The sequence below is a fragment of the Cynocephalus volans genome, chromosome 3 (genome assembly GCF_027409185.1).
Source record: "Cynocephalus volans isolate mCynVol1 chromosome 3, mCynVol1.pri, whole genome shotgun sequence".
Taxonomy (NCBI): Eukaryota; Metazoa; Chordata; class Mammalia; order Dermoptera; family Cynocephalidae; genus Cynocephalus; species Cynocephalus volans.
The window spans coordinates 106,178,324-106,247,855 of NC_084462.1; the positions used below are offsets into that span (position 1 = coordinate 106,178,324).

The following is a 69,532-nucleotide window of genomic DNA, read 5'->3' on the forward strand; positions in this document are numbered from 1 at the left end:
TGAAGCCCTGTAACTTAAGTGTTTGAGATTGAAGGCTCTGGAGTTAGAATGCCTGGGTTCAAGTCCCAGCTTCTCCACTTACTGTGTCGGTTAGAGAAAGTTACACAGTAAGTATAAGCCAGAATTTCATCTGTAAATTGTAGGAGTTTAATAAGACCCAAGTACCAAGTAATCTGAAATTGGTGAAATATGCTGAGAGCTATTTATAAATGCAGGAAAGGGTTTATAAGCCTGGTCTATTCCCAGCCTCTAATTTCTCCATTATAACCTTAGCCCTTCATTTCACTCACCCAACACACACACATTAACACACACCCTATCGTGTGCACACAAACACACACGCACACACATGCATACTTTTAGGTAAGAGCCTATGGTCTGTGAAGAAAGTGGTATTTAACCAACATAAGCATATTGTCACTTATTTAAAATAAACCTTTGTGGGCCGAGCCCGTGGCGCACTTGGTAGAGTGCGGCGCTGGGAGCGCTGCGACCCTCCCGCCGCGGGTTCGGATCCTATATAGAACTGGCCGGTGCACTCACTGGCTGAGTGCCGGTCACGAAAAGGACAAGAAAAAAAAAAAAAAATAAAATAAAAAAAATAAAATAAAATAAAATAAACCTTTGTAATTTAGCACAGATTTTAAAACTCCTTAAAAAAAGAGTAACTGAATCCCAAACCCTGTATCCAAACTCCCTCACCCCACCAACTCAAAAACTTTCAGTGGCTCTTTTTTCTCACGGGGGTGAAAAATGATCCACTCCTTTATTCCAGAAGTTCATAGATCCCCCCCCCCCCACCCAGGCTGTTCAATTTATATTCTACCACCTAATTGTGGGAACTTTGTACTAATTTTCCCCAAACAATTTGCTTGAGCATAAATAAGGAATATAAGACCTGGTAAAGGAAGGTTCAGACTCAATACTGAGAATGAGTGAGCTTGGTTTGAGACAAGTGAATGAGGTTCATAATACATCGTCCGAGAAAGTTTCTTAAGTGCTGGCCCCTGTAACTGCTACTGGGCAGTATTTATGGAATGGACACCAGGGGGTAGCAAAATCTCACTCTCCTAGTTCTCGAGCAATAATTACAAGGAAGCTAGAGAGTCTCGGTGACTCGAGGGTTCTATAACCTGTTGTTGGAAAGAGCTAGAGCTCCAGGGCTCTAACTAACTGCTGGGAAGACGGTCACTGGGGTTTGCTGCCATAGATTCTTATTTTATTTATTTATTTATTTATTTATTTGGCTGCTGGCCGGCACAGAGATCCTAGATTCTTTTTTGACGATACAGAACAGAGGGCTCTTCTTGCCTACATGAAGGAAGAATATTTTCTCTCCTTTTCCAGACCCAGTGGGAGCAGAGAAAGGGTGGAATTTAGCGTCCTGAGGGGGTGAGAGAAGAACCCCGTCACTTTGGCGACGCCCCTAGCCTTCCCTCCCGCTGCTCCAACAACTGCCCAGAGGCTCAGGCCTCATAGGAACCGCATCCAAGGCGGGACGTCTCTCCCCAGCTGCAGTGGCACCTGCCTTCACTCCCCTCTTTGGGGACTATTTGCCGTTCCGAACTCCTCTCAAATGCCCACCCTTTGGAAAGGCCCACCGTGCTGCAGGCCTTCCTGGCGCCTGTTCAGAGGCAGGGCGAGTCTTCTCCTCGCTGTGCCTTTTCCTCCCCCAGCACTCCTGGGAGGCCCCCACCGTGCCTTCATATCCCATCCAGACCGGTGGAGGATGCTCGGGGGTTGGTAAGACAGAGGGGATAAGACTAGAACTTTCTTAACTAGCCAATCCGCCTTTCTCTACTCTGTCGGATACCCATCCCCACGGCCTTGAGCCCTAGCGTCCCCAGGACACTCTTTATTGCTACTCCACAAGAAGGAAGGGTCTGGCAGCCAGTACCGAATCGCGGAGTCTGAGTCGGGGTCTGGTGCCTTCTCTCCTTTAGCCGAAGAGGGAGAGATATGGGATGCGGAGGGAAAAGACCCAGCGAGGAGAAAAATCAAAAAATTCCGCCAAAGTGCACGCCCCTGAAGGAGGATCCTGATCCAAGGACCCTGCCGGCTTCAGCCACAATGTCCAGCCTCCATCCCAAGCCTTCCCCGCTCCCTAATTCTCCCCACGCCCCTGCCTTCCCCAGGCAGCACAGAGGAGCCCATTGTCGTAGCCAGGAGGCTCGAGGACCGAGGAGATGGGAGGGGAAGGAGGCGGGCGAGGAAGCCCCAGGGGGGTTAGGGGAATTCCCTTATTTCCTGGCCCTCCGCTCTACCCAAGGCAGGAGGGGGTCTGCGGGTCTCCTCTGACCTCAGGTCCTGCCAAAGTCTGGCAACCGGGTGGGAGAAGAGGGTCCCAGGTGAGTTAGAGACGGGAGGCTTCCAGCCACCGGGCGACCCCAGTCCTAGGCAGGGGACCGCAGGAATTTCACTCATGCCCCAGCCTTTGGAGTGTCCCATGTGGAGGTTAAATTGGTCCCGTGGGGAGCGAGGTGGTGGCGGGAAAAGAGGCGCATCCTCGGCGGGAGCGGGGGGGCTTCGAGGTCAGGATTGGGGCTACCCACCGGAGCGCGGGGCGGAGAAGGAAAAGTGCTGCGGGAGAACTGGACGGATTGGCTGGGGACGTCTGGGGAAGTCGCTGAGAGTCTCGGCGCGGGAGAGGGAGTCCTGGCAAGGGGTCCCGCGCGGAGGCGGGGCGGGCTCTGAAGGGCGGGGCGGGGAGGGGCGGCCGTCTCGGTCCTCCCTGGCGAGGCCCCGCGGCCTGGGAGTCGGAGCGGGCCGAGCCGCCACCGCGGCCGGAGCTGTCCCCTAATCAGACCCGGCAAGACTCGAACGGCGGGAGGGAGGTGGTGGCGCTCCCGGCCCGGCCCGCCCGACAAAGCGTCGGGACGCGGCACGGCGCTGAGCCATGGTGAGTCCAGCGTCGCAGCCCCTGTGTCCCTTCGGCCTTAGTGCAGCCTGCTCCGGGCCCCCAGTCCCCGTCCCCGGACCGTGCCTCCTGTGCCTGCCTTGGACTGTTCAGCGCTCCTGGGACTCTCCTCCTTCATATCATCCCTTCTTTTCTTTGATCTGTCTGTCTACCCGTGTGTCCCACTGCCTGGCTCTGTCCCCACCGGGTATTGCCCTCACCCTTTCTTTCTTCCTCCTCTCCTCTGCCCCTCCCCCATCCTCCCTTTGGTCTCTCCCCTAATCCACACACCTCCCCCCACTCCTCTGTCCTGACTTGTGCCTTCCTTTGCTGAATCTTCCCTCCCCCTCCTGGTCCCAGCTCCTTGCCCGCGGGAGACCCTTGTGGGTTGGATCTGCAGCGGCCCGAAGGGGCCCGGCCTCGGGTCATGAGAACTGACCTGCCTGGAACCACCATTTTCCATCCCAGTCCCCAACCCGGTGAGGCCGGCCCACCCATCCGGCCCTGGGGACCGACCACAGCTGTGGCTGGGCCCGGGCCAGGGCCATGGCCAACGAGGGAAATTCCCCGCAGAAAAAGGGGCGGCTTCAGGGTAATGGTCGTCGTTGGGGTGTTGGGGGGTGTCAATAGCAGGGGGCGTGACGCTGCCAGAGCAGACCAGAGATGGGGGGGCGGAGGGAGAGAAGTGACCCAGAGCTCGCGCTGCAGAGAACAGAAGAGCTGCTCAGAGCACTCACGCTGGAGAGAGGGAGCATGGGCGGGAGCTCCCTGACCTGGGGTAGGGGACTCTGGAGGCAGAAACTCAGGGCACAGGAAGCAGGAGGGTACTGTTAAGGAGAAGATCACACCGACAGGAGTGAACAGTATCTCGGGAACTTTCACTCCAGAAGTACTCTGAAGAACCATTACAAGAGTGGGAACTGCCAGGGAGAGCACCCACTGCAAGGGAGGGGCACAGCCAAGGGAGCCCTCACTGCAGAGATGGAGGAGGGGTACGAGCACTACCAGGGCAGCTCCTCTGCGGAGGGAAGGGCACCCCCGGCAGGGAGGCTGGAGCAAGAAGAAAGAGGAACTGAGCCAGGGAGAGCTGACTCAGTCTCTCTGGTCTTCTTTTTGGTGCCGGCCGGCAGGAGGCCCGGTCGTTGTGCTCCCGCCTGCCTCCTCTCTCCCCAGACCCCTCCTCCCCTCCTGCCACTGCCGTTTCCTGTGGCTGAGACTCTCGCTCAGCCATGAGCTCACCGCCCCTAATGGGTTGCAGCTGCCTCGCTGCTCAAGCTCTAGCTCCCCCCTTCCCGGCCTTGGAGCCGACGGCCCACTCTGTCTCATCCTCACCGATCTCCGCCTTCCCCCCACCCACGCGCACCGCGTCCTCCGGGGCCGGGAACACTGGGGGTCTGTCTGCTTGCCCACACACCTTGGGGCCGGGTCTGTGCGCTGATGTACTGAATATCCGTCTCTGAAGTGTCTGCCCTAGCTTTTCAGACGTCGGGACAAACGGGCAACTTTGGTTGGAAGGACTCCGAGAAAAATATGCAATTTGGCTGGTCATGGGGGAGCAAAAGCAGGGCGGACGCTACGAGGGTAGAGAACTATGTAAACACTGATTTGAGAATCCTCTCCCCATTTACAGAAAAGAAATCTGGTAAAGGGAATTTCAAAGGCCATCTTGAAAGAGAAATAAGTTTGCAAAGGAATAGCCCAAGGGGTGGTTGTTTAGGGTGTGGGATGGAGAAAGATGTGTCATTGATTCAGGTTGGGAGGCAGGTCTGGATGAAGCAGGGTTGAGTCTTTTGAAACAGTGGCTCTAGGTCGAGGTTGGCAGAGAGGGGTTCCACTGGAATCAGAAAAGATTTTAGCTCAAACAAATGTATACCATCAGGACCCCTCTTCCCTTCCCCACATGTTCCTTTCGTGACTTTTTCCTTTTTCAGCTGCCCTCATCCAGTTCTTTGTAACCCAATCCCATACGCTTGTTACTAGGTGATTGCTTTAGAGCCACGCTGGGAGAGGGGAGGGGATGCTGGAAAGACCCAAGACAGTCACAGTCTTTCCATCTTCCTCTTTCCCACCCAATGACCATCTCCAGGATATAATTGGGGGGGGGGAGGTGCCTCCACTTAAGAGGGATTTGCAGGATAGCTGTGTGGAAGCCCACTCTTCCCCGCCCCTCCACGTTCTCAGCCAACAGCTTAGTCCCCTGATGGCCCAGAAGCCTGTCTCTTCTCCCCTGAAGAGGGCCTAGGCAGTCACCTCCATTCAAAAGCACCAGGAACAGCCCTAATCAGAAGCTTTCACAACAAATTCTCCCTGTAACTATAAAGCCAAGATCTCAGAGCTCAAAGTTGGAATGCACTGCTAGATGTGTGTACCCTGACTGGCCCAGCCCCAGTCCCATCCTGGGATCATTTAGCCAGCATTTCCTGAGTGCCCACTTTGTGTACAAATTGTGCAATGGGGGCCCTGGGGGACACAGCTAACCAGACCAGTGCAGCCCAAGGAGCCACTCTTGGATGATTTCCAGGGGCGTGTAACCTGGTTCTGTCTCTCCCAGGAGCCTGAGCCAGTGGAGGACTGTGTGCAGAGCACCCTCGCCGCCCTGTACCCACCCTTTGAGGCGACCGCCCCCACCCTGTTGGGCCAGGTGTTCCAGGTGGTGGAGAGGACTTATCGAGAGGATGCGCTGAGATACACGCTGGACTTCCTGGTACCAGCCAAGCACCTACTTGCCAAGGTCCAGCAGGAAGCCTGTGTGAGTGGTGCATCACTGTTCTACCTTCCCTAAGATCCACTACCTCACTCTGGAGACTAGCCAGGCTGGTTAATTTCCCCTTGCCCAGACTTGTAGCCTCCCCTAAAACTGATCCCGGGCCGGCCCGTGGCTCACTCGGGAGAGTGCGGTGCTGATAACACCAAGGCCCCAGGTTCGGATCCCATATATGGATAGCCGGTTCGCTCACTGGCTGTGCGTGCTGCTGACAACACCAAGTCAAGGTTTAAGATCCCCTTACCGGTCATCTTTTAAAAAAAATAAAAATAAAAATAAAATAAAATAAAATAAAACTGATCCCCCCAGAGGAACTTAAGATTCATTCGCTGATCTCCCACAAACTTTGACCCTCAGAGACATTGACCACTCAGATACTAATGCATATACACATACACACTCATCTTCCCCAAATATTGACCCCTAAGAAACACTGACTCCTAAATAAAGACCCTGACCCTCCAGATATTTCTCCCCTTCTATAAATTTCTCAAGTTACTAACTCCCCCAGACATGACTTAACAGAGGTCCTTCACTTCTACAGATATAATGACCTCCTAAGAGTCTTTGATTCCTCCAAGACAATGGCATTTGCTGACCATGTCTTTGTAATGATTCAGTTCTTACCCTCCCACACATGGAACTAGCTTCCTAGAGAAGTTTCCTACCATCAGAAGACTGATCAGCCCCAATCCCTTCCTCTCTGCCACATGAATACCCCAATCTCCCCTCCAGCTTCCCTGGAATTATAACCCACCAGGCATAAGGCCAGTCCTGTCTAGGGTGATCCATTCTACCTACCGCTCCTGCTGGTTTCCTCAGCAGAGGCCTGAGTGCAGCCTCCCTCCTCTCTCCCCAGGCCCAGTACAGCGGATTCCTCTTCTTCCATGAGGGCTGGCCTCTCTGCCTGCACGAGCAGGTGGTGGTGCAGCTAGCTGCCCTGCCCTGGCAGCTGCTGCGACCGGGAGACTTCTACCTGCAAGTGGTGCCCTCAGCAGCCCAAACACCTCGTCTGGCACTCAAGTGTCTAGCTCCAGGGGGTGGGCGGGTGCAGGAGCTTCCAGTGCCCAATGAGGCCTGTGCCTACCTGTTCACACCTGAGTGGCTACAAGGCATCAACAAGGACCGGCCAACAGGTCGCCTCAGTACCTGCCTGCTGTCTGCACCCTCTGGGATTCAGCGGCTGCCCTGGGCCGAGCTCATCTGCCCACGATTTGTGCACAAAGAGGGCCTCATGGTTGGACATCAGCCAAGCACACTGCCCCCAGAACTGCCCTCTGGACCCCCAGGGCTTCCCAGCCCTCCACTCCCTGAGGAGGCACTAGGAACCCGGAGTCCTGGGGATGGGCACAATGCCCCTGCTGAAGGACCCGAGGGCGAGTATGTGGAGCTGTTGGAGGTGACGCTGCCGGTGAGGGGAAGCCCCACAGATGCTGAGGGCTCCTCATGCCTTTCCAGGACCCGGACGGTACCCACACGCAAGGGTGCTGGAGGGAAGGGCCGGCACCGGAGACACCGGGCATGGATGCATCAGAAGGGCCTGGGGCTTCGGGACCAGGATGAGGCACGCCCGCCTGGCGAAGGGAGCAGCACTGGAGCCTCCCTTGGGTCTCCCTCGGGAGCTGAGGCTCCAGAGGCAGTAGTCCTGGAGGTGTCTGAGCCTCCAGCAGACATCTTGGGGGAAGCCTCTGAATCTTGCCCCCTGAGGCCAGGGGAGGCTGGGGGAGGAGCAGGCCAGGGGGCTGAAGGACCACCTGGTACCCCTCGGAGAACAGGCAAAGGAAACAGGAGAAAGAAGCGGGCTGCAGGCAGAGGGGCTCTTAGCCGAGGAGGAGATAGTGCCCCCCTGAGCCCTGGGGATAAGGAAGAGACCAGCCACCAGGAAGCCCTTGTTAATCTGTCCTCACCAAATGAGCATGAGCTTCCAGAATACAGCTTGGTTAAGAAGGAGGATGAAGGCTCTGGGAAGCCAGAATCTGAGCCAAAAGAGGAGCTCAAATCAGCAGACGAAAAAGAACCTCAGCCCCCAGAAGCCTGTAAGCCTGTAGAAGAAGGGACCAGAGAGAGAGAGCTGAAGGAGCCGAGCCTGTTGTGTATGGCAGGTGAGGTGACACTGAGGCCTACAAGGCAAGGGCCAGGGCAGGTCAGGCCTAAGGGAGGGGATGGAGGAGGAGCAAGGGTTGGATTGGGAGCAGAAGAGCCAGTCCCATTCTCACTTCAGGCCCATAGCTCTGCCTGTGTCTGTGCAGGATTGACAGGCCCAGAGGAGCTCCTGTCTGATCCCCCAACACCACCCCTGGAGACTGTGCAGGAAGTAAAAGGGGACAGCATCCCAGAAGAGGCCCCTCCAGTCTCCATCTCTGATGATCCTGACATAGCTTGGGACTTGATGGCATCTGGATTCCTAGTCCTGACTGGTCAGTGAGCATCAGTGGGTGAAGGGGGGTCGGGAAGAGAAGCAGCTGGGGTGGGCTTCGGAGGGAGGCAAGGTACAAGGGAGGTAGCAAGGACGGCTCCCAGCCAGGACAGCCTGGCCGTTTTGTGTCTTCAGGAGGGGTGGACCAGAGTGGGCGAGCTCTGCTGACCATTACCCCACCGTGCCCTCCTGAGGAGCCCCTGCCCTCCCGAGACATGCTGAGCACTGTTCTTCATTACCTCCACTCACTGCTCAGGTAACTGAGGCCTAGCGCTGGCACCCTGGACATTCACCTCCAGAGTCATGAAGGCCCTAACCTTCTTCTCAGGACACTGACCTTCTGACCTCTAGGACAACTACTTCTTCAACCCTCACATTTTCAAGTTATTGACCTCTGACCTTACTGACCCCTGACCTCCAGGATAATAGCTTCATTGATTTTCAAAAGCAACACTGCTGACTTTCAATATCCTGTGACATTACCTAGATTATTGCAACATTTGTTTACTCACATATATTTACTAGGCACCACACTACAGGTTGGCATTGAATTCATATCATTCCAGAACACAGAATTCTTAACTTTTTTAACTTTCCTTGACCCAGGACCCATGTGAATGTAGGCTTCTGATTGCTAGGCCACCACCTCTTGGACATGTATCCCAGACTTTGGCCCTTTTCCTATTGTTTCCCAAATGTACCAGGAATTAACTTCTCCTGGAGACTATTAACACTGAAACCAGATCCTGTAACTCTGCCCTGCCCTATCCACTGTACACACACACACACACACACACACACACACACACACACACACACACACACACACACACACTCTCTGCAGCCTCTTTGGCTCTTTCTGCCCCCACAGACCTGATCTACAGATACTGGGGCTATCTGTCCTGCTAGACCTTCGCAAGGCGCCCCCACTGCCTCCAGCACTGGCTCCTGTCCTGAGTCAACTTCAGGTAACCACCCCTTGAGACAGACACTTTCCCTGGATCCTAACTCTGCTGTAATAGCCATTCCAAGCCACCCAGTTATCCACAGTTTAGGCTTATTCTCCTCTACTCTCAGGACTCCACAGATCCTCCCCTTGTTCAGCGGCTGCTGATTCTCACTCATCATGACCCTCCGACTGAACTCTGTGCCTTTCAGGTTTGAGCCCCTTACTCCCACCTAATCCCACATCAGTAGTGGAGAGAGAAGAGGCTAGCTGGACCCCCAAGCCGGTCTCTGAATCTCTGGGTGCTCAAGCAGAAATGCTTTGCCTTCACATGTCAACAGGGTGCGGAGTTGCTGTCAGAGAATGATCTGAAAAGCGTGGCCAAGCCAGAGGAGTTGCAGTGGGACCTAGGAGGTCACAGGGACCCCTCTCCCAGACACTGGGTAGAGATACACCAGGTAAGCTTCCCCTCTGTCACCTAGGACACTAGGAGCCAGGAATGACCTAGCTGAGGACATTCCAGCAAAGAGGGCGGATCCAAGACATAACCGTGGGTTTATGAAAAAAGTGGCTTCCATTCCATTCAATTCAACAAGTATTTATGGCTCACAAAGCATGAGCAAAATATTGTGCATTGTGGTTTGGTCAGTTAGCTCACTTGGGAGAGCATGGTGCTGGTAACACCAAGGTCACAGGTTCAGATCCCTATACTGGCCCACTGCCAAAATATATTATATATGTATATTGTGCATTGTGCTGTGAGCTACTGGGGAGATGGGAGGAGCATATTAAATAAATTCTTTAATATGACATTTAGTAGCATTTGATATTTGGTGGGAGATAAGTCATGAAACAACTAGAGAAGAGTACAAGATAGTTTCAATAGGCTTCTGGAAAGTACTGAGAGTCAAAAGGCTGGTTCTTGTTCCATGTAACCTTGGGCAAATTACTTTACCCCACTTCTGGAGAGGGTGCCCTTTCTGTACCTGTTCCCTACCTTGGGATCTTCATTGACAAAGTGCAGCAATTGTGATATGATCTCTAATGATCCTTCCAGCACTTGTCTTCCATGATTCTATGAATCTAAGTGCTGTGAGCATTCAAGAGAGGAATAAACATGATCTGAGCTGAGTATGAAAGCAAGTCTGTAGCATGATGTCTAAGCTATGTATCAAAGGGGAAGTAGATCTGAATAGGCAGAGAGGAAGGTTTGACAGGGTGAAGACCCAGTGTGAACAGAGGGAAGGAGCTCATGTTTACTATGTTGTACAATGTGCCAGGCCCCTGCTAGATGCTGAGTTGACATCATCTCTTTAAAACTCAGAAAATCCTGGGCTGAGCCCGTGGCGCACTCGGTAGCGTGCTGCGCTAGCAGCGCGGCGACGCTCCCGCCGCCGGTTCGGATCCTATATAAGAATGACCAGTGCACTCCCTGGCTGAGCGCCGGTCACGGAAAAAAAAAAAAAAAAAAAAAAAAAAAAAAAAAAAAAACTCAGAAAATCCTGTCTTATCCCAACTTTACAGTTGAGAAAACTGAGATTCAGGAAGGTTTCTGGACCTGCCTAACATCATACAGTTAATAAGCAACTAAGTCAGGAGCAGAACTCTGCATTGCCTCCATAAAAGTCTCCAGGGCTGCCCCACCCCCACCCTAGGGCTTAGCTTCCTTATCCTAAATTCTGATCCTCAACTTTATCCCTGCATGTGTTTCAGGAAGTGGCGAGGCTGTGCTGCCTGTGCCGAGGTGTGCTGGGCTCTGTAAGGCAGGCCATTGAGGAGCTAGAAAGAGCAGCTGAGCTGGAAGGAGAGGTATGAAATGAGATGGGATAGTGGGGGATGGGATAGGGATGGGGCTTGGGTGGGGACTGTGGTGGAACCCCACTTGTCAACTGCTCCCTTTCCCCAGGAGGCGGTGGGAATGCCGGAGCCCCTGCAGAAGGTGCTTGCAGATCCCCGGCTGACAGCCCTGCAGAGGGACGGGGGAGCCATCCTGATGACGCTGCGCTCCACCCACAGCAACAAGTACAAGGGCTGGGTGTGCAGAGGCAGGTGGAAGTGGGAGGTGGAGACATAGCAGAGGGATGCCAACAAGGCTTGGCTCCCAATAATTCTTCCTGCACAGGTATCTAGACATCATTCTTTTACACTTATTATCTCATAACCCTCACAACATCCCTGTGTGCTAGTTGCAATTACAAAATGAGGATTTAGAGGATCAGAAATGTTAAATTTCTTTGCCAAGGTCAGTCAGTAAATGGAAGAGTTAGGATTCAAATCCAAGCAATCTGAGTCTTACCCATACTCTGATCCATGATTCTATGCCGCCTCTCATGTTTGCATCCCCTAGAGGGATGCAAGGACAGAATTGAGGGGCTCAACAGGGCAATGGTTCATTCTGCCTACCTCCTTCTGCAGGTTGGAGGGCTCAGGCCCAGCTACACTGTATCAGGAGGTGGACGAGGCCATTCATCAGCTTGTGCGCCTCTCCAACCTGCACGTGCAGCAACAGGAGCAGCGGCAGCGCCTGCACCGACTCCAGCAGGTGATCCAGGACCCTCATGCCTCTCTTACTCAGTCTGGAGCCTGGCCTCCAGCACCCTCTTTTCCTCTTTTCCGCTGATACTTAACAGTTGGTGGTGTTCTATCTTGGCTGAATGCCCCTCCCTCTGTCCTCACCTCCCCTGGAGGTTGGTCATGGTCAATGTTAGATTCAACAAGAGGGTGGGAGCTTCTCAGCACCAGCAAAGACGAGAAAACAGACCTCCCCCTCCCTGCTGTTTATGTTTGATCAAGGATTCTTAGAGATTGTGAGAGATGCGCGGGGGCCCTAGGGGATTCTGGAAAGAGCCGATTGACTCTGGAGTGCTTAACTCTAGCTTTAAAATAACAAATGTCTATTGATACCAGCTCTTTAGCTACACTGCCACACATGCAATGTCATCCCCCAAACCTGAAGCTGGAAAAATCCCCCTCCCCTGCTCCCACCTTGGAAGGAGAAGGCATTAGAAGTCCCTAAAAGGAAACACAGGCCTCTGTGGGGAAGATTCAGGAATAAGGCTGGCTTCTCTGAGCCTTGATTCTTCTCTCCTGGGGTTAAGAACCCCATAGGGATTTTCTCTCCACCTTAGCATGTGGGGCAGACAGAGGGGGCTTTGAAATCTGATTGTTCCTCCTTAGCCCCAAGCAAGTGAATGAACACCTCATGGACATTCATGTGGGTAGCAAGGGAAGGGTCATCTCAGGAACAATGCTAAATGGGGGTCAGAGCATTCCGTTACCTGGGATTTCTGCATATTGGTTTACTATATCCCAATATTCAAGAGGATGCATCCTCTGTTTGTTTGCTTGCTTGCTTATTAGCAGTTTTACCCCTATTTAAAAACAGGATTTGGAATCTGAAGGGCTCAGTTTGAGTTCTAGCTCTGCTAGGTATAAGATATTGGTCACCAAGCTTTTGAGCTTCTAAGGCCACATCTGTAGAAGGGAGATGATAATAAGTAACTCACTAGGTGGTTAGGATGATCAAATGAATTCAGCTAGAAAAGTGGTTATTGTTGGCAGTGGCTATTAGGAACATTCTCAGACTTCTCGTCCTCAGGCTATCCCACCCCAGCTTCCAGCCTTTCTTCAGAGGAAAAAAATTACTATCTCTTTTTGGTCAAACATCTCAGAACCAGCATGGGAGTTCCTATAGACCCATAATAGGCAAATAGAGCTGGACACACATACTCCTCCCTTGGGGGCTGTCTTACCAGGCCTGGTCCCTGAGGCCCCTACCCACCAGTTCCCAGGGCTCCATGGATATAAAATTTCTCCTGGCCCTCAGTTATACAAATGACCCTCATCCTGCCTTCAGCTCACGCCAGTTTTATCTATTTCACCCTCCAGGCATAGCCCTGGAACTCTAACGTACCTCCTTCAGGGTTTCCTGTAGCCCAGCTCCCCCTCATCTGGTGCTTTACTAAAGATTTCTTACCCAGTTTCTCACTTGATCCTTGTGGAAACTATTATCATTCACTCTTATTGTTCCCACATTACCATTGAGATGAAATGGTTCGCTCCAGGTTCTATGGACTGGGGTGGGGGGTTGGAGCTGGGTCTTAGCCTTTCCTCAACTTCCCACTCCATGGCCCCCTTCTCCATCATGGCCCCCTGCTTTCTCATCCCATCTGCCTCAGGTGTTGCAGTGGGTCTCAGGCCCAGGGGAGGAGCAGCTGGTGAGCTTTGCTGCGCCTGGGGACTCCCTGTCTGCCCTGCAGGAGACAGAACTGCGGTTTCGAGCTTTCAATGCTGAGGTTCAGGTGAGAAGGAGGAGGGCAGATGATAGAGGCACAGGGCAACTAACTGGGAGTGAGGACCAGATCCCAGTGGGGCCTCCCTTCTCCAGGAGCGCCTGGCCAAGGCACGGGAGGCCCTGGCTCTGGAGGAGGACACCACCTCCCAGAAGGTTCTGGATATGTTTGAACAGCGGCTGGAGCAGGTTGAGAGTGGCCTCCATCGGGCCCTGAGGCTACAGCGCTTCTTCCAGCAGGTGTGTATAGAGCCTCTTCCTGCTGTGCCCACCATTTCATTTCTTCTGCCTGAACAGGCTGATCAGGTAATTGTTAAGAGCCGGGACTCAGGAGCCCATATGGTTGGTTTTGACTCTTAGCTCTGCCACCTACTTGCTGAATGACCTGGGACAAGATACTAAACCTGAATGTGCCCCATAGGCACCTATCTTGCAGAGCTGCTGGGAGGATTACATGAAGCAATATATAAATGCACTTAATATGGAGCCTGCCACTTACTTATAAACTCTCTATTGAGTATGAGCTATTCTTTTATGTAGGCTCCTCTGTCTCCATACCAACTCCAAGTGACATGGTTAGGCAGTGATGCTGGGATAGTGAGAGGATGGGGAGGGTGATGGGCACAAGGAAGTCATCAAGAAGAAGACAAGAGCTGTTTTTGGGTGGCATTTGGGAGCAGCACAGGTCTTCACCCTTTCCCATCCCCAACTTCTTTGGCTTTGTAGGCACATGAGTGGGTAGATGAGGGCTCTGCCCGGCTGGCAGGAGCCGGGCCTGGGCGGGAGGCTGTGCTGGCAGCCCTGGCCCTGCGACGGGCCCCAGAGCCCAGCGCCGGCACCTTCCAGGAGATGCGGGCCCTGGCCCTGGACCTGGGCAGCCCTGCAGCCCTGCGAGAATGGGGTCGCTGCCGGGCCCGCTGCCAAGACCTGGAGAGGAGGATTCAGCAACATCTGGGAGAGGAGGCGAGTCCTCGGGGCCACCGGCGGCGACGGGCAGACAGTGCCAGCAGTGGAGGGGTCCCACGGGGCACCCACAGTCCCTCCCCCAGCCTCAGCTCCTTGCTGCTCCCCAGCAGCCCTGGGCCACGGGCAGCCCCATCCCACTGCTCCCTGGCCACGTGTGGGGAGGACTATGAGGAGGAAGGCCCTGAGCTGGCTGCAGAAGCAGATGGCAGGCTCCCAAGGGCCGTGCTGATCCGAGGCTTGGAGGTCACCAGTACTGAGGTGGTAGACAGAACGTGCTCACCACGGGAACATGTGCTACTGGGCCGGGCCGGGGGACCAGATGGGCCCTGGGGAGTAGGAACCCCCCGGATGGAGCGCAAGCGAAGCATCAGGTGAGAACCCAGCTCAATGGGTGCCCAAGAGGCAGATCCAACTGCCCAGCAGGAAAAGAATATGACATTGTTGGGGGTAGTGTCTCCTTCCCATGCCCCAGGTGACACCTCCTGTGTCACTCCTGTTGTACCTGCAGTGCCCAGCAGCGTCTGGTGTCTGAACTGATTGCCTGTGAACAGGAATATGTGGCTACTTTGAGTGAGCCAGTGCCACCCCCTGGGCCTGATCTGACTCCTGAACTGCGGGGCACCTGGGCTGCTGCCCTGAGCTGCCGGGAGAGGCTTCGCAGTTTCCATCGGACACATTTTCTGCGGGAGCTTCAGGGTTGCGCCACCCACCCCCTGCGCATTGGGGCCTGCTTCCTTCGCCATGTGAGTGATCTTCTAAAACTTCTTCTAAGTCCTCTCCCTTCCCGTACTCCAGCCCCATACACCTATACCTCTTTCTTAGCATCTACTGCTCCCTGTCCCCATGTGTGGCCCATGTCTCTAGGGCCCAGCCCTAGTCTCTGGGTCCCTCTGGTCCTTCTCAGCTTCTGTATCCCTGTCCACAAGTGCTGCCTGGACTTCACTGTCTCCACAAGGAGCCCTGTGGAGATTCTCTGGCAGGCTGAGTGGTCCCTGGTGACCTATCCCTCCTTTGGGCTGCAGTGAAGATGGGGAGGGGGAAAGGGAGAAGTTTGCCAGCAGGGGCCTCACCAGGGATGCCCTACCTCTTCCCTACTGGCACAGGGGGACCAGTTTGGCCTTTACGCCCAGTATGTGAAGCACCGGCACAAACTGGAGAATGGTCTAGCCGCACTCAGCCCCCCAACTAAGGTAATATTTTCTCCAACCTTCATGGGAAGAGAAGAGGGACCAGGAAGTCCTAAAAACCCACCCAACTTCAAAATCCCCACAGGAAAAAAAGCTTTTCTGGACATGCCCAGGAATGTCACCTACCAATAATCTCCCAGAATTGCCGAGGGTGGGACAAACACTGGACTGGGAGCCAGGTGAAGCTGGATTCTTATCCAGTCCATCTGAAGAATCTTGGGCAAGACTCTTGATTCCTCAGGGCCTCTGTTTCCACACCTAACTCACAGAGAGCTCTGAGGCTTGAAAGACCTCACATGAAAAGATGTGAAAGTGACTTCAAAAGTTAAAAGACCGAGAGTATAAGGGATTTATTATTTGGATTCCTTTTGCATTTCCCTTCAAGATATAGAGGATGATTGCACCTCCTGCAGGCCTCCTGCCTACTTTCTTTCCAGGGGAAAGGTTTTTTGCCTTACCTTTGGGAGTATCTGGGCTTCATCTATACCCAAAAGTCTGGAGTACCACCCACCCATCCACCTTCCCCCCGCAAGCTTGGCTCCCACAGGCTCCAGCCCCTCCCCTCACCCGTCTGTCTCCTCTCCAACCTAGGGCCCCATGGAAGGTGGCCCTTACCTGCCCCGGGCCCTGCAGCAACCTCTGGAGCAGCTGGCTCTGTATGGGCGGCTCCTGGAGGAGCTGCTGAGGGAAGCTGGGCCTGAGCTGAGTTCTGAGCGCCAGGCCCTTGGAGCTGCTGTGCAGCTGCTCCGGGAACAAGAGGCCCACGGCAGGGACCTGCTGGCCGTGGAGGCAGTGCGTGGCTGTGAGGTAAGGCCATGGCTCCAGTCACTCCCACTCAAACTGGCCTTGTGGCCTCAGAAGCAGTGTAGACTGGTGGCAAGAGAACAGACTCAAGGTCAGAGGGCCCCAGGCTCTAATTATTTTTTAAATTAATTAATTTTTTAAAAAAATAGATGACCGGTAAGGGGATCTTAACCCTTGGCTTGGTGTTGTCAGCACCACACTCAACCAGTGAGCCAACTGTCCATCCCTATATAGGATCTGAACCCAGAGCCTTGGCGTTCTCAGCACCACAGTCTCCCAAGTGAGCCACAGGCCGGCCCTTCAGGCTCTAATTTCTAACCAGCTGGGTGGCCTTGGTTGAGTCACTGAAACTCACTGGGCCTCAGTTTCCTCATCTGCAGATAAAGAAGCTATGTTCTGCCAACATCCCGTGTTTCCAACGTTCCTATATCTGCCCTGTGCTCTCCAATTTCTTTCCTAATTCTTATCTTTCCTTATCTACCCTACATTTCCTTCTGCATCTCAACACCCAATACATATCTTATTCTCCTCTACAGTCTTTTTCCAGCTCTGAGTTTCCAGGACAGGTTAGAATCCTACCTATTTCCCCTTCAGTTCTTTGCTGATTCTCTTCCTGGGTCCCCAACATGCAAAGCCTTCCCTGTGGGAGGCTAGAGACTCTCCTGTGCAAAGCACCTTCCCATCTTCAGAGGCAGAGCTGTGCTGCTAGGCCAGGTGTGCTGTGCTTGGTGACCAGCGAATGCATTCTAGGCTGAGGGTTTCCCTGATTTCCTGTCTCTGCCTGAGAACCAGTTTATTATGTCCCTTTCCCTATAAATCAATTTTTATTCCATGTAAAATACACACAGAGAGCCCCTGGGCCAGTGACCTTTCCTTTTCCTTTCCCCAGATAGACCTGAAGGAGCAAGGACAGCTCTTGCATCGGGACCCCTTCACTGTCATCTGTGGCAGAAAGAAGTGCCTTCGCCATGTCTTTCTCTTTGAGCATCTCCTCCTGTTCAGCAAGCTCAAGGGCCATGAGGGGGTGTCCGAGACCTTTGTTTACAAGCAGGCCTTTAAGGTACAGTGCCTGGAGTTTGTGGGGAGAGGAGTGATGAGGGGGAGGAAAGCGGACAGGAAGTCAGGCTCTTCTTGAGAACTCAGGATTCTCTGGAAATTCAACTCCAACTCAGGTTCAGAATCTGCATCATCTAGAATAGGCTTTGACCTGTAATGAACCATCAAGTTAGTGTGTCAGGGGATGACAGAAGTCCCTGTCATTCATTTACCCCATGGAGCTTTTCTTACTGTTCATGCAGGAGACTTATGAGGCATTCCAAACCAGAATAGGAGAGGAACTTTTCTATTAAAAACACACATGTCTTTTGGGGTAGGGGTGGTCCCTGGAGCATGAGCAGAAAGGACACTGTATATAGTTTACCTTGACTGAGCTAAAGAACCTAAGAAGAGGGAGGCCTTGCTTTAGGGAAACAGCCTTGGTATCCCGATAAATGTCCATAGCAACCTACAGTCCTGAATCAGGCAGTGTGGAATGATTGTAAGGGTTTCTGTACTTTGTACCCCTACATTAGTTCCAGCTCTTCAGGGGGAAATACAGTATAGAGACAAAGACCTAGGTTTGGAATAACAGACGTGGGTTCAAATCCTGACTCTCTCTAATAAGCTATGATTAGCCCTTGGGCAAGTTGTTTCATGTCTCTGGGCCTCTTTTTCCCTTTTGTAAATTACGGTTCTTATGAAGACTAAATATAGAGCACTTGGCACATGATTAGGTGTTGAGCAAACATTTACTGAACATCTACCAGATGCCAGGCTAAGCATAGTGCTTGTCCATGAGGTGCCCCCTAGCCGGGACTCGCCCCATCTTCAGCCACTCCCCTCTGCTCTTCCTCAGACTGCCGACATGGGGCTGACAGAAAACATAGGGGATAGTGGACTCTGCTTCGAGCTGTGGTTTCGGCGGCGGCGTGCACGAGAGGCATACACTCTGCAGGCAACCTCTCCAGAGATCAAACTCAAGTGGACAAGTTCCATCGCCCAGCTGCTATGGAGACAGGCGGCCCACAACAAGGGTACTGAGCAGAGCCAAGGGAGGGTGTTCTTGGAGTCAGGGATATGGCAGGAAGTTTTCTGGAGAGTGGAGACTGCTGTGAAAACAGGGTTTTTGGGAAAATAGGGTGTAGGATGAAGAAGAATGACTTAGAAGATTCAAGATCTGGTGTGAGAGAGATCGCTGGGATAGAAATTAGCCTAAGGTGTACCAAAAAGAAAGAAAACTAGCAAATTTCGGGAAAGCAAGAGCAAATGGCTAGGCAAAAGGAGGAGAGAAACTGTGCATTGGACTTGGGTTTAAGAACTTGTGCCACTTACTTGCTGTGTGAGTGACCTGGGCTAGTTTTTTGTTTGTTTATTGGTTAGGTTTTTGTTTTTGGCTTTTTGATGGGTTTTGTTTTGTTTTGTTTTGTTTTGAATTCTCTGAACCTCATTCCATTCATCTGAAAAATGAAATAGTAATATCTTCATCTTAGTGTGATAGGATTAAATAAGGTGATATATGTGGAAGCACTCTGTAACTGTAAAGGTGTAAAAATGTGAGTTTTTCTCTTAAAGCCCAAGATAAAGGGAAGAAGCTGAGTATTAGAAGAGAAGTCAGGCGACTAAAATGCCAAATGGGCAGGATGCAACACATGGGAGAAAAGAGACAGACATCAAACCACCATCACCACCTATGTTGTGATAGTCAACAGGAAGAGTAACAAGAGATACCAGAGGAATGAAAGGGAGGAATGGGAGTTGGACAGAGCAAAAAGAGTCCACCATGACATGCTAGGACAGAGGAGGTTTGTAACAGGGTCTCTGTTCCCTAGAGCTCCGAGTGCAGCAGATGGTCTCCATGGGCATTGGGAACAAACCCTTTCTGGACATCAAAGCCATTGGGGAACGGACGCTCAGTGCCCTGCTCACTGGAAGAGGTGAGGGCCAGGGTGCTGGGGGTGGTCCCAGAAGTCAAGACCTTGACAATGAGGGCACAATGGGGAAGCATGCTGGAATGTCAGGAAGGATAATGAGTGGGTATCCCTTCCCAAGATCTGTGGGACTGACTGGGAGACCTATGAGACTGAGGGTCATTCCAGGGACCCAGGGGGGTTTTCCCACACCAGCACCCCACCCCCCACTCTCTGCAGCTGCCCGCACCCGGGCCTCGGTGGCCGTGTCATCCTTTGAGCATGCTGGCCCCTCCCTTCCCGGCCTCTCACCGGGAGCCTGCTCCCTGCCTGCCCGCGTCGAGGAGGAGGCCTGGGATCTGGACGTCAAGCAAATTTCCCTGGGTGAGACACCTCTCAAGGGGTGGCTCGCAACAGCTGGGTCATCATGGTGTTGTTCAGGCTGCTTGCTGCTGAGCAATTCCTTTTTCTAGCCAAGAAGCCGCATTGCCATGACAACGATGTACAGCTTCCCCATTGCTAAAAGAGCCTTCCATCTAGTTGCTAGGGTGATGCTTACAGCAGCCTGTTGCTAAGAAGCACTTCCTATGTACCTCTCTAGCGCTCCTTGGGTTTCTATGGAAACTGCCTCAGCTTCCTGTTGTACCCTCCTGGTTCACCACGGCAATCCTTATAGTTTCCTGTCGCTTCTTCCCTGGTTGCTCTAATGATGCTGCTGACAATTTCCTGCCTCTTGGTAGGGGGGTTCTCTTTCAACTGGATTGCTTTGGTGACTCACAGCTTCCTGTTGCTATGGAGCTTTTTCTTCCTTGATGGAGCAGTTTGGTTGCTTAAGGTAACCTGGAGGAGTTCTATACCCTGTTCTTACCCTAGTTTCCCCTCCAGCCCCAGAAACACTTGACTCTTCTGGAGATGTATCCCCAGGACCAAGAAACAGCCCCAGCCTGCAACCCGCCCACCTTGGGAGCAGCACTCCCACCCTGGCCAGTGGAGGGATCTTAGGGCTATCCAGGCAGGTAAGTCCCTATAAAAAGGCTGGGAATGGAGTGATCTCTTGGGCCACTTTCTGGGTGGGCTTTTCTGATCATTCAACCCATGGGAGGTGGGGGGAGCAATGATCTTGTGCTCCCAGCTGAGGCTACAGATTAGATTTATTGTTCAGTCAGCCTTTCTCCTCTCCTCCAGGCCTTGCTGACAGGCATCAAGGTCAGAGGTGGAAAGGAATCCTTAATAAGGACCATAGTGCTGTAGTGGATAGAAAGGGGAGAGTGCCGATGGCCTGGTTTGGACTTGGGTTAAATTAGCAAAATTCAGGAACTTTGAGAAGGAAGACAAGTGAATTGACAGACTTGAGGAAGAGACAGACACGGAATGTCTCTTAAATTTACTGCAGTTTCTCTCCCCTCAGAGTCATGCCCGAGCCCTGAGTGACCCCACCACGCCTCTGTGACCTGGGTGAGCACTCCTTCCTACCACATCCAAATCTTGCTCCCTCTTTCACGTACCCTCCTTCCTCCCCCCAGCTGCTTGGGAGTCAGCTTCTTCCTTCTCCCAACCCATCTCCCTCTTCTCTCCCAGCTTCTAGAGAAGATCCACAGTTTGGCTGCAGCCTCTCCTCTCAGCACATTTTGGGCTGGGATGGCAGTGGGTCATAATGGACTGGGAGAGCACTGAATTCCTTCCCTCTGCTTCCTGGACAGAGAGGAGGTCTAAGGACCAGAGCATTACCTTGCTATTGCTATCTAGCTCTCCACAGCTTGGTGCCTTCTGCAGAAACCAGAGTGACCACACTTGCCTGCCTTCATACCCTGGAGGCAGGGGTTATAATCGCTCTTCCAGTCTCACCCCATTCTGGGCCACTGCACACCCTCAGGACACCGCTCCCACGCCAGCCCTCCCCTGACAGCCTGTGTTCTCTTCTCACTGCCTGACTCTCCCTGAGAAGACTCATCTCTGCCAGGTCAAATGGAGTTCTTGGGGACTCCATTCTGGAGTGTCACAGGAAATGGAGCTATGCAAACCATTATAGGAGGGTGGGGCAGGAAACTGCAGACTTTGTATGTGTAATTACTGTTATTATAATACTATTGTTATATTAAATGTATTTACTCACACTTTGCCTCTGAGGAGCTAGAGCAGTCCTCTGTTAAGGTGATAAAACTAACTTGAGCACTTTGCCTCAACCAACTATTAACTAAAACACAAAATAAAATCAAGACTGGAAGGTATGCTCTACCTTTGACTGGCCCAAAGCTGACTGTGCATGAACCTGGGAGCATGTGCCTCCTCCACAGTGGCTCCCAGAGGCTCAAATGAATTCTTTGAAGTTCTTCCTCCTACACTGCACGCACTTCTTGAGGCTGAGCTGGTCACAAACTGGGATCTAGCACAATTCAGCAGTTCTTAAGATAAGGTCCTCAGGCTACAGTGCATGAGAACCCCCTAGGCTACTTGTCAAATACTAATTCTCAGGCCACACCTACAAAATCCAAAGCCTGGGGGTACAGCACAAGATTCTGCACTTACCGAGCTCTTTGGGTGATAACTAAGTTTCTGAAGAGGTGACTATTTCCTAGACAGAAGGGCCCAAGGAGGGGAACAGGACACAGGCAGACAGACACAGCCCTGTGCCTCAAGACACCTGTTTATTGGGGACACGACTCTGCGACAGGGATGACAGGAATCGTACCAAAAATAGCAACGTCTACAGGGCCCCTGATGGGGCTAGAAGGGTACAGTGCCCCCCACCCCCACCCCTTGTACAAAAATAAATTCTCACGCCTATGGACCAGCAAAGACTGGCAGAGCGGCTCCTCAACAGAGACACAATCCTCTCTGCTAGCCCTGGGACCCCGTTCTTTGACCCTCACCTCTGCCACTTCTAAGGCACTGTGACTCCCTTGGGCTGGGTAAGTACCGCCCGCCCAACGCTCCTACACCCGCCGCCCCCTCCACCTCTGGTCCGCCTGGGGCTGGGATATGGGTCCCACGCTGCCCCCTGCTGGCTGCTCTACCCAACTACCTCTAGCGCTCCCCGCTCCGGCGGGGTAAGCTCACTAAGCTAACCTCCTCTAAGAGGGCTCCCTACCGTTCTTGCCCCCCCAGCCCCGCCTCTCCGGATCTCGACAGCCCTAGGCCCTCTTCCCCTTCCTGCACAGGACTGGGAGGGGTCTCTCTTGATGGTGCACGGGCATAGGGCGGGGACGCGTCAGACTGGGGCGGCCGACGGCCCCGAGCCCGGCGGCTGTGGTGCACTTGCAGGTGCAAGGCCATGAGCTCAGGGGCTCCAGTGGCGAAGGGGCAGAAGAGGCAGCGGTGGAGGGCACCCCCTGGCCCGGCCTCGCCTCCCGGCCCCGCCCGCAGGGACAGGTCCAGGGGTTCGGCCTCACCGCCTCGCCCGTTGCGCAGGGTCCTCCCGGGACTGGCGGGCTTCCTACGCGACCCTGGCCCGGCGCCACTCGAAGGAGGCCCAGGGCTTGCGGCACCCTCCACCCAGATCGTAGGCTGCGAAGCCGGCTTGGCTCCGGATGGAGGGGCCGAACCCCGCTGGGAAGGGGGCGGCGGCTCTGGGGGTGGCCCAGGGCCTGCCCCGCTCCTCTGCTCCCGGTGGTGACGCTGCAGGTGATACTTGAGCGAACCAGACTGGGTGCCCGCGTAGTCGCAGTGCGGACACTTGTAGGGGCGCTCGCCTGGGGAGAGTGAGTAGGATAGGGTCACGGGGTCACGATCTCTGCACGCCCCCACCCGCCTGTCGCCCAACTTACAGACCTCATCCTCGGGGACCAGTAAAAACCACTGCCTCTCCCCCCCCCCCCCCCCGTGATCTGATAAAGGAGCATTTCCCAACTGATCTCATCTAGCCAAGCTGAAGGCTTTGGAATGTCGCCTCAGGCGTTTCCCGACGCCCTTTCTTCCTGCCCTCCAGTCCCCTCCGCACGCCAGAGGCTGCCTCCCTCACCTGTGTGTACTCTCAGGTGCACTTTGAGGTGATGCGCTGAGCGGAAAGATTTTCCACAGAAGGGACAATCCTTGCCGGTGGCCCCCCGACCCCCTTCAGGCCGGGTCCCTCCTACCAACAGCCCATTCTCTTCTGCAATACACACGTTAAGAGGAAGTCAGAGGGGCACTGCCGGGCCACGCGCACCTCCCCCCGCCCCCCACCCCATAAAATGGCTTCCCCCCCGGGGCCCAGGAGGAAACAGCAGGTTAGAGGGAACCTGAGGGGTTGGGTTTGTTGTGAGTTAAGAGTTAGTGCCCTCAAAAGGTAGCAAAGCCAACAAAACAAAACGTGAGAAATAAAAGTCGCCCTTTTAAGAAGCTACAGGAGGAGAGCGGTGGCGTCAGAGCGGGCCAAGGACGCCGGACACGCGGAGAGAGGAGAGTCGCTAATTACCCTGCGTGGCGGTCGACCTTGCCTGGGCCCCCGCGGCAGGCGCAGAGTGCCCTGGCCCCTCGCCCGGGCGCGGGTGCAGGGAAGCCAGAGGGCCCAGCGACCTGCCCCGGGCCCAGGTCTCCTCCTCCGCCTCCACCACCTCCTCTTCCTCCTCCGGCTCTTCTGCGCGGTGCCGGCGGGCCCGGGCCGGGAGAGTGGAGGGCAGCGGGCGGAAGCCTCCGAAGCTGCGGCCGGCCCCAGGCTCGGCGCCCTCGCCATTGGGTCGGGCTTCGCCAGCTCGCAGGCTCAGGTAGCCCAGGAGGCTTGGGGGCTCACGGCGCTCGGCCGGGGTGGGCGCCGGGGCCAAGAGGAGTGCGGGGCCCAGCGGCTCATAGGCCAGCAGGCCCAGGTCAGGGGGTTGGGGGGCTCGAGCAGGCCCAGATCCAGGCCCCGGGGCACGCAGTGGGCCCAGCTTGCTGGCGTGCACCTTCATGTGGTTCTTAAGGAACCAGGGCTCCTTGAAGCAGCGGCCACACACGGGACATGCGTGATCGAAGGAGGCCTTGTGCTTGCGCATGTGGCCTTTGAGAAACCAGGACTGTGTAAAGCTCTGGCCGCACACTTGGCAGCGGAACTCCGGAGGTGCTGGGGGCTCCTCAGGAGCTGCAGGAGCTGGGGCCGGGGTGGCCTCACGGTCGGGCTCGGGCTCCGGCTCCGGCTCGGGGACCGATCTGGGTTCGGGCTGGGGTGGAGGCTGGGGCTGGGGCGCAGTGGAGGTGGCCGCCAGGGGGCGCTCGGAAGCCCCGTGGGCCGTCAGGCTGTGGTGCAGCAGCTCCTCCTCCTGGCTGGAGCCGAAACTGCATAAGCCGCACTTCCAGGGCCTGTGTAGAATGTGCAGGTGGCGTTCGCGCTCCGCCGAGGTGCGAAACTTGCCTTTGCAGAAGGGGCAACGGAAGGTGGACGACGAAGAAGCCTGGGGCCGCACCAGGCCCTCAGTGGCAGGGATGGCCTGCATGCTTCCTGAGCTTCGGGCTCTCCCCAGTCGGGCCTCGCGTAGTAGGGCGCGCTCCTCCAACTCCAGCAACAGGCGTGCAGCGGGACTACGTGGGCGCTCAGGCTGGTGCGTGCGCAGGTGCGAGCGCAGCAAAGCCCGCTGCGCTGAGCGGTGGCCGCAGTGAGGGCACTGGAAGGCCTGGGCACCTGGGTGCGCCCGCAGGTGCAAAGCCAGAATAGAGTTGAAGCGGAAGCGCTTCCCGCATACAGGGCAGGGGAAGCGCCGTTCGCCTGCACGACTCTCAGACCAGCCCACCGCTCCCATCCCAGACGACCCCGCGCTCACGCCTGGCCCGTTGGAGTAGCGCTGCAGATCCAGCTCGCCGTCGAAGGCCTGCGGCGATGGCGCTAAGTGGCCGCCCAGGGCGCGGGGACGTGAACCCTGTGGAGAAAGATGCAAGTGGAGCAAAGGGTGGAGGAAGGAGAGCTGTGGAGGAAGCAGGGGCATCGAAGTCCAAAAGAACGCGAGGGAGGGTGGGTTGGGCCTGAGCCAGGAACACCGGGTGCCACTCACCTCGGAAAGTTGGGGGATGGATGGGAATTGAGATGTTGGGGCCAAGGAGGTAACTTCTAATAATGAGAGGTCAAAGAGAGAGAAAGGTAGGCAGGTGAGGGAGTACAGTTGTAGGTACTTGTACGTTGAGGCCAGAGCTTCACTCACCTCCATGGACCCCCTTCACATTCTTTGGTTCTGGGGAGTGCAGGGAAGAGGAGGAAAAGCTGCTAATGAAGGCAACAGGTGCTGAGGAGCTAAAGCGAGAGAGACAGATTTGGAGGAAAAGATGAGCCCTGATTTTTAGCAGTTGAAAGAGTCATCCCCATCCCAGACTCTTAGCACCCTGTATTCTTCAAAGCTATACTTTCTCCCTACTTGCATCCTGAGGCACAAGGGGGCGGCTGCCCTCAAAAACTGTACCCCTTGATTTGCCAAGCCCATAATGCTCCCTGATAACCCAGATCCCCCCCCATTACATTTAAAATGTCTGGTCCAGAACGACCACCACCACCACCCACCCCCTGGTGGTGGGGGAGACCAGCATAGTATACCCCTCTCCCATTTGGGTTGGGCTGTGCAACTTGATGAGCAAATGAGGTGGGCTTGCTGTGCTTCCCGGTTATTGATGTGGGACCAGTTGCTCTCAGACCCCTAAGTGACCAGCCAGCCAAACATCCCTCCAGTGTCCACAGTCCTTCCTTCTGCCCTTACTCTGTCTTTCTGTCTTTTCCCCTCATCCTCCCTCCCTCCGCCTGGATTCCTGATCCATTCATTTCCATTCATTACAGAGACTCATTCATGCATGGGAGAGAAACACCTCCCAGCAGCAGAGTCTGGAGACAGACAGAGGGGGAGGGGCACAAAGGGGGAGAGAGCCAGAGGGAGAGGGAATGAAGAGAGAGTTGGGGGAGGAGTGGAAGTTAAGGGGCACTGCCAGCCTGGGGAAGGGGTTAAAAACTGCAAATACCGTATAGGATTCATCCCCTTGTTTCAAACCTTGGAGACTGCGGTTTGATGGGGCATCTCAGCCCCTTTGTCCAGGGCTGTTCCGAAGCAGGCTTTCCTCCTCTCTGCAGGGGAGAGGCTCCCTCACACAAGAGGAGGATTACACTGGCTCTGAGCTCAAGAGGCTGGAGTGAGGGACGGGGGGCGGGGCTGGGCCATCTGCACAGATAGGGGCTCAGCACATGCTCTGAGCAGGAAGGGGTTAAAATTCTCCAGGCTAAAATTCCCTGGGCCTGGGATATGCAGAGCTCCAGTGCTGGGGAAGGAGAAGAGCACTGAGATGGGGGGGGCGGGGGGTCCTGATTTTAAGCTGCAGAGGTCAGCATTAGGACTTAGAAGCAAACACAGAATTAAGATTCATGGAAATAGGCCTCGGAAGATGACCAAAAGTCGTCCAGCCTACCTTTTGCCTCCATATAGAATTGTATGTGATCAAGGCTAGATGAATGTGGACCTGCCTAACCTATTTTTTTTTTTTGCCTAAGAATATTTGAGATATAAAGAACTTCCTTACAATAGAGGCATATGAAACTGAAGTAGGTTACTGAGAAAGAAAAGGACTCAAGTATTACTTTGCTTAAGGATCTTTAATAGAAGAGAACTGGGCCGGGAGTCAGCCCTGCTATCAGAGAGAGAAAAGGCTCTGGAGGTCCAAGGCTTCTTTTATTTTTGACATTTAGTGGATGTGGTAAGACTTCATGAAGGGGCAGGTGCCTGTTACATGTGGAATCTAGGCTATGACAGTATTATTAACAGGAGATTAATTAAGAAGGTATCCTTGTCCAAGGGTCACTAGACGACCTCCACCACCACTTAATATGTGTATTTCTGTAGCTCCAAATTAGGGCATCCACCCTCATCCTCTAGATCTTCCAAATAAACCCCTTTCCTGGGACCAAGAGCCTAGATGGGCTCACTGAACAGTCTCACGAAAGGTGAACCGGAATAGGACTGAGGGGGTACAAGGCTATTGTGGGCCCAGTTTGACTATTAATAGCCCTACAACCTTCAGTAAATCACTTAACTTCCCAGTTTACTCAACTATAAAATAAGGGGTTGAACTAAATTATAACAATGGTCCCTCCCATCTTGAAACTTTTGTGGTTCTAAGTCACAGAACTCTTCTGGACCCCAGAGTGATGTTAAAACAAATGGTCATCCCTTCAGTACCATGGAGAGTGCAGCGGGCTACCAGAGAAGCCACTTTGGCCACCCCAGTACCATAGATATAGATATGAAGTGCTAGAGGGCCCACATTAGCCATTTTAGCACCGTAGATAAGGCACTGAGAAAAGCTAGAGCTTTTTTTTTTTTTTTAATTCCTATCTGGGAGCCATAGGGAAAAAAAAAGTGGTACCAGAGGGATTATTTTGGCCTTTTGGATGTCACTGAAAATAGAGGTAACAGAAAATATATATAACTAGAAGAATTTTAATTAGCTATAAGGAGTGTCCTGACAGTTACAGTCTGTACATCCTGGAATGAGTTACTGAGGCATCGTATTTGGGTCCATCACATTCTGTTGCTCTCCTGGGGATTCCCGGAACATCCTGGTGTACAGCCAATCTGGTATATTCAGAGGAAGCAGATGGCAGTTGGCGGGGGGGGCGGGTAGCTGGGAATACTGCATGGTCATAGCTGACTAACCTATGGGCACATACTCAGAAGATTCCAGGGCCCCTAAAACTGCCTATAGGATAGTAAGCAAAATACCTTGTGGGAAGCTGCCTTCATATTAGAGGAAAGAAGAGAAGGAATAGGGCAAAGCTTCCTCACCCAAAACAAAACAAAAACCCACTTTGCACATAGTAGTTTCTAGAATGGAAATACAGTGATAATGATGGGCCCAAACTTAAGCTGAACTCAGCAGGGAAAGTTTTCCCAGAGGGTGTCCTAAAATTTACAAAACTTACTGAGACCCTTCTAGGCCCAGTCAAGATCTCCTGGATCGTCTCCACACCAAACAAGGTCCCAGGCGCCTCATCCCATGAGTTTTTCTCGATAGGAGAAAGCACTGACAGGGACTGGGATTCTATGAACTGGCTTGGAACCTAAGTCATGCACACATTGCTTGTGGACAATAATCACAGAGTTTTCTATAGTCAGGCCTTAAACACAATCCACAAGACTTGGCCAGACAGTAGCACTGACCTACTTTCCACCCCCACTGGGAATCAAGGGTTATCTTGCCCTTATTTGGATTTTATAAGGATGCAGGGCCAGGGATAGGGATCAGAAATCTCCAAAATCTTTCCAAAGCAACAGGCCAATTACTCTTACATGCTAAAATAGCTGGCAGGGAAGGGACTGTGCACCATCTAACCTTACTGAGCAGAGAAGGGTGGAATGGTTGGTGAAAAGACTTAGAAAAAAAACAAGGGCAGGTACACAGAAGCATCTACTAAATGGAGGGCCACGAATATTGTCCCTCAAGCCTTGTGGTTCAAAACATTTTAGGGCCAAAATGTAAGGGACAAGGGTTCAGGACTTATGGGGTCTAGCTGTAACTAGGCCTCTGTCTCTGGTCATCTCTAATACTTTTTTCCTGTGTTGAGAATCCTACACCTCCCAAGTCTGCTAAAAATTATGATTACCACTGCACTAGATGGGGTTAAAAGGAAAAGGAGCTTCTTACATGGTCTGAAGTCAAGACTACCTTGATCACACAGACGTGCCAATAGTTCACTTTTATGGCCTCCTCTCTGGCCCTCTGAACCTCACTGCTCAAATGGCTCCTCCAAACCCACCCCACTCCACAGTTTTGCCCACTTTTTAGACTGAGTTCCTGGTAAAGCCTCCTTCCCACCATCCTCACTGAGTTGGGGGCATGGAACTTCAGTTATGAACTCCAAATGTACAGCAGGAGGCAAGAGGAAGGTACACCTGCCCACCTGCTGCCACCCCACCGTGGTGAATCTTATCCCAGAGGCATGTCCTAACTCGACCCGATTCTGAAAGTTCTGGAGGACCTGGATTTGAGGGACGAGGGCAGGTACCCAACCCTAAGTCCCCTTAACTGGAGCTGACCCTAGAAAAGTCAGTCTTAGCACCCAATCAACCTCTGTCCTCAGACTGGGAGGTGGGGGAGGTGGGAGTAGGGCAGGAGAGCCTCTGGGAAAATCCCCCTCCCAGAAATAGGTTGGCAAGTAGGGTAAGACTTGTGATCCTAAACAAGAGGCTCTTCCAGCAGCACCCCAGACCCCTCCCGGGGAAGATAAGCCAGAAGGGTGATGGGGACAGGGTTGGGAGATAGAGAGGCCAGGGCTCAGCCACCCCTGGCCGGGAGAACAAAAGCTGAGTTACAGCCGCCTCCGCTGCTGCCTGCTGCCGCGGGCCGAGCTCTTTGTGACACTTTGTTTGGGACGCAGAGAGGGAAGCACCCCCCATCCTCTCCCCTCCCCCTGCTTCCCCCGCTCCGCTCCCGGAGAGTTTGGGCTCCTTCCCCCTCCCCCACCAGCCCTACCTGGGCCGGGGGGCGCTCACCCACTCGGGCTCGCGGGTCTACCGCCCCGCACCCCCAGGCCCCTCGCGCCCTGCCTTCGGGCCCCTACAAAGACGCCCGCCACCCCCGCCCCCACAACCCCCGTTGGCCCTTTCCTTTTAGCGTCCGCTCCGCGGGCTTCCTCACCTGGCCCCCCCTCCTTCGGGGCCCCCCTAGCTCTCCAGGCTTCCAAGGCCGCTACCCCCACCCCACCCCCCCAGGAGCTCTGGGCGAAGTTTGCTTGGGGCCGAGCCGGCGCCCCTCCCCCGCCCCCGCCCCCTGCACCTGCTCCGAGCCGGGCGCGCGGAGCGGGCCCCCCCTCCGGGAGGGGGGAGGGGGCCGGGGGCGGGGGCCGGGTGGCGGACGGGGGGGGGCCGGGAGTGGGGGGAGCGGCTACTCACGAGCCCCGGGCGGGCGGCGGCGGAGCGGGCGGCGGCGGCGGCGGCGGCGGGCGGCGGGCCGGCGGCGCGGGCGTCAGCGTTACGTGGGGCCGGGGGAGATGCGCCGGGCCCCGGCCCCCCCGCCCCCGGCCCGGCCCCCGCCCCCTCCCCGGTCCCCCGCCCCCGGCCCTGGCCCGCATTGTGTGCGGCGGGAGGCGGCCCGGCCATTAGCATGCGGGGGGCGGCGCGGCGGGGCTTAGAGCTGCGCGTGAGCGGGGCTCTGGCTCCGGGGACAGGGAGCTGGGGACCCCGGGAGCCGCGAGAGGCGGCCGCCAGGGGCGGGGTGCGGGCAGTTTGGAGACGGGGGGCGCTGTCGGAGGGAGGAAAGGAGGGAGCGGGGGTGGGGCGCACAGACGATTCCAACAGGAGACTGGAAGAGATTTTGAAAGGTCATCTCGTCCTTCCCCCAGCCTCCAAGCAGGACTGCCCCTCCCACCCTAAACCCGGACATACCAGGGAAGGAGTTGGCTCTGCTGTTCTCTCTGCCCCAACATGCACAGACTCGAGAAGTTCTTCCTGGGGTTTTATCTCAAAGCCTCTCCCTTACAATTTCTGTCTCTCTTTGGGGGGAGGAGGAGGGGCGATTATAGAGATAGTTAATGTCTGCCGTACAAGAAACATTATTAAAGTTACTCTAAGGTCCTTTCTGTTCTTGATAAACAATTCCCGCTCCTTCCTCTCGAATTCTATTTTCATTCCTCAAGTCACTTTAATGGCTCTTCAATACAACAAATATTTACTGAGTGCTTACTAAGTACCAGGCTCTGTGCTCAGCGCTGTGGGGGATGCACAGCGGAGTGGGATGTGGTACCTTCCCTCCAGGAGATGGTAGTCTAGACAGGGACTACAATCTTGTAAGTAGTATACATAGATTTTGTTAATATTTACTGAATGTCTGTTCACGTATTTGATAGAACGTAATCCTTACAGTAACCCTTTGTAATATAATTAGTCCCATTTAAAGGTAAGGAAAACGAGGCTCAAGAAGTCTCTTTCCCTACGGGCCTGCAAGCTCATGGATCCTCGGTGCAAGCCCAACACCTCACATCACCACCAAAAAAATTAATGCACATGGGGATTGCAGAGAGAGGAATAGACACATAGCAGTTCCCTGGATCCCTTTAAAATATTCCCACTCCCCAAGAAAGAAATGAGTGTATACAACACTCCAATGATGTTGGCCCAGCACTGAGCAGAAGTGGCTTATAAAGAAGATCAGGTTCTACCAGGACCCTACCTCCTGGTACTAACTTCCAGGGGTCTTCTGGTTCAGTCTTCCTCTAGCATCAGTAAATAATAATAACGATAATAGTCACTAATATTTGTTGAGCACATAATGTGCCAGGTGCTGGGCTAAACTGGCTTATCTGCATTTTCTCTTTGAATGCTCAAGGCAACCCCTTGAGATTCATATTATTAACTTCCCTTTATAGATAAGGAAACAGGAAGATTAAGCAATTTGCCCAAGATCATGCAGCTAGATCTGGGATTTGAACATAGGTCTGGTTGCCTCCAGACCTCAGGCTCTGCACTAAGATGGGCCTTTTCTATCTTTGATCTATAGAGTATATATATATTTGGGCCCAGCTGGTTCTGCTTCTTATTGTAGAAATAAATGTCCTCATCTTAGCATATGGGCATTAGGCACACCAGTATGACCTCGTCAGCACCACTAATGGTTATTAAGCACCCACCCTGAATCAACAACCTTTCATCAACATAGTTAGCCCCCTTTTATTAGCAAACTGAGGTTCAAGCAGGTAGAACAATGTATCCATGGTCACACAGCTGGGAAAGCAGCAGAGCTTAGATTCTAGCACAAGTCTGTCTGGCTGCAAGGCACATTCTCTTTCAAAAACTTTGTTTCAATAGTATCCTTCTCAGGACTGACCATTTGGGGACCATCTTCTATATACGTCTAGCTGCAGTTTATCACTGAGGCAAAATAATCTCCACTATAAACAGGGCTCCCCATCCACTTAGGCAGTGTCCAATTCAGAGTAAATCCTTCAAAAAACGAAGGAGAGACAAGAAACTGTCCAGAAAGGGAGAGACAAGAAATCCAAGGGAATTAAACTTACCTGGGAATAAAGTTACAAACAGTAATGACAGGAGACTAATACAGACAGTAAAGTGGGCTCTTACTAGAGAAGAGCAAGTAGTTTGAGGAGAAAACCAAAAGAAGAAAGATTAGATAAAAAATAAGGGGAAACTGAGGTACAAGGTGATAGTGTCCATGGGGATGAGGTAAGTGAACCCAGAAGAGTAACCCAGGATGGGCAGTGGGGCAATGGGAAATGGAAACAGAGTGAGGTAGGGCTGGGCAACATGAATAAGGCTGGTGTCTACCCAGAGCCACTCCTTAGGCCCTCACAGGGACCTTTGCCCCACCACACCCCAGCCCTGACAACCTTTCTCTGCCAGAACAAATTTGTCATTAGTCAGAGCTACCAAGCCCTTTAAGAGTCCCAGGACCCAGCTGGGTCCCACGCCTTTGGAGTAGCTGCTTCAGACTGGGTAGGTGTGAGAGGTACTATGCCTCAACTCCCTGGATATCAGTTGTGGGCAGAGGGGGAGCTAAAAGAGATGTTGTCACATGTACTGTCTCCTAACAGACAGGCCCCATAATGCGTTTTTCCCAGCCTTGGAAGGCCACAGCTATTGTGATCAAGGGAGCCATGGATGAGAGAGCTGGTCAGCAACAGCTGGGGAGACCCAACCTTCATCTGGAAAAACTCCAGCAGTGGGTGAAACACCAGAAGAGTGGGCAACTCTTGGTGCTGGCGGTGAGGCTAGGCTGCCCTACCTCAGGTCTCGGCATGTCCAAGTCCACCCAATTCAAATCTATCCATGTTTAGTGAGCACCTACCATGTGCCAGAAACTGGGTTAGGCTCTGACTGGGAGGAGGGTGGAGGAAACGGAAATAAACAAGGCAAGACCCTCAATCTCCAAGTAGTTTCTATCATGTGGGGAAAACATACAGGTAAGAAATTAACTACAACATGAGACAGAAAAAATTAAATGAGATTGAATTTTTTTTTTTTTTTTTTAAAGATCACCGGTAAGGGGATCTTAACGCTTGACTTGGTGTTGTCAGCACCACGCTCTCCCAAGTGAGCCAACCAGCCATCCCTATATAGGGATCCGAACCCATGGCCTTGGTGCCATCAGCACCAACCCCTCCCAAGTGTGCCATGGGCCAGCCTGAGAATGAATTTTTAATTATCACTTCCTCCACTGCCCTTAGTTGACTACTTTCCTTCACCATGCATTCATCCCAATTGCTGATCTCTAGAAGAGGCATGGGCCGTGACAGTTCCCCCTCAGCTAAACCTGCTTTGGTCCCTAGGTGAGCCAGCTATGGCTGTCAATGGCTGTGGTGCCCTTTGCCATCTCAGTAGCCTGCCTGAACTCTGCTTGTCGCCTAGCCACAGCCCTGCCACTTGGGCCTGGAGCCTTAGTAAGACCCACCACAAGAGAGGGTGGAAGGAAGATCCTGGGGGCCCCTGCCTAATGCGGTCAGAGCTCAACATTTGCCCTTCTCGCCATTCAGGGTCTCCTCACTGGGACTGTCACTCTAGAGCTTCGCAGATCACCTCGCCTGTGGAAGGTGAGAGGGAAAGAGAATGCGCGCACACACACACACACACCCCTGCCTGAGGGGAAGAGAATGCACACACACAAACCCACACACACACACACACACCCCTGCCTGGGGGGAAGAGAATGCACACACACACACACACACACAAACACACACACACACACACACACACACACCTGCCTGGGGGGAAGAGAATGCACACACACACACACACACAAACACACACCCACACACACACCCCTGCCTGGGGGGAAGAGAATGCACACACACACACACACACACACACACAAACACCCCTGCTTGGCCTAAAAGAATGAAAGGAGAGAGCAAGAAAGTTAGAGGGCTGATGACCCTGTTTGGAGGTGGAAACCAGGAGCTGAGTTATGTTTTCAGGTAGGTTGCAGATGGAACTTGAGGTTGGAATGTGTCCCCTAGCCTGGGCAGGGCTGAGCTGGCTCATTGGCAGGTGCAGGCCATGATGATATTCAACATCTTCAACATGATCTTGGGCTTCATCGTGGTGGTGGTCGAGATGATGAAGACAGCCTTGGGGCCTGCCCCAACTGCCCCCTCACAGGTACTGGTGAATGAAGAAGGTGGAAGGATGAGGAGGCAAGAGGAGATGGAGAGGACAAAGGGCAGAGGTACAGAGGTACTAGATCTCTGCAGCATCTTCAGTCCTGTCTACCTGCAGCTGGCTGGCTTGCTGGTGATGGAGCTCAGTGCTGAAGCCTTCACCCTAGGGGGAGTGCTAGTCTCAGCATTTGCCCTATTCCTGCTGAGCCAGAGGAAGCCAGGATGCTGCAGGAGCCAGAGTCTGCACTACCAGGAACTTCAGGAGGTATTGAGGGCAGAAAAGAAAGCATGGAGCAGCTGGCTGTCAGCTTATTTTTCCGCCGGCTATCCTAGTCAGTAGCACTTAAGGGGAAACAATGGGGCAGGAGGGAAATGAAGGGGTCCTAGACTGAAAATGATTGGCTTTCTGGCTTTGGACATTTCTCTCCTAATGGTGGGTAAGAGGGAATTGAGTCTCTAAATGATTGAGGATAGGGAAGTGAGACAGCATTAGGAAGCTGCCTAAATATTGGAAGGGCTATGGGAAACAAGATGAACGGTGCAGGAGGAGGAAGAAGCTGCTTCTGTTTGGGGTTTTTCCTTTCTCACCCCTATAATTTGCTCACACCTCTGTCTGGTTTTCAGGGCTTCTCTGAGTTGGAGGAGGTTCTTGGTTTGGAGAATGGTCCCAAGGTGGCCAGCACAGGAAACGGAACAAATGAGTGAGCAGGCAAAGGGAAGCAGATAGGGGCTGCTCTCCTTCTACCCTGAGAGAGCGCTCTCCAGACGCCCCTGCATCCTGCCCCGCAGAACGCAAGCCAGCGGACTCCCTTGAGACCTACATGAAGTCCGGTGGGGTGCCTTCAGTTTTCACTCAGAGCAGGCCCTTCTCTTTTGCTTTCCCTGATAGGGTAAGATATACGTGGACCAAAGTCCAACTCGCCTCACCGTCCTGAAAAGCTGCTTCCTCCTTTCCATCCTTACCCTCCTTGCCCACCGCCTCCCCGTACAGCTTCGCATCTGCCTCATCTCACTGTTGTCTTCTGGCCGCCATTCACAACCCCATCCAATCCAAGCCCTCGTTCCGGCACACGCTAACTCTCTGAATCCAGTTCTCCCTTCGATCCTGTTCCTTTCTACTCTAGCGGAGACTACATGTCCCAGGATGCTCCGCTACCCCATGACCTGCTGGGAAATAAAGAGCCTTCCCTCCGGGGTGGGGGCGCTGTGCCTCTGCTGAGTGATGCGAGGCGCTGGAAGCCGGGGCCTAGCCGAGTTTCCTCGGGCGCGACCACTGGCTCCGCGTACAGGGAGGAGCCGGGCGGGCCGTCCTGAGTGGGGGTGCCGCCACCCCAGCCGCGGCCACTGAGAGCTGACTCTGGGTCCACATCCCTCGCGCTGGCAGCTTTGGAGCCCGGCGACGGCTGGCGACTGGCACTAAGCAGAGCTGGGCTTTCCCAGATGCTGTCGCCGCACCCCCTTGCACGAGTGCCCAGGTCCAAAGTCCTGAGACTTGGAGCGCGCGCGAGAAAGGGGTTGGAGATGATGAGTCAGAAGCGCGAGGCCTTTTTCGTCCCCCACCCTTGGAGGCTGGGCGCCCGAGGAGGACGGGCCTGCCCGAAAGGCGGGTGGACGGGGCAGGCCGAGGGAGGGACGCGGCGACCCGACCTAAGACTTTCCCGCCTCTTGCGAGCACGCTGATGCAAGAAGCCCGCGTTGCCACCACCCTTTCTCTCCAAGGCGGGAGCGGAACTGCGCAGGCTCGGCCTCTTGGCAACCCCGCCGACCTTTGATCCCGGCCGCGGTCGGGTTGGTGAAGCTCTGGTTGCGCTCAACCCCCACCGTTTATGACCTTTGCAAGTGTGCAAAGATGACAAGCTCAGGTGGGCTTGGGAAAAGCCCAGGAAAACTGGGAGTCCCAGTAGCACCAGCCGGGCAGCTTACTAGCCGCTAGAAAATAGAAATTGACCGGAGCTGGAGTACTAAGAGAACTCACCCCAAATTCACATAGTGCCCAGGATGGGTGTTCGCCTCACCCTCATTTTTGTTCCCACTTGAGAAGGCTTCTTTCCCTAGAGAATGCTGCTTCTCCAGGCTTAGCCAAGCCGTCACTAATGAAAGATAGAGCGCAGCCTGGCTGCCTTGCCTTGACATTGCAGTGGCGCCAGCTGCAGCTCCTTTCTGTTTGCGACACTTTGGGAGTGGTAATAATCACCCTATGACAAGGTGATGTGTGACTACTGGGGGGGGGGAGGGGGACAGTTCTAGGAACGGGCCATGGAATGGAGAAAACAAGGTCTGGGCCGCCCGCTTTTCTTCCTCCCTCCAATCTTACTGCCAGAAATCTCACGTGTGAAGGGCTCTGAGAAAATAATTTTCTTCAAAGTCAGAAGGTGGTGGGAGAGGGAGGTGGAATCAACAATTTGCTCTATTTTCCAGCTTTTAGTGATGTGATCAGACATTTAGGTAATATTCTAGTTCTTAGAGAAGCTCAATGACCTCGCAGTACCCAAGCTGATAGAGCTCCCCCATTTTGAGATCCTACAGTGGTCACCATGAGGCTTAGGCTTACCCCTCCCCCCCCAATGTGAAGTAAGCATGAGGAATTAATTGTTCATGAGCTCTTAAATGCTTCTGCCAAGAAGAGATACATGTCACTTCCACACACAGTACATTGGCCAAAGCTAGTCATATAGCCACACCAAACTTTGAGGAGGCAAAAAGGGCAATCTTTTCCTATTACTGGAAGGAGAGGGGAAGTAGAACTAACTTCATTAAAAGAAAAAGGATTAATCTGCAACGACATGGATGAACCTTGAGAAATTTATGTTGAGTGAAATAAGCAAAACACAGGGATAAATACTGTATGTGCTCACTCATGTGTGAGCTAAGAGAGAAAGAAGGAAGGAAAGAAAGACCACAGTAGTACGGTGGTCTTACAGAGGGAGAGAACATTCGTAGGGCTGCAAAGCGGAGTGGGAGGAGGGGGAGGGAGGTTGGGGGATAACTGGGTGGGGACACTCTGGTAATTTGTATCTCATGAATATTCATAATAAATAAATAAAATAAAAAGGGTTAATCATTTGAGATGATTCTCAAACAGCTTAGCTGTTGGAACTCATCTGTTCCAGCAATTATGCCCATATCTGCTGCTTTGGTTTGGTTCCATGAACCCCTAAGTGAAGTTCTTAATAGAAATTTTTCCTCAAAATATAATAGGATTGGGAGTCAGGAAATCTAAATTTGATTCTGTTGCTTGGATAAGTCAAACCTCTGAACTACATTTTGTTCACATGGAGGTTATAATCATAATATTTACCTCTATGTTACTAGAGTATCAAGGCTAAAATAAAATCGCGTATGGAAAAGTACTATTTTATTGTTTTATTTAAAACAATAAAAGCACTATAGGGGTTGAAAATAAGTTGCCTATTTGAAGCAAGGATTGGTTTAAATGAGTGAAGCAAATTGGGTTTGAGGTAATAGGGAGTGGTGGGAACTGTGACAAACTAGAGAACACATATTCTATTTAAAGACTTTACCCCCACTCAACACCCATTTCTTGCCATGTGAGATGTGGACCTGGTAGTGCCATAGCTTTAATTTTCCTATGGAAGTCAGAAATTCTGACTTTTTAAATGTGAAGTCTTCTGATTTTAAAATATTGATAACTAATTTTTTAAAATTCAAAAGTCAGATTCAGCCTATAGTTCTTCAATTGTCAGCCTCAGCATTATACAAACATATAGTAGGAATTCAGGTTTTGGTTGTACAATGCAGTTCGTGTACACCTTAAGAAATACAAGAGTGTCGGAGAGATTAAACATTAAGTTCTTAAAACCATTTTTTATCATATCTGTCTAGGGCACGAGTTCTCAGGGAGGGGTCATTTTGCCCCCCAGAAGACATTTTGTAATGTCTGGAGACATTTTTGATAGTCACAACTGGGGAGGGGGTGAGGGAATATATAAAGGAAGGAGCATTAGATGAGAAACCATAAGATCTGGGATTTAGTCCGAATGTTACTAATGCTCCTTTCCTGTGCATTATCCTCTGCCAGCTGCAAGCAAAGACTGCAACTTGCCCTGAGTTCCCCATTATTCTCCATTCCACATGGACTGCTCCATGACAGCATTCTGCTTTGCTGTAACTGCTTCCCAGCAACTGCTGTATCTGCCCCTTTCTTCATCAGTTTCGCAGCCTCTGTGGAGGTCACTTATTTTATTTGAATTGGAACTTCACAGAAAGAAAGAACTGTGGCAAAGTTCCTGCCTACATCAGTTCTTAAAGGCCCTGACCCCTATTTCTTGCTTTAGCATTGGTGAAATAGCCAGTTCATGATACGTGGGCTTCATATGTGACTGAATTCTGTGATAGTTGGGAAATTCTCCATCCTGATGAATTTTTACTCTTGTTTCTTTGAAATTCAGTCATTTACTCTGGCTTTGCATACATGTTTATAGACAACTGATGATATTTCCCATATAAATTCTCTTCCATTTCTGTATCTGCTTTTTTTGCAAGATGGCTCAGGTTTTGTGTCCCAGGCTGTGTCCTCTGCTGCCATCTCCCGGCCTCTTGGCTGCTGGAGTCAAGGTCTCACAAAGTACCTTCCGCCAAGGTAATGGCGTTTGGCAGTGGCTTAGTTACGGAAAGAATCTCCTCTCCTCTCTGTAGGGTGCTCCCCAAACCCCTCCCCTGCAATGGGTCCACCAAGGGCAACAGCAAACGCTGTCCGGCAGGGAACCTGAGCATCGCGATGAGGCAGGAGGTGTGGGGCCCCTTCTAGTCATCTGTAGCCCCTTGGGCCTCTATGTTATGCAATCCTGGCCACGAGCCACCAAAATCAGTGAACTCAACTGCCCAGGAATAATCAGAACTGACCTTGCCTGCTTGGTCTGATGAACGTTCGGCAGCCTTTCACCACTTGCCTCCTGGGGCGGGGATGCTTTTAATCTCAGTGAAAAGTGAAGACTCCCCTTTGGGTTTCTGGATTCCTTTTCTTGTCTAGGGCTGTTTTGTGGTGCTCATCTTGGCAGGCCCCACCAATGCTGCCTCAAATTCATATTGATGGGCTGAGCAGGACAATGGCCATGGTGTGGTCACAGTGTTTCCTATAAATATGGTGGGATCTGTGCACTATAGTGATTGGAGGTTTATTTCCAGGGGACAGGGAATCTGGGAGACTGCCCTGAGCTGGGCTGCTGGTGACTGAGCAGTGACTCAGCACAGGAGGGAAGGCAGGAAAATGCTTTTAGTTGGTGCTTTTTAAATTATTATTATAATGTTCATTTATATACAGTTTAAAACCTGTCAATTGCTAACACACATTTGTAGAACTGTCCCCCAGTTGTAGCCCCTCCCCTGACTCAACCTAGCCCCCATAACCCCTAACCCTAGCAATCTCAAAAAAGGAGGAGATGGAGGAGGAGGAGGGCAGAGCGAGGAGAAAGAAAACTGCCTTTGGTGTTTTTGTTTTAACCTGTTTTCTCCTTTATAATGATTCAGAGGGAAGGACTTACTTGTATAATTCCCTAGGGCCTCAGGCCAGATATAGCCCTACTTAGAGGTAAATTGCTACCAAGCTGGTGTGTGTTGCTTCTCCCTAAAATTCACTTGCTGTTTACTTAATAGAAGTCATGTTCTGTTTCTTTTGTTTTTTCTTCTTTGCCTACTTTTTTCTCACCTCATTTTATTTGTATTTTGTGTTATACTTTTTTAAATTCTACTTATCTGAAACTTTGGTGTATTTTTCTTATCAGAAACTTTTTCTTTTCTTTTTTCTTTTTTTTAAAAGATGACTGGTAAGGGGATCTCAACCCTTGCCTTGGTGTTGTCAGCACCACGCTCTCCCAAGTGAGCTAACCGGCCATCCCTGTATAGGGATCCGAACCCGTGGCCTTGGTGTTATCAGCACAACACTCTCCCAAGTGAGCCATGGGCCGGCCCATCAGAAACTTTCCAAGTTCTCTCTAGAGTTAATGAATTTTCTATGTTGATTCTTGTCCATTTTCCCTTGACATTGTAAAGTTTTTTTGTTTAAAAAAGATTTTTCCCAAGTCCAGCTCGCAAAATATAATTTAATTTGTTTTGCCTTTTTATAATTATATGCTCCCTTTATGTATAATGAAAATGTTATGTGCCCACTCTTATACTTTAGGTAAAGCTAAAGTCATGGCATGGAGGAAACATAATTTACGCTTTTATAAACCTCAAAGATAAGGGGCTGGCCTGTGGCTTACTTGGGAGAGTGTGGTGCTGATAACACCAAGGCCATGGGTTCGGATCCCACATAGGGACGGCCAGTTCGTTCACTGGCTGAGCGTGGTGCTGACAACACCAAGCCAAGGGTTAAGATCCCCTTACCGGTCATCTTTTAAAAAAACAAAACAAACAAACAAAAAAACCCTCAAAGATAACTATAACGAAGAGAAACTGTTCTTTGTGAGCTTAAGAAGTGAAACTGGGTCCAATGCTTACTTGTTATATAGAGGCCAATTTTAGACCAAAAAAGAGAAGAAACTGAACGTCTTTCCAAAGATGAGCTACTTTGAAGTTGGGCTCTCAACCTTTGGCTATGTTAGAACTTTTGCAGGGACTCATACATTTTTGAAGCAAATACAGTGGTCTTCCCCTTGTCCAAGGTTTCACTCTGTCCAGTTTCAGTTACCTGCAGTCAACTCAGTCAGAACATTTCTGGAAAATTCCAGAAATAAACAATTCCTAAGTTTTAAATCGCATGCCTTTCTGAGTACCATGACGAAATCTCACACCATGCCACTCTGTCCCGCCCAGGATGTGAATCATCCCTTTGTCCAGTGTATCCACGCTGTATATACTACCTGTCAGTTACTGTATAGGAAGAAATATAGTGTATATAGAGTGCGGTACTATCTGCAATTTCAGGCATCCACTGGGGGTCTTGGAAATTATCCCCTGCTATAAAGGGAAGACTTTATAAGACTCAAACTTAATGTTTGAGTATTCAAACATTAGCTGAATGGTTGAATTAGATGACTTCATTTCTCTTCCAATACTCAAATTCCACTGGTTTTTCAGCAGTGATGATGTTTTCTAAATTGACTCATCCACATGCTCCAATCTGAATGACTGGCCCTGGGCAAAATTGTAAGGTAAGGTGGCTAGTATTCCTCTAGTCCCTAGAACAGCAACCTTGACAATATTGATATTTGGGCCTGATAATTCTTTGGTGGGGAAGGCTGTTCTGTGCATTGTAGAATGCTAAGCAGCATCCCCAGCTTCTACTCACTTGATGCCAGTAACACCTCTCTCCCCAGTTGTGACAAACAAAAATGTCTTTAGATGTTGCCAGATGTTTCTGGGGAGGAAAATCACCCCTCCCTTGAAAAACAATGCCCTAGAAGGATATGATAAGAAAGTGTTTAAGAACGTAATGTCTAAACTTCTCAAGGTTCTTGTGTTTAAAAATAAGAGACCTACGAAGACCTACAAGAACCAAACTGCACATCCAAAATCTGAATTCCTCCCCATGTATTTGCCTTCTACTCCCCCTTCTGAATATTTTATCTTAACTTGTGTTATCACTGAGTCACACAAGCTAAATGCTACACTCCTGTCTCTCATTTTCTGTAGCCAAATGCTCATCACCACATTCTGTAGATTTTCCTCCTGCTCTTGAATCAGTCCTCTTCCCATCACCATCAAAAGTCTCCTAACTAGTTTCTATGCCTCCAGGCTTGTCCTACTAAGATATATCTTCCACATAGCCACAGAAATGTGACCACATCGCTTTCCTGCTTAAAAGCCCTTCAATCCTCCCCATCACCCACAAGATAAAGTCCAAGCCTTTTAAAATGGTGCACTGACCTCTGTGCTCTGGCTCCTGCCTGTCCTTTCAGTGACATCTCCCACATCGCCTCCCTTGTCACTATTCAGTGACAGCAGTTTGAGGAAGGTGGTGTTGATGTGCAGCCTTTAAAAAGCAGTTTTTAAATTATTAATTAATATGTATGATGAATATCTCCACCTCACCCTTGAGCTTCACCCTCACCTTCTCCCTCTTCTTTTCCTTTATGATTAGCTCAAGGATTATGATGATAACAGCACTTATGCAGTAATGGGCTGGGTGGGGGTCAAAGCTGTTTGTTGCACACATTAGTGAGATGTCAAAACAAAACACTAGTGGGAAGTCAAAGTCATATCATGTTAAAATAGCTGAGTCAAAAATTCTCACTTTGGCATTACATTTCTTACTTCTATGCCTTATTCAAACTGTTGTATCCAGTTCTAGCCCCACACCAGCCTCAAGTGTTGCTAACTTCTATTCATCCCTCAAGACTCCATCCACTTAGTCCTCATCCACTTTGGGAAGCTTCCACCACCACCATTACTGTGTTCTTCAATGCTCCCTTAGTGCTCTATGGCATAGAGGAGGAGACATTAGATAAATGTTTGCTGAATGAATGAATAAATAGATTAAGTTGGAAGAAACCTGTTATGGTTCGAATGTATGTGTCCCTTCAAAATTCATATGTTGGAACTTAAACCCCAAGGTGATGTGCTGGCATTAAGAGGTGGTGCCTGCCTGGCTGGTTAGCTCATTTGGTTAGAACTCAGTGTTATAACACCAAGGTCAAGGTTTGGATTCCCTTACTGGCCAGGTGCCAAAAAAAAAAAAAAAAAAAAAAAAGAGGTGGGACATTTAGGAGGTGATTAGTTTTCTAAATGGACCTTTCAGATTAGTGCCCTTATAGAAGGGCTCAAGAGAACTAGCTAGTCCCTTTTAGTCCTTCCATCTCTTATGCCATGTGAGGACACAGCATTCCTCCCCTCCAGAGGATGGAACATTCAAGGCACCATCTCAGAGGTAGAAACCAGACCCGCACCAGACAACAAACCTGCTGGCTCCTTGATTTTGGACCTTCTCGCCTCTAGAACTGTGAGAAATAAATTTCTGTTATTTATAAATTACCCAATCTCAGGTATTTTGTTATTGCAGCACAAATAGACTAAGACAGAACCTTAGAAGGCATTCTACTTGACCCAGAAACTTGTTGTGCAGCATTCTTTTTTTTTTTTTTTTTAAAGATGACCGGTAAGGGGATCCCAACCCTTGACTTGGTGTTGTCAGCACCACGCTCAGCCAGTGAGCAAACCGGCCATCCCTATATGGGATCCGAACTCTTGGCCTTGGTCTTATCAGCACCACACTCTCCCGAGTGAGCCACGGCCGGCCCCTCTTGTGCAACATTCTGACAGTCATCCAGTCTCTGCTTAAACATTGACAATAAGGGTACCACTGGAGAAAATCACTCAAACATGGAGCTATAACAAATTCATGATCTCAAACTGAAACTAAGCCTAAAAGCTACACCATAATACACTATTAGCATAGTATATATACATGGATGAACCTAGAAAATATTATGCTAAATGAAAGAGGTCAGACACAAAGGGCCACATACTGTATGATTCAAATATCCAGAACAGGCAAATCCATAGTATCAGAAAGCATATTAGTGGTTAGCAGGGGCTGGGGGGGAACAGAGAGCAGGGAGTGACTGCTTAATGGCTATGGGGTTTCCTTTTGGAATGATGAAATGTTCTAGAAGTAGATAGTGGTGATGGTTGTACAACGCCGTGAACGTACTGAATGCCACACTGCATTTTATACTTAAAAATGATAAAATGGTGAACTTTATGATATGTGAATTTTATGACAGTAAAAAAGAAGCATATTACAAAATACTAAATATGATTGGTTTTGTTTTTCTAGAAATGTATGCACAGAAAAAAAGTGTGGAAATATAAATATCAAATTAGTTTGGTTGTCCGTGGGTGGTCATTTAAGACTAATGTTCTAAATTTCTACAGTAATCCTAGATTGCTTGAGGCCTTTTAAAACATGCTATAGAATAATATTTAATGAAATAGGTGAAGTTGTCATCATGTATTCATATAACATTAAACCAAAACACTGTATCTGAGTGATCCCAATTATACTGTGAAAATACACAGATTGCATAGAAAAAAAACCTATTGGAAGAATATATGCCAGTATATTACTAGTGGTTATGTTTCAGTGGGGGTGATTATAGGTGAATTTTATTCACTTAAAAAAAAATATTCTTTCAAAATTCTTCCAGTGAATACATATTACCTTTATAACCTGAATTTTAAATATTTTTAAAAAGGTTTTCCTTATATTGAGCCAAACACTCTTCCAACTTGTTGAATGAAACCTTTAGTTGGGGAAAAACTGAAAGATAAGATTTTTAAAGGTAAATATCAAACAATCTGGAAACCATTGAAATGGAGGAAGAAGAGGGAGTAAGAAGAGAATGTTCAGAGAGACAAATAAGCATGTGCTTAGAATTTTTTAAAAAAAATCTCTGGCATGGCTAACCAGCAGAGTCAAAGATGTTATTATTACAGAGGAGAAGTACCTTTCAAAAAGGAAAAGCAAGCAAAGAAAAGAGAATGAAGACACCACAAAATCACATTAAGAGGAACAGACTGAAAGTTGCTTTTGCAATAGACTATAATACATGGTGCCAGGGAGTTTTAAAAGAACTCAGCAAAGGAATTAGAAAACCATTGTTCATGGTTTCTGTTCAGATCACATAAATCTTTCACCTTTTACCAAAGATTTCCATGGAGAAAACTCTTGTCCAAACCTGTGCCCTCAGACTACAGCTGGCCTTTCGGTTGCAGGACAGATGGAATACAAGTGTGGTTTGTGTGCATGAAAAGGCCTTCAGAAGAGGTCTGAGAAAATAGCAGTTATGAGCAATCATGCAGCATCTATAATAATAACAATAAAGAAACCTGCATTTCTTTCTTTTTTTTTTTTTTTTAAAGATGACCGGTAAGGGGATCTTAACCCTTGACTGGATGGTATCAGCACCACGCACTCCCAAATGAGCCATGGGCCGGCCCACGGTACATTTCTAATAATAATGCTTACATGTTCCTTTGTCATGCTTAGTGTATGCTTGGTGCTGTTCTAACCACTTTTTAGTGTTTTAATTCATTTAATCTTCGCAACACCCCTAAGAAGCAAACAGTGTTACTATCCCTGTTTTACAGATAAAGAAAATGAAGTGCAGGAAGGTTAAGTAATGTTTCGCATTACTAATGTCACACAGCTAGTAAGTGAAAGAGCCTATTCATATCCAGGCGTCCTTACTCTGGAGTTCATGCACTTAACCACTATGTTATACTGCCTCTATAGCCAAAACATCCCTTCAGGCTGCAGTTCAGAAAGTGTAATCTTTTCAGGAAGTCCAAGAGGTCAAAACTATTTTGATAATAATACTATTTTTATTTCTTTTTTACTCTCATCCTCTTACGAGTATACAGAGGCTACAGGAAATGTGATGATATAAGTCATTATTCTAATGGCTAACAGAAAATGTGCATGTACAGTCTTGTGTTTTCTAGAACTTTCTAAGGTAAGCTCTTGGTTGTCCTGAAACAAAAAACTTGGAGAACCCTTACCCTAAGGTAAAAGAACATGGTTTCTGAAGGAATAATCCAGACTGATTGCAGGAATTCACTCAGTCAGTCAGTCATCCAATAAATAATTATGGAACACTACATTCCAGTGTTGTGCCAGGTAGGGGATTACAGTGGGGGGAGAGGGAACAAAAGTAACATGGTTGATGGAGTTTGGATGTGTTGTCCCCTCCAAAACTCATGTGGAAATTTGATCTCCAATGTGGCAGTGTTGGAAATTGATTCAGTCATGGATCGAATCCCTCATGAATGGATTAATGCTCTTCCTGGGGGAGGAGGGGTAGTGAATGAGTTCTCCCTCTATTAGTTCCCACGAGACCTGATTGTTTAAAGGACCCTGACACCTCCTCTCTCTCTCTCTCTCTCTCTCTCTCTCTCTCTCTCGCTTCCTCTCTCCATGCGATCTGCTTGTACCCACCGGCTCCCTGCCACTTTCCTCCATGAGTAGAAGCAGCCTGAGGCCTGCACCAGATGCAGCTGTCCCAGAATCATAAGCCAAATAAACCTCTCTTCTTTATAAATTACCCAGTCTCAGGTAATTCTGTTATAGCAATACAAAATGGACTAATGCAATGTTCCTCAACTCATAGAGGTTATTGCAATGGTCCTAATGCATGGAAATCCATTGATAAGTTAATTAAAAACGCAAATTCTGGGGCTCTACCCCACAGATGCTGACTCATTTTTTAGGGGATGGGACTCAGCAATTTTCATGTTTTTTACAAGCTTTTCAGTTGATTCTGAAGCCAATTACAAGTCTAGGCCTCTGGAACTTCTGACCAACCGGCTATAAATTAGGGTTTCCCACGACCCCTTTCTTGGGTTCAATAATTTGCTAGAGCAGCTTTCAGAATTCAAAGGAATACTTACTTACGTTTACTAGTTTACTATAAAGGATATTACAAAGGATACAGATGAACAGCCAGATAAGAGATACAATGAGTAAGGTATGGAGAAAGGGGCATGGAGCTTCCATGCCCTCTAGGTCACACCACCCTAAAGTTCCCCAGCCCTGTCCTTTTGGGTTTTTAGGGAGGCTTCATTACATAGGCATGATTGATTAAACCATTAGCCATTGGGGATCAACTCAACCTTCAGGCTGTCTCCCCTCTTGGGGGTGGGTGGGGAGGGCAGTGAAAGTTCCAACCTTCTAATCACATGGTTGGTTCCCCTGCCAAGTAGCCCCCATCCTGAGGCTATCCAGGAGCCCCCAGCCACCAGTCATCTCATTAGAATACAAAAAGATACTTATTAATTTGGAGATTACAAAGGTTTATTTCTTATTATGTCATAGCTTTCATCAGTTTTCACTCTTGCTTCTTACTAAATTCCCTTATGCTTAGAGGTCACATAGACAAATAACACACTCAATGTGGAAACACTTATGACAATGTCCGTGGGATGGCCTTCTAGCAGACTCAAAACTTGCTGTTGACTGGGAGCTCACTATCTCACCCAAATGACCATTCCTAATATTAGGTAGAAACCTGCCTCCAGATTAGCGTCTACCTATTGGCATCTATTCTGTTCTCTGGAGTCACATCGGTCTTTACATATGATGATCACTTTCATTTCCCCAAGTTTTCTCTTCAGGCTAAACAACGACTAGATCAGAGTTTTTTCACATGTGGTTCTTTTGCTTCAGAATTAACTGAACAACTTATTTTAAGAAATGAAAATTCCTGAGTTTCATGCCCTAAAAAATGAATCAGTATCTCTGGGGTAGAGCCCCAGAATTTGCATTTTTAATTAACTTACCACTTCACACTCATTAGCATGGCTACTTTCAAAAATAAATAAATAAATAACACAGAAAATAAAAAGTGTTTGTGAGGATGTGGAGAAAAGGCAATCCTCTCATACTGTTGGTGGGAATGTACATTAGTATAGCCATTATGGAAAACAGTATGGAGGTCCCTCAAAAAATTAAAAATACAATTACCATATGATCTAGCAATTCCACTTCTAGGTATCTACCAAAAGAATTGAAAGCAGGGTCACAAAGAGACATTTGTATACCTATGTCATAGCATTATTTACAATAGCTGAAGCATGGAAGCAACCCAAGTGTCCACTGATGTATTAATGAATAAGCAAAATGTATGTATACACAATGGAATACTATTCAGCCATAAAACAGAAGTATTCAGCCATAAAACAGAAGGATATTATGTCGTTTGGGACAAGGTGGATTAACCTGGAGGACATTATGTCAAGTGAAATAAGCCAGGCACAGAAAGACAAATACAATATGATCACACTCTCATACACGGAATCTAAAAAAGTTGATCTCACAGAAGTAAGAATAGAATGGTGGTTACCAGGGACTGGGGTGGTGGAGGAGACAGGGATTTGGGGGGGATGTTGGACAATGGTTACAAAATTTCAGTTAGGAGGAATAAGTTCAAAAGATCTATTGTACAACATGGTGATTATAGTTAATAGCAATATATTGCATTCTTGAAAAATGCTAACAGAGTAGATTTTAAGTGTTCTCACCACAAAATGACGACTACGTGAGGTAAATGCATATGTTAAATAGCTTGATTTAGCCATTCCACAATGTATATATATTTTAAAACACCACGTTGTACACAATAAATATACACAATTTTATCTATTTTTTTAAAGAGCTTTTTCCTACCATGACACTGCCTCTTTTCTCTGCTCTCCTTCTGTGTCAGTGTGAATTAGGTTTAGTCACATAAACAGAATGCTCAAATTAGAGCAGCATATATAAGATAGGATTTGTTTTCTTGTATGTAAAAGTTCAGAAGTAGATATTATGGTTCCATGTAGTCACCAGGCTCCTCCCATCTTCCTGCTCAGCCATCCTTAGCACCAAACTTCCATCCTCAAGTTTACCTCTAGCTCCAGCCACCATTTTATCTAAATTCCAGGGAGGACGAAGGAGAAAGTTATGGGTGGGGAGTGGCAAAAGAAGAAAATCCCAGGCGTTTCCTTACACCACTGTACTGAAAATACTTTTGTTAAGTTCAATTACCCTCATATTTCCAAACTTTATATTAAATTTTCTGTTCTCATCTTACTGAACTCTCAGCAACATGTGACATTCTTGACCTCTCCATACTTTTTGAAACAATTCTCCTGTGGGGGGGTTTGTACTTCATTGGCTGTTCCTGCTTAGTCTCCTTTGCCAGATCCTCCTTGTCTTCCCAATATAAATATCAGCTGCCTCCAGCTGTGTTTTTTGGTCCTCTTCTTTATATACACTATTTCCCTAATGATCTCATCCAGTCACATGATTTTAAACACTCTCTATATACTGCTGATCCCATAAGTTTATCTCCAGACCTGAATTGTCCTGAACCCCAGACTCACACATCGTCTCCACTTGGATGTCTAATAGTGGTCTCAAACATAGCATGACCAAGAGAACTTTTTTTTTTTTTTTTAAATATGACCGATAAGGGGATCTTAACCCTTGACTTGGTGTTGTCAGCACCACGCTCTCCCAAGTGAGCCATGGGCTGGCCCTCAAAAGAGAACTTTTAATTCCCGCCCTAAAACAAGTGCTTCTGCCTCAATCATTCCCATCTCAATTAATGGCACCACCATACAGTTGCTGTGGCCAAAACCTAAGAGTCATGCTTGATCACTTTATTTTCCTCTCTTTCCTGTCCCCTTTATGTTCAAAATATATCCCCAGTCCAACACCCTCTTATATCTCCAATATTCCTGCCCACACCATCATCATCTCTCGTTTGGATTATTGTAATAATCTCCTAACCCTTTCCTTTCTTCCAGTTCTTTCCACTAATGGTCAAGGTTAATAGTTACAAACAACAGAAACAAACTGATTGATTTAGGCAGGAAAAAAATAATTTGAAGGGACATTGGCAAGGAATTTGGAAACAAACTGGTGTACAGCACTGGTAGAATAGATAGTAAAGCATAGAAGCAACATATTAGAGCTGCTTGATACGTAGACCTATATCTCCAATGGTCTATGATGTTGTCACTAGTCTTATTGTAAAGAGGCAGGCAGTAACTAATCCAAAGCAAACCTGCGGAAATGTGAGAGCAGAACTTTAAGAAGTTTTTCTTGACCTACTCTCTTACTCTACTCTCTACCCAGACCACAGTCTTCTCACTCTCCCACTCCCCACTCATTTTCCACCCCTTTCCACGCACTCTGATTCAAGTTAGGCTCTAGTTTCCCCACGGGTTTCTCAGAGAGGTAGTGGTGATGATGGTTAATTCACGGAGTTTATGCTTCCCTTTTACTTTAGATTTTCTCCAGGACTGATTTTAGAAGAAGGAGACAACAACCTGAGTTAATTTGCCATCTTAGCAGTCGCTGGTGTGTGCTGTTTCTTCACAAGTTCCTGTAGTTACTGGAGGCTGCATTGTTATTGAAAGGAGGGGTTGGCCTGGAGATATTTTTAAACCTCAAGTTGTGCAACTTATAGAAAGCTGATTTACTGCCATCAATGCAATAATTACAACCCTGGGAAGGGATCTGGAATGCACTGTGGATTAAGGTTCATTTTAGACAACTCAACAAATACTTGGGTGCTTATTATAAGGCAGGCATGGTGTTATGTGCTAGAAATAAAAAAGAAAAGAAGCTTTCCCTGCCCTCTAGTGGAGAAGAAGAGAAATTACCTTATAATTATAATTTTGTAAATTGAGATAATTGCTTTAATTAGAGGAATGCACAAGGTTATTAGGACATGAATCCTTGGTAAAAGGATGGCTGCACAGAAAGGTAGCATTTGAGCAGAGAACTTGAAGAATTTGTAGAAATTTTCATAGAAAGCAAATAGAAGGAAAATGTTACAGGCAAAGAGTACAGTGTGAAGCAAAGAAAAAAGGCTTGAGAAAGCATAGTGTATTCTGAGAAATACAAACATATTTCTGGAGTGTAAACTCTGAGAAAAGAACAGGAGATAAGATGAATGAATAGGCAGCACGAAGGAATTTGGGCTTTATCATATAAGTCATGTTACCACCGTTAGATAAAATTTTAAGAGTAGGTTAGATTTATCAAAAAAAATAATAATAAAGATAAACCACAATGTTTAAAAAATAAAACTAAAACATATTTGTTTTATATCTGTGGAAGGGCTGATATTGTTTGTTACCTATTGCCAGGGTATGATGGTTAATTTTATCAGTCAGATAGACTGGGCCTAGGGGTGCCCAGATTAAACATTATTTGTGGCTGTGGCTGTGAGGGTGTTTCTGAATGAGATCAGCATTTGAATCAGTGGACTCAGTAAAGTATATTGCATTCTCCAGTGTCAGTGGGCACCATACAATCCACTGAGGGCCTGAATAGAACAAAAGGTGGAGGAAGGAGGAATTCGCCCCTTTTGCTTCCTGCCTAACTGTTTGAGCTGCAACATCTCATCTCATCTCCTCTCTTCCAGCTGGGATTTACACCCTTAGCTTCCTTGGTTCTCAGGCCTTCAGACTCTGACTGAATTACAATACTGGTTTTCCTGAGTCTTCAGCTTGCAGATGGCAGATTGTAGGACTTCTCAGCCTCCATAATCATGTGAGTCAATTCCTTATAATAAATTTCTCTCTCTCTCTCTCTCTCTATATATATATATTTATATAAATGAATACACACACACAAACACACACATATATATGTAAGTATTCTGTTTTTCTGGAGAACCCTGACTAATACACAGGGTGTCTTTATCCAGCTCATTGACATAGAGGGCCACATCCATTTTTTACTCTGCATAGCATGTGTATGTTGGCTCTCTCAAAGAGTTCTGGATATTAGGAAGAAACAGACCCAGAATGTATGGTCTATGAGACACTTAGTGTTTCACATGAATCTCAATCCATAAACTCAACTTTGCAAGAAGTATTAATTGTTAAATTTTTAATTGTAAAATATAGCACCCATTTAGAAAAACAAAATGCATAAAACATACATGTTTGTTTTCGTGAACACCCTTGCATTCAGCAATCACCCAGCTTAAGAAATAGAACATTTCCAGCATCCCAGTAGCTCCCTTTGTGCCCTTTACCAGTTGGAGCCACCTGCCTCCCCTCAAAAGTAATCATTTTCTTGACTTTTATGGTAATCACTTCCTTGCTTTTCACATCCTTTTACCACCTAAACTGAGAACTTTGTATAAATGGAATTATATGTATTCTCTTAATGTCTGGCTTTTTTTCACTTAACATTTGTGAGATTCATCTTTATTGTCATGATTAGCTATAGTTTGTTCATGTTTGTTGCTGTATAGTATTCTACTGTATGAACGTATCATAATGTTATTGTCCATTCGATTATAAGCGTTTAGTCTGTTTCCATTGTTAGACTACTATAAATAAGACTTATCTGAACATTCTTCTACATGTTCCTTGTAGTACATGGTCACATATATAGCTGTTGGGTGTATACCGTGAGGAAATTTGTTAGATCATAGGATATGCCTGTTTTCAACTTCAGTAGCAGATGCCAAACTGTTCCAAAGCACTTGTACAATTTACATCATACACACAGGCTTTTAAAGTTCCGGTTGCTTCAGATACTTGCTATTGCCACTTTGGTGAATGAATATACAGTTGTATCTCATTGGTGGGTGTGTAGTTTTTAATTAGTATTTCCTTGATTACTAATAAATTAGGCACCTCTTTGTGCATTTATTGGCCATTTAAATTTCTTCTTTTGTGAAGTGCCTGTTTCTTTTATATATTTTTCCACTAGATTATTTATCATTTCCTTTTTGGTTAATATATTCTGAATGTGTACCATTTGTTAGTTGTATGTGTGCAAATATCTTTGCCCACATTGTGGCTTGTCTTTTCTTGCTCTTAATGATGTCTTTTGATAAGAAGTTTAAATGTTAATACAGTCAAACTTAATTTCTGCTTTATGATTTGTAATATTTATGAACTGTTTTAGATGTTTTTCCCTATCTCAAGAGACATGAAGATATTTTCCTATGTGATTTTCTGAAAATTTTATTGCTTATATTTCTCATTTAGGTCTACAGTGCACCTGTACTTAAGGTTTGTGTATGGTGAGAGAAAGGGGATAAGATTTTTGTTGGGGGTGTGTGTGTATGTTTGTGTGAATTTCTAGTTTTATTGATCTCCTTATCTATTCTTGTACCAAAACCACATTGTCTTAATTACTGTGGCTTTATCATAAATCCAACCTAATAGAATAAGTTCTCCCATCTTATTCTTCAAAGTGTTCAGGCTATTGCTGGCCATTTGCATTTCGATATGAATTTTAAGTTCAGATTGAGAGGTTCCACAAAAAAACCCATTATGATTTTGATTGGGATTGCAATCTATACGTGCGCACACACACACACACACACACACACACACACACACACACATATCAGTTTAAAGAGAATTCACATCTTTAAAAAATTTAATCTTCCAATTCATGAACATTGTATATATCTCTACATTTCAGATCTTCTTTATTTTCTCTCAATAATGTTTTATATTTTAAAGATGAGCAGTCTCGCCCATATTTTGTAAATTTATTCATCGGTATTTGACATTTATTCTATTATAATCTCTTTTTAAGATATCTTATAACTGTTTATTGCTGGTATGTAGAGGTACAATTGATTTTTGCATATTGACCTTGAATCTGCTGCCAGAGGAGAGGGTCTGGGGAGGCTTGGCAGCTGACCTCAACCCACCCCATCTTCTTACCATGTTCTTGACTCAGCCACAGGAAAGAATTCAAGAGCAGAGTCACAGTAGAAGATGAAAACAGGTTTAATGTAACAGATAAGAGATACAGACTTCACAAAGTGCAGCCTAGCTCCAGAGACTGAGCAGGACCCATACCAAGTTTAACACAAAAGTAAGAAATACCACTCAAAGCTTAGTACAGAGTGCAGGCTGGCTCAAGAGAGTAAGCAGCCACCTGCTTTTGTAAGTTTGATACAAAAAGAAAGCATACACACCTCAGCCAGGGAAGTGCAGGTTGGCCCCAGGAAAGTGAGAAACATCCCCATGTCCTGCTGGGATTCAGCTTTTACGGTTTCACTGTCTGATACATATTCATGCTATCTAATGAATATTCAACTAAGGAGGTGGTTCCCTGTTATGTAAGATAGTATTGCATATGCTAAGTTGGCTTCCTTTTAGGGCATATTCATTGGTCAAATTCTATCACATGCACTGGATATATTCAAGAATATTTTGTGCTCTTTAGCACCTGCTGTGGAAGGTCATTCAAAGAATAAAGCCCCTTCCACTGAGCATGCTTGGTCATGGGATTTCCATAAGTCTGCCCCTTGTGGTCTCAATTTTCCTGTGTTGGTGCCAAAAATAGGTCCAATAAGCAATAGTAACTCTCCTCTAGGGAAGGGCATAGAGAAGGGCCTTGAGACCTTGGGGAGTGGGTTGAAACCCAGAGGTGTATCCTGAAATCCAAACCCATGGAAACTGAACACATCCTAGCTCAGATCCAGAAACCCAACCAAACTCATTTATTAAGTCTAAAGTTTTATTTATATATATTTCTAATTGACCCATTTATTTATTCTTAATTTTTTGATGCAACAAATTTCAACTCTAATTGCTTTCCAAAAAGAACAGAAAGTTATCTGCTTTGCAATGAACTTTATAGTTTAGTTGCATAAAGGCAACATGTTATATATGAAAAAAATTACTAACTGAATCACAGGCATTAAATACTGAAAAAATTAATTTATTATAATGATGTTATTTAACAATTTAGAAAGATTGCAGCCATCAGCAATTTCAGTGCATTTTCAGGTACAATTGAAAATTCAGGGGCCGAGCCCGTGGCGCACTCAGAGAGGGTGCGGCACTGAGAGCGCACGACGCTCCCGCGCGGGTTCGGATCCTATATAGGAATGGCCGGTGCACTCACTGGCTGAGTGCCGGTCACGAAAAAGACAAAAAAAAGAAAAAAAAAAAAAGACAAAAAAAAAGAGAAAATTCAGGAATCTTGGTGGAGCTGTTAGTGTAGCAAACCCTGTAGGTAAAATACATGCATACTTTTGATAGCACATGTGGAAGGATATCTCTAAAATTGACCTCATTGCTTTCATTCTCAGCAAACTGGCCTGAACAATTCAACATGGCTTTTATTGTTCCTGACGTTAATGCGTGTTCTCTTTTTACAATAAATTCATGACTGTCCGAAGATACCAATTTGACATACAGTCTCTGAATTACAATGGTTTGACTTACAATTTTTAGACTTTGATGGTACATTCTTCCAAAAGGAGAAAAAAATGAAGGAAAATGACTTTTAAATCCCAAAATCATTTTAGTTGGAGGGGGAGGTAACTACAAGAATGTTTCTTTGTCTGCATCTTTGTGATCTGAAGCAGCAATCAGCGATCAGAGCACAGATCCCTGATATTCAGATCCCCAATATTTGGAGGACAGAGTCCTTTTTGCCCACCCTGGCTCTGGCAAGCTATGTAAAAACTACTCTCAGAATATATGCACAGCTGCCTGCCACAGGGATGGGGGTGGAGAAGGGTAGTAGTACAGTGCTAAGAATTGAAATTGACCAAAATTAATCACAGTTTACAATACAAACATTCCCCTGGAAATTGCAACTCTTCAGTAGACTCCAGAGCTCCAAAATAGTTACCTCAGGCATATTCTGCCAGTGCAGTTGCTGTCTAGGTGGGGAGCAAGGTCCTGGTCCTTCCAGAATCCTCTCTAAATTTGCTAATATTTTGTTTAGGAGTTTTGCATCTAGGTTCATGAGTGCTATTGGCTGGTTATTTTTCTTTCTCACAAGTTTAGGTATGGGTATGTTGTCCTCCTTCTATTCTCCAGAAGGTTTGTGTAAGATTGGTGTTATTTCCTCTTTAAATGTCTGGTAGACAGTGAAAACATTTGTACCTGAAGGTTTTTTTGGTTATGTGGGAAATTTAAATTTGGCATAAATATATTTTATAGTTATAGGACAATTCAGATTTTCTATTCCTTCTGGTATTTGTTGGGTTGGTTACATTTTTCTAGAAATGTGTCCATTTCATCTAAATGTTCATGTTTATTGAAATAAAGTTGCTCTTAATATCTTCTTATTACATTTTCAATTTTTGGTCTTTTATGATCTTTTAAATTTCTAATGTTAGTTATTTTCATGCACTCTCTTGCCCTCCCTCCTCCCCCACACACATACATATCTTTCCTTCTCTCCTTCAATCAGTCTTTCTAGAGATTTTGGAGAAATACATGGGTCTAATTCACCATATAGTTTTTTCTATTTTTCTTTTATGTATTTTGAGGCTATGAAATCTAGTGCATACAATTTCAAAATTATTATGTATTTCTAGTGAATTCAACTTTTTATTTGAACTGTCCATTATCTTGAAAATATTTTAAACTCCATAAGATATGACATTACTCTTATGTCTTATTTAGTCTTATCACTCCATGTTGTAGAAAGTTGTCTCTCTTCCCCCCCTTTTTTTAAAAATAAAAGATGACCGGTAAGGGGATCTTAACCCTTGACTTGGTGTTGTCAGCACCACGCTCAGCCAGTGAGCCAACCGGCCATCCCTATATGGAATCCGAACCCGTGGCCTTGGTGTTATCAGCACCACACTCTCCCGAGTGAGCCACGGGCCAGCCCATCTCTCTCTTCCCTTTTGGGTTGAGTTTGAGGACATAGACCTAAGTCATTTATCTTTCTGTTTTGAACTGTATCACCACCATGGAAATACGTATGTGTTCCGTAAATGTTATTGAATTCAGTTGTAGGGTGCTTGTGATTGGGAATTTCTATATGTATTTAAAGCACTTCTTAAAATAGTCTGAATATTAAACAGCTGTTTGTTATATGTTTTTCCCCAGTTCACTGCTTTGCTCTATTATCATAGTTTTATTGATTTACATTTTCTGTTGATTTGGAAATTTGAAAATTTTACAATATTAATCTATTAACATTTTGACCAAAAGTCCATTGTCATGGTTTGAATATTCATAAAAGAACTGCTCACTCATTTTGTAAATAGCTTACAAATTTTATTTAATTTTTAAACTCAAATATGTCCATCTTTCCAGCAGATATTCATAAATTATTTATTTCTATCATTTTTATCTCACTAGAAGTATTAGATAAGTCTTCAGTATTTGTGTATTTTTTTCTTACCAATTGCTTTTAAATGTCTGAAGGTATGAGTTCAGTATATTTGAAATATCAGAAGAAACAATTAGCAAACTTGAAAATAGATCAGCATACAAGTAAACGCTAAAGTAAAAAAAAAGAAAATAGATTAGTAGAGATTATGCAATACAAAAATCAGAGAGAAGAAAGAATGGAGAAAAATGAACAGACTCGGAAAAATGTGGGACAGTATTAAGCTTACCAACGTACGTGGAATAAGAATACAAGAAAGATCAGAGATAAGTTTTGAAGAAATAATGGCTGAAATCTTCCCAAATATATAGAAAACCAATAGTATACACATTAAAGCAGATAAAAAAATTCCAACTAGAATAAATACAAAGCGATCCACAAACAGACACATCATAGCAAAAATGCTGAAAGCTAAAGATGAGGAGAAAATCTTGAAAATAGCCAGAGAAAAATGTCTTATCACTTACAAGGGAACTCTGATACAATTAGCAGCTGACTTCTCATCACAAATAATGGAGGCCAGTAGGCAGTGGGATAACATATTTAAAGTGCTCAAAGAGAAAAATTATCAACCAAGAATCCAATATCAAAAATGAAGGCAAAATAAAAACATTCTCAGGTACTCAAAAACAGAGAATTTGTTGCTGTCAGGCCTGCCTTGAAAGAAATATTAAAGGAAGTTCTTGAGACTGAAAGCATGTGACTCCACATGGTAGTCAGAAACAGCAAGAAAAAACAAAGAAGTGGATAAAAGTACTTATGTAATCATAAATGAAAGTATAAATGCTTCCCTTAAATGATTTTTAAAAGCAGTTTTATAAAACAATATGTATATAATTATATTGTTGGTCCTATAACATACATAAATGTAAGGTATTTGTCAATAAGGGCACAAAGGAAGTAGGTAGGAGCAAAGTTGTGTTGGGCTAATAGTGGGTATCCAGATGGACCCTGATACACAAAAACAAATGAAGAGACTTAGATATGATAAATAAGAAGGTAAATATAACAAAACCTATAACTATATACTTGCTGTTCTTTATTTTGTAAGCGTCACTAAAAGACATAAAAATATATAAAGTAATACTTAACAATGTATTATTGGGTTTGTAAAATTTGTAGATGTAACATATATTAACACCACCACAAAAAGAGGGAAATGGAATATAGCTATATAAAAGTAATGTTTCCATATTTCACTGAAATTAATTTAAAATAAATCTGAAGCTGATAAATTAAGCCTTAGAGCAACCACTAAGGAAATAACTTTTAAAATATAGTGGGTCTCACCAGTTAGATCAGTGGGTTAGAGTGTGGTGTTGGTAACACCAAGGTCCAGGGTTCAATCCCTGCCACCACAAAAATAAATAAATATATTTAAAAAATTAAAATGTAGTGAAAAATTATTAAATTAATTAAAACACTGCTTTAGAAAGTATTCAATTACTGCTATAAACAGATTTGCATTATTGATAAAAAAGCAGAAAAGGAGGAATAGGAAAAGGAAAAGATATCAGACATGCAGAAAATAGTAAAATGGCTGTTGTAAATCCAACTATATCAATAATAACATTAAATGTGAATTATTTAAATAACCCAATCAAAATGCAAAGATTGTCAGCCTAGATTTACAAATGAAACAAATACCAAGGTCAAGGGTTTCGATCCCCATACTTACCAGCCATCTAAATCAATACGTAAATAAAATAATATAGCGTTTAAAAAAATTAAAATTAAAATAAAACAAGATCCAACTATATGCTGTCTTCAGGAGACACATTATAGATTAAAATATGCAAGTAGATTAAAAGTAAAAGGATAGAAAAAGATATATAAGCAGTAACCACAAGAAAGCTAGAGTGATTATACTAATATTAGGGAAAATAGATATTAAAACAAAAATGTTGCTGGGGATAAAGAAGAACATATGACAATGATAAAAGAGTCAATACATCAGCAAGATATACCAATTATATATATACATACATATATATACACACACACACACACACACACACCCCTAAGAACAGAGTTCCAAAATACATAAAACAAAAAACAGAAATGAAGATAGAAAGAGATAATTTAACAGTAATAGCTGGAGATTTCAATACCCTGCTTTCAATAATAGTTAGATGAACTAGGCAGAAAGCCAGCAAAGAAATAGAAGACTTGAACAACACTATAAACCAACTAGACTTAACAGACCTCTATAGAGCACTCCATATAACAATAGCAGAATATACATCCTTTTCAAGGACACAGGAAATGTTCTCCAGGATAAACTATATGCTAGGTCACAAAACAAACCTCAGTAAATTTAAAAGAATATAAATAATACACGGTATGTTCTCCAATCACAATGGAGTAAAATTAGAAATGTACAATTTCAGTGAGAAATTTGGAAAACTTGTGGAAATTAAATAATACATTCTTAACTAATGGGTCAAAGAAAAATCAAAAAATCAAAATTCCTAAATATTTTGAGATGAATGAAAATGAAGACACAACATATCAAAACAAATGGTATACAGCTAATGCAGTGTTTAAAGAGAAACGTATGACAGTAAATGCCTGTACTGAGAAAGAAGCAAGATCACATATCAACAATATAAACATATACCTTAAGACACTGGAAAAAAGGAAACTAAACCTAAAGCAAGCAGAAGGAAGGAAATAATAAAGTTAGAGTGGAAATTAATAAAATAGAGAATATAAAAAAATAGAGAAAATCAGTAAACCCTAAAGTTGGTTATTTAAAGAGATTAACAAAATTGACAAACCTTTAGTTAGATTGACTAGTAAAAAAGTGAAGACTCAAATTACTAAAATCAGAAATGAAAGAGGGGAGATACTACTGACCTTACATAAAATTTCTAAAAATTATAAAGGAATACTATGAATAATTATATGCCAATAAATTCAATAACTTAGATATAACCAATTCTTATAAAGATACAAATTAACAAAACTGACTCAAGAAGTAGAAAATATGAGGGCTGGCCAGTTTGCTCACTTGGGAGAGTGTGGTACTGATAACACCAAGGTCAAGGGTTTGGATCCCCATACTGGCCAGCCACGAAAAAATTTATATTAGAAGCTTAATTCCCACTGTAACTATTGAGGGAGGAAAACCTATTATGGTAGTTGAAAGGTGGGACCTTGAGGAAGTGATTAGATTCTGAGGACCATGCCTAGTGAATGGATTAAAAATGGTGGTCAGGGGCATGGTTTTGAGGGCTTTAAAAGAAGAGCACATGAGAGGTTAGTCTCTCTCTGCTCTGCCAGTTTCTGCCATGTGAGACCCCTGGGTCACTGGTGCCATTACCAAGACCCTCACCAGATATGTACTCTGGACCCCGGAATTCCCAGCCTCCAAAAGTGTATGAAATAAATGTTGTTTTCTTTATAAATCACCCAGCTCCAGGCATTTTGTTATAAGCAACAGAAACAGACTAATACAACTTCCCAACTTATCCAAGAGGTACCTGATACTAAAACCAGAGAAACATGTCACAAGAAAACTACAGGTCAATATCTCTTATGAGGTCTAGCCAGTTAGCTTACTCAGTAGAGTGTGGTAGCTATGGTTAATGGGATTACTTCCTTGATTTCTTCAGCTATTTTTTTATTGGCATATAGGAAGGCTATTGGGCTGGCCGGTTAGCTCGGCTGGTTAGAGTGCAGCCTTGTAACACTAAGGTCAAGGGTTCAGTTCCCCATACTGGCCAGTGACCAAAAAAACAAATAGGAAGGCTATTGGGTTTTGTGTGTTGATTTTGTATCATACCATTATACTGAATTCCTTTATTAATTCTAGTAATTTTTTGTGAAGTCTTCAGGGTTTTCTATGTATATGATCATGTCATCTTAAAATAGGGATAGTTTGACTTCCTCTTTGCCAATTTGGATGCTCTTAATTGCTTTTTCCTGCCTTATTGCACTGGATAGAGCTTCCATTACTAGAATAAGAGTTTGGAAAGTGGGAATTCTTGTCTTGTTCCAGATCTTAAAGGAAAAGCCTCGAATTTTTGTCCACTCAATATGATATTAGCTGTGGGTTTGTCACATATGGCCTTTATTGTGTTGAGGTATATTTCTTCTATATGTAGTTTGTTGAGTGTTTTTATCATGAAAGGTATAGGATTTTACCAAATGTTCTTTCTGTATCTGTTGAAATGATCATATGATTTTTGTCCTTCCTTCTGTTGATGTGATGTATCATGTTTATTGATTTTCATATTTTGAACCATATTGCATCCCTGGAATTAATCCCACATGATTATGGTGAATGATATTTTTAATGTGTCATTGGATTCTGTTTGCCAGTATTTTGTTGAGGAACTTTGCATCTGTGTTCATTAGGGATATTGGTCTGTAGTTTCTTTTGTTGTTGTATCTTTCTCCAGTACAAGGTTATAAGGTTAATACTGATCTTGCAGAATGAGTTTGGAAGTATTCCCTCCTCTTCAATTTTTTGGAAGAGTTTGAGAAGAATTGGGATTCGTTCTTCTTTAAAAGTTTGGTAGAATTTGGCAGTAAAGCCATCTGGCCCTGGGATTTTCTTTGTTGGGAGACTTTTCATCACTGCTTCAATCTCATTACTCATTATTGTTCAGGTTTTCTGTTTCTTCATGATTCGACCTTGATAAGCTGTATGTGTCCAGGAATTTATCCATGTCCTTTAGGTTTTCCAGTTTGTTCACATGTAGTTGTTCATGGTAGTCTCTTCTGATCCTTTGTATTTCTGTGTAATCAGTTGTAATGTCTCCTTTTTCATTTCTGATTTTATTTATTTGACTCTTCTCTTTTATTCATTAGTCTAGCTAAAGGTTTACCAATTTTGTTTTTTGTTTTATTTTGTTATTTAAAAAAGCCAACTCTTTGTTTCATTGATCTCTTGTATTTTTTTTTTTAATTTTGAATCAATTTACTTCGGCTCTGATCTTTATTAGTTCTCTCCTTCTACTGATTCTGAGTTTGGTTCATTCTTGTGTTTCTAGTTCCTTGAGGTGTAATGTTGGGTTGTTTATTTGAAGTCTTTCTTCTTTTTCTTTTTTTCTTTTATGACTTTTTTTTAACATACCGACTGAAAACATATATTTATTTTTTACAGTTTAAAAATCAATAATAATTCCTTAATATAATCAAATGTTAAACATGTTTAGATTTCTCCAATTCTTTCCCCCTTCCTCTTTCTTTCTTACAATTGTTTTGTTTGCATCAGGATCTAAACAAGTTCTGCTTGTTTCATTGGTTGCTATGTCAGTTGTTACTTAAGTTTCTCTTAATCTATATATTCCCCCCTCATCTAATTTTTTCTCCTTTACCCCATAAACTTTCCCAAGGTCTGGATTTGCTGACTCCATCCCAGTAGTGTCATTTAATATGTTCCACCATCCCCTGCATTTCCTGATGATTGGGTGGTGGGTCCTGAGGCTTGGTCTCACTCAGGTGAGATGTGGCTTCAGAGGTATATTTTCTTATTGCAGGAGGCCCATTATATCTGATTGTCTCTCTGTCAGCAGACATTGTCTGCTGTCAGCAGACATTGATGATCACTTACTAGATCCATTATTTCAGTAAAGGTTTGCAAAATACCATATTCTAATTATTTTATTCCCTCCTTATTTACTAGATGGGATACTTCACTAGAAAGAAACGTTTCCTCCTCAGCTATTTATGGTTACCCAGAAGAACAATTCATATAGGAAAGATAGGATAAATGCTTGCCTCTTCCCTTTTACTTACTAGTTTTAGAAGAATGAATTTTTTCCCTATCATCTTCCAAAGAGACAATTTGTTTGCTTTTGTTTCATTGTCATTATGGCTGTTTTGTGGTGGTATGATTTAGTTTCTTTCTCGTTCTTGTTTTTTTTTTTCTTTTTTTTTTTAGAAGATGACTGGTAAGGGGATCTTAACCCTTGACTTGGTGTGGTCAGCACCACACTCAGCCAGTGAGCCAACCAGCCATCCCTATATGGAATCTGAACCCGTGGCCTTGGTGTCATCAGCAACACACTCTCCTGAGTGAGCCACGGGCCGGCCCTCTCTTTCTTGTTTGCATTTTTGTTCTACCACAGGGTTTTGTTCTTTCTTGTGTACTTGTGGTAGTGATTATTGCTTTTCAGATTCCAGATGTAGGACTCCCTTGAGGATTTCTTGCAGGGCTGGTCATGTGGTGGTGAACTCCTGCAGTTTTTGTTTGTCCGGAAAATACACTATGTCTCCCTCATCTCTGAAGGATAGCTTTGCTGGGTATAGTATTCTTGGCTGGTGGAGTTTTTTTTCCTTTAGTATTTTGAATATATCATCCCATTTTCTTCTGGCTTGTAGAGTTTCTGTTGAGAATTCTGCTGTTATTCTGATAGGGGCTCCCTTATAGGTGAATTGATCTTTTTCTCTTGTTTTTTTTAAGATTCTCTCTTTGTCTTTGAGACTTGCCAGTTTGACTACAATGTGTCTTGGAGAGGACTTTTTTAGGTAGAATCCATTTGGGATCTTTGAGCCTCCTGGATCTGAAGGTCCATGTCTCGCCCTATACCTTGGAAGTTTTCCATTATTATTTTATTGAATAGGTTTTCCATGCCTTTTCCTTTCTCCTCCCCTTCTGGAACACCCATAATTCAAATGTTTGTGCATTTAAGGTTGTCAGCTAGCTGTCTTAGATTTTCTTCATTTTTTAAAATTGTATTTTACTTTTTGTTGTCCATCTGGATTATTTTTAAAATACTATCATCAAGATCAGAATTTTTTTCTTCTGTTTGTTCCAGCCTGCTGCTTAAACTCTCATTGTGCTTTTTATTTCTTTGAGTGAATATTCTGGTTCCCATATTCTTTTCTAAGGTATTAATCTCTTTGTAAATTTCTTCCTTCATATTCTGGATTTTTTTTCTCACTTCATTATGTTTTCTAACTGAGTCTTCTCATATCTCAGTGAGTTTTCTTAAGATTATTGCTTGAAATTCGTTTTCAGTCATTTCAAGGGTTTCTTGCTCTATGGCATCTGGTATTTGAGAATTACTGTATTCTTTTGGTGGTGGCGTATTTTCTTGAATTTTTGTATTTCTAGTACCACTATGTTGATGTCTGGTCCTCTGGTAGAGCAGTTGCTTCTTCTATTACTCTGGAGTGGGCTTTGAGGAGAGAGATATCCTCTTCTTTTTCCAGTCTCTGCTGCTGACTTTCTTTGTGTCAATGCAGTTGAATGTCTGGTGGGCTCCCTGCACTATGGCTGTGGCTACTACTGTGGCAGCAAACCACTTCTGTAGCAGCCATGGCTGTGGTGGTGGCTGTGGTGGGCCACCCATGCAGAAATGGTGTTTTTGGCATGCTCTTTGCCTGCTTCCAGGTGCCTTTCTTACTTTTCAATGTAGGCATTTATTGCTATATAATTCTCTCTTAGAACTGCTTTTGCTGTATTCCATAGGTTCTGGTATGTTTGTTTTCATTTTCATTTGTCTCCAGGAATTTTTTTATTTCCTTTTTTATTTCTTCTTTGACCCCTTTATTGTTTAGGAACATGTTGTTTAATTTCCGTGTATTTGTATTTGTACAGTTTCCAGGATCCTTTTTGTCATTGATTTCTAGTTTTATTCCACCGTGGTTGGACATGGTAGTTGATATGATTTGAATTTTGACAAATTTGTCAAGGCTTGTTTTTTGACCTCACATATGATCTACTCTAGAGAATGTTCCATGTGTAGCTGAGATGAATGTATATTCTGCAACTGTAGGATGAAATGGTCTATAAATATCCATTAGGTCCAATTGGCCTAGAGTAGAGATTAATTCTGATGTTTCCTGGTTAATTTTCTGTCTGGATGATCTATCCTTTGCTGAAAGTGGGGTGTTAAAGTTCTCAGCTATTATTGTGTTGGAATCTGTTTCTTCCATTAGGTCTAATGGCAATTGCTTTGTATAACTGGGTGCTCCAGAGTTGTGTGCATATATATTTAGAATGATTATATCCTCCTGTTGAATTCATCCTTTTATCATTATATAATGACCTTCCTTATCTTTTTTTACTTTCCTTAACTTGAAGTCTATTTTATCTGATATAAGTATAGCTACTTCTGCTCTTTTTGGGGTTTCCATTTGCACAAATATCTTTTTCTATCCCTTCACTTTCAGTCTGCTTGTGTCTTTATAGATGAAGGGAGTTTCTTGCAGGCAGCATGTTTTTGGTTCTTGTTTTATAATCCTTTGAGCTACTCTGTCTTTTAACTGGGGCACTTAATCCATTTATATTTGGAGTTATTACTGATATACAAGGACTTGATACTGCCATTTCGTTACTTTTTTTTGTTCATCCCTTTTTCTGTTTTCTGATTTTACTGTCTTCCTTTGTGATCAAGTGGTTTTCTCTAGCAATGTATTTTGATTTTTCATTATTTATTTTTAGTATATCTCTTATAAGTTTTTGTGTTATGATTACCATGAGGCTTACAAAAAACATCTTATAGTTATAACAGATTATTTTAGACTAATAACAACTTAACTTTGATATCTAAAAGAAAAAGAAGAACCAAAGCCAACTCTACACTTTGGCATCACCCTCCCCCCCTCCACTTTTTGACACTTTGTTGTTTCAATTATATCTTTTAATATTGCCTATCTCTTATACAGTTGTTGTATTTGTTGTTTTCTTGTTAGGTTTGTCCTTTAGTCTTCACACTAAGGATGTAAGTGATTTACCTGTCCCCTCTGCCCCATGACATTGTAATATTCTGAGGTTGTTGGTGAACTTACTTTACTAATGAGTGATGTACCTTCCAATGTTTTCTTGCTGCTCCTTAGCATAGTCTCCTTTCAGACTGAAGAACTCCCTTTAGCATTTCTTGTAAGGAAGGTGTAGTGTTGATGGATTCCCTTATCTTTTGTTTGTCTGGGAAAGACTTTATATCTCCTTCATATTTTAAAGGTTAATTTTGCTGAATAGAGAATTCTTGGCCGACAGTCTTTTACCTTCAGCACCCTGAATATATCATCCAATTCTCTTCTGGCCTGTATGGTTTCTACTAAAAAATCTGCTGAGAGATGTATTGCGGCTCTGTTGAATGTTATGTGCTTCTTTTCTCTTTCTGTTTTCAGTATCCTTTCTTTGTCTCTGGTTTTTGATAATTTGATTATGTCGTGCCTTGGAGTGTTCCTCCCTGGATTGAATTTGTCAACCTCTGTGCCTCCTTTACCTGGATGCTGTCATCTTTCTCCATAATTGAGAAATTTTCAGCCTTTATTTCCATGAATATGATTTCTACATTTCTTTCTCTTTCCTCTCCTTTAGGTATTTCACTTGAAGGAGTCCCATATTTTGCTGTATTTCTTTCTTCTTTTTTTTAAGATGACCAGTAAGGGGATCTTAACCCTTGACTTAGTGTTGTCAGTGCCACACTCCCCCAAGTGAGCCATGGGCTGGCCTGAGTTTGCTGTATTTCTGTTTTGCTTTTTCTTATTATTTTTTCTTTTTCCTCCTCCAATATGATTATTTTATAAGTTTTATATTTGAGCTCACTGATTCCTCAGTTTGATTATATCTGCTGTTGGAGCTTTCTATTGAATTTTTCAGTTCAGAAAATGTATTCTTTATTTCTAGAATTTCTTTTTTTTTAATTGATTCAATTCCTTTGTCAAGTTTATCATTCTGCTCCTGGATTGTTTTCCAGGTATTATTTAATTTTCTATCTGTATTTTTTTATGACTACACAAACATCCTTATGAGGGTTATTCTGAATTCTCTATCAGACATTTCATATATCCAATATTTCTCTGGGTCCAATGCTGGTGTTTGGTTTGTTTCCTCTGATGGTGTCATATTTCTCCATTCTTTCTTGATCTGTGTGTCTTGTCTTTGATGCCTAAGCATTTGGGGAGACTGCTACCTCTTCTAGGTTTTATAGGTATTCTTTGATGGTGTTGGACCTTTACTGGTTAATATTAGAGCTCTGTCTCTGCATGGGAACTGATTTGTTGTCCTTGGGTTAATTCCAGAATTGGGGAAAATTCCTGTGGGGACTGGCACTTGAGCCTTGTGCTTGAGCTAAATTGTTGCTTTACTGCTGATTCTCTGGAGAAGGCTTTTTGTGGGGCTCAGACTTTAATTGTTGGCCTTTTAATCACTTCCAGGTCTTGCAAGTTCAGATACACCTAGGCTGTGTGGAAATTCTGGCCAGGACCTAAGTCTTTCCAGCAAACTGCATCCCATGCATTTCTATCTCCCTGGTCAGTCTCCACTGAGATTTGGAAAGCAGACCAGCTGCCCATGCTGCACCCCAATGTTCTCCCATTGAGCCAGTCTCCCCCAAACTCCAAACATTTCCCATGGTGTGGGCCGTGCATGGGTCTCTCACAATGACTCACTAGCCTCTGGGTATCTTTTTCCTCTGGTCAGCGGCAGCCTCTTTTTCCTTGTGGGTCCACAGGAACCTAGTCAGTGGTCCTGCTGTCCTGCGAGCTGGTATGGTATACTCCAAGGCCCTCTTCTCCCCTGCAGACTCCAAGCAACTTCACACAAAGGGCACAGCTACAGCTTTTGTCAGCTCCTGTTCTGTGTGCTACAACTTCTGGCCCCTCATTGGGGCTGGCCCTGAAGCAGCTGGGGCTCTAAAAAGTCGAAGTGTTCTCTTCTTTCTCTCACACCAGCTTCTCCCACCTTCATGAACTCCACAGGTCTCTCCTCCTCTTTCCCTGATCTCCAGCAGTCCCAGGTTGGCAGTCTTTGCTTTTTAGTAGTTGTAAATTAATCCACACCAATCGGTGTGGGAGAAACACTTGGGACTGTCTATTCCACCATCTTGATGATGTCCAATTTCCTTCTCATTGCATTTTAACTTATATTTAATTTGCGTATTCTTAATTACTAATGATGTTTAGCATCTTTTCATGTGCCTTTTTGCTTTCAGCATATCTTCTTTGATGAAGTGGCTGTTCAAATATTTTGCTATTTTTCTTATTGGGCTGTTTTTTTTATGTTTTGGGAGTTCTTTATGTATTCTGGGTACAAATGCTTTATCAGATATATCTTTCTTTCTTTTCTTTTCTTTTCTTTCTTTCTTTCTTTTTTTTTTTTTTTTTTTTTTTTTTTTTTGTGGCTGGCAAGTGCAGGGATCCAAGCCCTTGACTTTGGTGTTATAATAACATGAATTTTTTTTTTTTTATAGCCTGTGGTTTGTCTTTTCACTATCTTAAGTGTCTTTGTCTTTTGATGTGTTTTAGTTTGGATGAGGTCCAATTTACTAATTTGTTCTTTTATGGATCATGGTTTTTGTGTCATATCCAAGAAATCTTTGGTTACCTTAAGGTGACAAAGGTTTTCTCATATGTTTTCTATTAGGAGTTTTATAGTTTTAGGTTTATTTAGGTCTATGATCCATTCATAATTATTTCTATATGGTGTGAAGTATGAATCAAACTTCATTTTTATGTATGTGGATAACCAAATATTCCTACACCATTTGTTGAAAAGACTGTCCTTTCTCCACTGAGTTGCCTTGGTACCTTTTTTGAAAATCACCTATCCACATATGTGTGGGTCTAGTTTTGGACCCTCCATTCTTTTTCGTTAATCTATTTGTCTGTCTTTACAGCAGAACAACACTGTCTTGATTACTGTAGCTTTACAATAATTCTTAAAATCAGGTAGTGACAGACCTTCAACTTTGTTCTTTTTCAAAGTAGCTCTGGCTATTCTAGATCATTTGCATTTCCATATAAATTTTAGAATCAATTTGTTAATATCTATAAAAAGTCCACTGAGATTTTAATTGGAATAGAAGTGAATTTAAAGGTCAATTTGGGGAGTATTCACATCTTAACAATATTAAATCTTGTGACCAGTGAACTTGGTATATATCTCCATTTATTTAGGTGTTGTTTAATATCTCTATGCAGTATTTTGTTGTTTTCAGTGTACAGATATTTTATGTCTTTTAACAGATTTTTTTCAGATAAAAATCAATCAATCATAAATCCAAGGCCTTACAAAAACACTACAAACATAAAACAAAAACACATGAATAAGCACCCGTAGAAGATGAAGAATGGGTCCCAGTAGATTGATAATATTGTCTCTTTAGCCAGATTGTTGAGTGTATTTTATGTTTAATCATTATATTATACATAGACTGATAGACGTAAACATATTAGACTTATACATATCTAAGACAATATGGAGACGTACATATGTATGTTTAAAATATTCTTTTGTAGATTTTCAGTATTTAATAACAACATGACAAAGAGAAAAACAAAATAAACCAAAAGAAGGTAGAAAAGAAAGAATTACCAAAGAAAAACCTAAAATTAATAAAATGGAAAACTGATATATTGTAGAAATAAGAGAAGCCCCCTCCCTAACAGAATGTTTTAAAAGATTGATAAAAATCCTCTGTCAAGCGTTACTAAGGAAAATAAAAGAAAAACAAAATGTGAAGAATGAGTAAGGCAAAAGAACCACAGATACAAACAAAAGAAATAAAAACATCTAATATTTATGAAAGAGTTACTATGTTCTAGGTACTGTTTTAGATATCCTATTATTTAATTTTCACAACAATTCCATACATGAGATAAGTTTTATTGTTATCCCTATTTCCCAAATGAAAAAACTATAGCACAGAGAGGTAAAAGAACTTGTCTGAGGATACATAGCTGGTGAGTGACAGCTGGGATTGGAATACAGTCTATCACTTCAGAATATCTGTTTAAGGGCCGCCCGG

General features: G+C 46.0%; 4 protein-coding genes across 10 annotated transcripts; 2 read left to right on the plus strand and 2 right to left on the minus strand.

Annotated features, from left to right (window-relative positions):
• Positions 1–2,748: 2,748 nt before the first annotated feature.
• On the plus strand, positions 2,749–21,329 carry ARHGEF40 (Rho guanine nucleotide exchange factor 40). 2 transcript variants are annotated; one of them, XM_063090867.1, is made up of 24 exons: positions 2,749–2,899; positions 5,448–5,645; positions 6,520–7,762; positions 7,910–8,077; positions 8,212–8,332; positions 8,948–9,044; positions 9,154–9,234; positions 9,364–9,480; positions 10,736–10,831; positions 10,929–11,044; positions 11,438–11,564; positions 13,201–13,323; positions 13,410–13,553; positions 14,040–14,650; positions 14,788–15,022; positions 15,383–15,469; positions 16,058–16,273; positions 17,160–17,330; positions 18,165–18,342; positions 19,138–19,242; positions 19,456–19,599; positions 20,101–20,231; positions 20,624–20,670; positions 20,794–21,329. In XM_063090867.1, the coding sequence occupies exons 1-23, from the start codon at positions 2,897–2,899 to the stop codon at positions 20,663–20,665; spliced, it is 4,554 nt and encodes a 1,517-aa protein (XP_062946937.1). In that variant the 5' UTR covers positions 2,749–2,896; the 3' UTR covers positions 20,666–20,670; positions 20,794–21,329. The 2 variants fall into 2 exon arrangements, with proteins under 2 accessions (XP_062946937.1, XP_062946938.1); XM_063090868.1 differs by lacking the exon at positions 15,383–15,469.
• A 514-nt stretch (positions 21,330–21,843) lies between these two features.
• Positions 21,844–30,592, minus strand: ZNF219 (zinc finger protein 219). Of its 5 annotated transcripts, none has more exons than XM_063088463.1 (6): positions 30,516–30,592; positions 25,302–25,390; positions 25,155–25,210; positions 23,609–25,022; positions 23,174–23,305; positions 21,844–22,904 (listed from the first exon to the last, which is right to left on the minus strand). In XM_063088463.1, exons 1-6 carry the CDS (start codon positions 30,554–30,556, stop codon positions 22,300–22,302), a joined length of 2,337 nt encoding a protein of 778 aa, XP_062944533.1. In that variant the 5' UTR covers positions 30,557–30,592; the 3' UTR covers positions 21,844–22,299. The 5 variants fall into 5 exon arrangements, with proteins under 5 accessions (XP_062944533.1, XP_062944537.1, XP_062944536.1 ...); XM_063088467.1 differs by lacking the exon at positions 30,516–30,592 and adding an exon at positions 30,024–30,076; XM_063088466.1 differs by lacking the exon at positions 30,516–30,592 and adding an exon at positions 26,133–26,428.
• A 2,148-nt stretch (positions 30,593–32,740) lies between these two features.
• On the plus strand, positions 32,741–34,948 carry TMEM253 (transmembrane protein 253). 2 transcript variants are annotated; one of them, XM_063088437.1, is made up of 6 exons: positions 32,741–32,848; positions 33,413–33,523; positions 33,617–33,673; positions 34,134–34,244; positions 34,362–34,508; positions 34,868–34,948. In XM_063088437.1, the coding sequence occupies exons 1-6, from the start codon at positions 32,741–32,743 to the stop codon at positions 34,946–34,948; spliced, it is 615 nt and encodes a 204-aa protein (XP_062944507.1). The 2 variants fall into 2 exon arrangements, with proteins under 2 accessions (XP_062944507.1, XP_062944508.1); XM_063088438.1 differs by lacking the exon at positions 33,413–33,523.
• Positions 34,949–54,416: 19,468 nt separating this feature from the next.
• LOC134372660 (elongin-C-like) lies at positions 54,417–54,931 on the minus strand. Its single transcript, XM_063090085.1, has 2 exons — positions 54,660–54,931; positions 54,417–54,486 (listed from the first exon to the last, which is right to left on the minus strand). The coding sequence occupies exons 1-2, from the start codon at positions 54,929–54,931 to the stop codon at positions 54,417–54,419; spliced, it is 342 nt and encodes a 113-aa protein (XP_062946155.1).
• Between the last annotated feature and the right edge of the window lie 14,601 nt (positions 54,932–69,532).

Coding starts and splice junctions, on each gene's coding strand:
- TMEM253 (XM_063088437.1), top strand. CDS start 32,741: ATGGATGAGAGAGCTGGTCAGCAACAGCTGGGGAGACCCAACCTTCAT. Junction 32,849..33,412: donor GGCAACTCTTGGTGCTGGCG/GTGAGGCTAGGC, acceptor TTTGGTCCCTAG/GTGAGCCAGCTATGGCTGTC. Junction 34,509..34,867: donor ACTACCAGGAACTTCAGGAG/GTATTGAGGGCA, acceptor TCTGGTTTTCAG/GGCTTCTCTGAGTTGGAGGA.
- ARHGEF40 (XM_063090867.1), top strand. Junction 8,333..8,947: donor TACCTCCACTCACTGCTCAG/GTAACTGAGGCC, acceptor CTGCCCCCACAG/ACCTGATCTACAGATACTGG. Junction 10,832..10,928: donor CAGCTGAGCTGGAAGGAGAG/GTATGAAATGAG, acceptor CCCTTTCCCCAG/GAGGCGGTGGGAATGCCGGA.
- LOC134372660 (XM_063090085.1), bottom strand. CDS start 54,931: ATGTACCATCAAAGTCTAAAAATTGTAAGTCAAACCATTGTAATTCAG. Junction 54,487..54,659: donor ACTAACAGCTCCACCAAGAT/TCCTGAATTTTC, acceptor CACGGGCTCGGC/CCCTGAATTTTCAATTGTAC.
- ZNF219 (XM_063088463.1), bottom strand. CDS start 30,556: ATGTTGGGGCAGAGAGAACAGCAGAGCCAACTCCTTCCCTG. Junction 25,023..25,154: donor CCATCCCCCAACTTTCCGAG/GTGAGTGGCACC, acceptor CTTTCTCCACAG/GGTTCACGTCCCCGCGCCCT. Junction 22,905..23,173: donor GCACCTGAGAGTACACACAG/GTGAGGGAGGCA, acceptor CACTCTCCCCAG/GCGAGCGCCCCTACAAGTGT.